Below are 52,777 nucleotides of genomic sequence, written 5' to 3'. Positions count from 1 at the left end.
CAAAGAGCTTATGCTGAGATATTGAGAGATGTATTGTCTTCTTTTATTTGCAGTTGATTTCAGGCTGTGTAGTTTTAAGTCAGTTGTAGTTATGTTTCATTTCTTGAGAGTGCAAGCATGATGCATGATAACTAGGTTATGTTGCATTTAATTAACATTGTTTATTTCAGTAAACGTCTCGGGTTATGACTATAACCCTTGTTCCCCGAGAAGGGGAACGAGACACTGCGTCATCGTGACGACACTCTGGGGAACGCCCCTTCGCGTAAAGCGTCTGAAGAAACTGTAGAATCAGCCCAATCCGATTGGTGTTGCGTGATGACGTCGTATGTGACGGCATACCCGGAAGATACAAAGAGACGTCTGAACGAAACAGAGATAGCGTTCTTTGCGATGAAGCGAGCGCTCTGATGATTGGGTGGACACGAGACGCAGTGTCTCGTTCCCCTTCTCGGGGAACAAGGGTTATAGTCATAACCCGAGACGTTCCCCTTCGAGGGAACTCGAACTGCGTCATCGTGACGACACTCTGGGGAACGAGTACCAACTATCCCGCACCAATCATACCCACCCCAGTGTGAAGCTGGAACCAGGCACAACTAGGGGACGAGCACTCTCGCGCCAGGCGTCTCAGGGAGATGCAGACTATAAAAACGAATGAAGGTGTGAGGAGTGGCCCACCCAGCTGCCTCGCAGATGTCTAGCATAGAGGCCCCAGAAAGGAGGGCTACCGAGGAGGCCATGCTCCTGGTAGAATGGGCCCTCACGGCTAAGGGTGAAGGCAGGTTGCGCACCCGATAAGCCATGGCTATAGCCTGGACAATCCAGTTACTAATCGTCTGCTTTGACGCAGGCAGCCCTTTCTTGGGTGAACCAAAACACACCAACAGCTGGTCTGACTTTCTCCACTGAGCAGACTTCTCCAGATAAATCCTCAATGCCCGCACGGGGCAGAGGAGGTGAAGTCTGCTCTCTTCCGCCGTCACGTGAGGTGGAGGATGGAATGCCTGGAGAACCACTGACCTTGCCCTGCTAGATGGCACCTTGGGCACGTAGCCCTGGCTGGGATGCAAGATGGCTTTAACCATGCCAGGGGCAAACTCCAGGCAAGTCGGCGTGACCGGCAAGGCCTGGAGGTCCCCCACTCTCCTCAGAGAAGTGATGGCAAGGAGAAAAGCCACCTTGAAGGTCAGTATTCTCGCCTCAGCCGACTCCAGCGGCTCAAAGGGGGCCTCAGCCAAACCCTCGAGCACCACTGCCAGGTCCCAGGTTGGGACCCTGGAATGAGCCGCAGGCCTCATCCTCCGAGCCCCACGGAGGAAACGTACAACCAGATGGTGCCTTCCCAACGTCGCATCACCTAAAGGTGCGTGGAAAGCCCCAATGGCAGCCACATACACCTTAAGTGTGGACGGGGAAAGACCGGCGGAGAAGCGGTCTTGAAGGAACTCCAGCACTGAAGCCACTGGGCAGTTAACTGGGTTCACCTCCCGCTCTCTACACCAAGTGGAAAATACATTCCACTTTAGGCTGTACAACCTCCTGGTGGATGGAGCTCTGGAACTGAGTAGGGTCTCCACAACACCTGCCGACAGGCCCTCTGCTAGGAACTGAGCCCCCTCAGGGGCCAGACCCAGAGATCCCATACCTCTGGCCGGGGGTAGAAAATCGTACCCCTGGCCTGAGACAGCAGGTCCCTCCTCAGAGGGACCTGCCATGGGGGACCGTCCAGCAGGTCGATGATGTCGGAGAACCATACTCGAGTGGGCCACCGGGGTGCTACTAAGAGAAGGCTGACGCCCTCCCGGCGGACACGTTCCAGAACTCCCGGGAGCAGAGCAATCGGGGGAAAAGCGTACAGACGCAGCCTCGGCCACGTCTGTGCCATGTCATCCAGCCCCAGAGGGGCCGGATGAGTGAGGGAGAACCACAGCGGGCAGTGGGACGTCTCTCGAGACGCAAATAGATCCACTTCCACCGGGCCCAGCCGCTCGCACATAGCCTCCACCACCTCGGGGTGGAGCCGCCATTCCCCGGGCCTCAGCCCCTGCCTCGACAGGATGTCTGCTCCCTGATTTTGGTCCCCGGGAATGTACATCGCCTTGAGGGATGACAACTTCCCCTGGGACCACAGAAGGACCTGATGCGCCAGTCTGCAAAGAGGGCGCGACCTCAGGCCCCCCTGGTGGTTCAGATACGATACCGCCGACATGTTGTCGGATCGTATCAGGACATGGTGGCCGCGGAGGTCCGGGAGAAAGCTCCTCAGAGCCTTGAAGACCGCCAGCATTTCCAGGCAATTGATATGCCAGGAAGAATGCCGGGTCCCCCACAGACCCCTGGAAAAGCGGCCTTCCATGACCGCGCCCCAACCAGTGAGGGAAGCGTCTGTTGAAACGGACTTCCGGCAACACGACGCTCCCAACACTGGCCCCTGGGACAGGAACCAAGGTTTCTTCCACATGACGAGGGAACGAAGGCATCTGCGCGTTACCCTGATCATGCGGAAAGGATTCCCCCTGGGGGAAAACCCCTTGGTTCTCAGCCACCACTGGAGGGGTCTCATGTAGAGCAGACCGAACGGAATCACGTTGGCTGCTGCTGCCATGAGACCCAGCAGTCTCTGAAACTGCTTCACAGTGAGGCTGCGGCCCAGTTTCACTCTCGAGACCATCGCCAGTATGGACTCCACGCGTGCGGGGGACAGTTGTGCCCGCATCAGCGTCGAATTCCATACAACCCCCAGGAACGTGGTCCTCTGGGAGGGCGTCAACACGCTCTTCTTCGTGTTGAGTCTGAGACCCAAGCACCTTATGTGGGCTAGAACGACATCTCGATGTCGAACCGCCATATCGTACGACTGAGCCAAAATCAGCCAGTCGTCGATATAATTGAGTATACGGATGCCCTGGAGTCTCAACGGAGCCAGTGCTGCATCCATACACTTCGTGAAGGTGCGAGGGGAGAGAGCTAGGCCGAACGGAAGAACCCGATACTGGTACGCTTTTCCCCCGAAAGCGAACCGCAGGAACTTCCTGTGAGCTGGAAGGATGGAGATATGGAAGTATGCGTCCTTCAGATCTATCGTGACGAACCAGTCCTCGAACTGGATCTGAGTCACGATGGCTGGAATTGTGAGCATCCTGAACCTGTATCTCCTCAGAGACCGGTTCAGGTGCCTGAGATCTAGAATTGGACGCAACCCCCCATCCTTCTTGGGAACTATGAAGTACCGGCTGTAGAACCCGGACTCCCTGTCTGGTGGAGGAATATACTCTATAGCCTCCTTGACCAGCAGAGAGCGTACTTCTTGCTCCATCACCCGCACCTGCTCGGGACCGACCACAGTTCGAACCACCCCGTTGAATTTCGGGGGAGGGAAACCGAACTGCAGTCTGTAACCCCGTTCCACAGTACGCAGGGCCCATGCAGATATACTCGGAAGGCATGACCATGCGCCGAGATAATCTACTAAGGGAACTAGCCTCTCGAGGCCAGCCTCGGGTGTTATTCGAGCCCCTACCCCAAAGCCCTGAAGCGGCTGACCGGCAGGGTGTCGTCGGGGAAGAGGTCCGTGAGGCGCACGCGGCTGCTGAACTGTCGCAAGTCCTAATGGAGGCGACTGGTTCAGTGCGCGCGCGCAGGGAACCGATGCGGCCCGAAACGTCTTGGACGGCGGGAGCGCAGCAACGATTCCCCGAGAGTCCCAGAGTGGAAACGACCTCGATCGCTCCACCCTGTGGGGGACGACTCTCAGCGGTCCTGCCGAAGCTAGGACCGCTTGGGAGCCTTCTTAGCCTGGATAACGTCCCTCAGGTCGCTCTTAGGCTGAGAAGGCTTCCTGCGAGAGCGCCGTCTCTTTTGCCAAGCTCCCTCGGGAGGGGCGCGGGAGGCGACACTCTGCCTCTGCGCATCGCGGTGCGATGCGCTGGATGAGGGTCCGGGCTGCCCACCCGGGCCTGCTGTAACTGCAGAGCCCGAGCGGCGAGGGAAGAACTTCTGGAAGGCGGCTGACTGCTTCCTCGCCTCCTGAAACCTCTCGACGACAGTATCCACTGCCCCGCCGAAGAGACCAGAAGGCGAGATCGGAGCATCAAGGAGAAAATGTTTCTCTCTCTCCTTGATTCCCGACAGCGTCAGCCAGAGATGCCTCTCAACGCATACCATTCCAGCCATAGAGCGGCCCACAGCGCGAGCCGTCTCTTTGGTAATGCGGAGAGACAAATCCGTTGCCTTCCTGAGCTCAGTGAAGTCATCCGGAGATGGTCCCTCGCCCTCATCCAGTTCTTTGAGGAGGTCGGCTTGGTATGCCTGCAGGACCGCCATGGTGTGCAGACAACCAGCAGCTCGACCTGCCGCACTAAAAGCCCTGCCGACTAACTTGGACGTGTCGCGGCAAGGTTTAGTGGGCAGCGACGGAGCCTTCAATGATGCAGCGGCCCCGGGTGAGAGGTGGCCCGCAAGCGCCTCTTCCACCTGTGGCAACGCTGCATACCCCAACTCAGCCGTCCCCAGCACATTAGCAAAATCAAGTACTGGGGGATTAGCTACACGGGCTGAGAAGGGTTTTTCCCACGATCTACACAACTCGTTATGCAGATCGGGGAAAAAAGGAAGACCCCGCCGTGGAGGTTGAACCCGACGCCTGAAAAAGCGTTCATCCAGCTTAGATGGTGGCTGGATGTCCACTATTTCTTGTGGCCAATCCAAACTCAGTTTGGCCACAGCGCGGACTAAAACCTCCACTAGCTCCTCAATAGCGGGTGTGTGGGGTGGCGAAAGCCCCACATCATCCACCTCGATCCTCAAATTGTCTGATTCCTCAGAATCAGACAGCCTGAGAATCGGATCCTCCGCCCCGCGGGAAGAAGCCGCATCGCGGGCTTCCACACGGGGCGGGAGGATATCAGAATCGTCAGAGGAGGATAGGGAGGATGCCTCAGCAGTCCCATATCCTCTTGACAGATCCCGCTGTGAGCCCCACGATCTACGGCGCCGCGCTGCCTCAACAGACGCAGGCCCAGAACCGCGGGGCTCACGAGGCTGACCGGTCTCCTCAAAGACGGCCAGCCGCGAGCTCAGCACCCTCAGCGGCAGCAGTTCACAATCACCGCAAGCCGCCCCCTCAAGAGCGGCTTGGGCGTGCTGCACGCCGAGACACTGCACACAAAGCTGATGTGTGTCCGTGCCCGTAATATAGCGCGGACACGGGTGCACACACAGCCTGAAACGCTCGCTCGCCATAGTAAATATATTTCACTTACTTTCACTGCAACAACACCTTCAGACTGAACAAACAGAGCGCTCACGCTGAAGAGCAAAAAAGCTATCTCTGTTTCGTTCAGACGTCTCTTTGTATCTTCCGGGTATGCCGTCACATACGACGTCATCACGCAACACCAATCGGATTGGGCTGATTCTACAGTTTCTTCAGACGCTTTACGCGAAGGGGCGTTCCCCAGAGTGTCGTCACGATGACGCAGTTCGAGTTCCCTCGAAGGGGAACTTAAGTTGTTGTTGTTGTTGTTGTTTTTTTACATGAGGTTAATTCAATGCCATTTAGTTGAATCAGATTAGCATTCTTAATTTTGTCTAAAATTATTAATTTTTCAAAACTATTAAAGTAATATCAAACAAAAACAAGTAATCCAGTTTAATTGATTATTTTATTTAGTGAAATACAATTTTTTTTACATTTACAAATATTGTCTAACAAGAGAATTACAAAATATTTACTCTGTAAAGACTCGTATAGGCGTTGGCCAGAAGATGGTTTTATTACATCCATGGCATGCCCAAAGTAGTTGTTTTTTATTATTAAAGAGCACCTATCATGGCATTTAAAATGTTCCAAATATTGTTTTAGAAGTCCCCAACAACAGTTTTGCATGCATGCAATGACAAAAAAGACTTTAGTATAAATGCAATAATAAAATAAATGCATAATATGCATTTATTTTTACCTGTTTTGACAGCGATTCTCAAATGATTCCTTTAGTGATTCACTTTTCAAAACCCCGCCTTTACGTGACGCTAATCTGCGGTGATTGGCCTGATGACCCAGTCAGTTGTGATTGGTATAGTCTGTGCAGATATTTTCGGAAACGGACCGCCCATCAAAGTCTTATAGTGACAGTAATTTGTTAATATGTGTCAGGAGTTATGAATATGAAAACCGCGTCGGTCCCGTTTGATTGTAATATGAGCCTCAGCTGATCTCATTCATAAAAAAACTCCTCTATTCTCCTCACGAAGACTCGCGACAAATCAACATCCCTCAGGGCTTTTAGTTCAAAAGTGTGCAGATGAGGAGACATATTGATAGATTCTCATATGTGTGTGTCAAATTTCTAAACAGAGGAGTATTTTTTATTCAATACTTCCTCAAAATGCGCAGATACAGCCTAATCATGAGCGATGACTCTAAAGCAAGAGTCTCTTATGTGTTGTTTTCAAGTCATACTGGCAGCCGGAGGGCGCTCTGTGCACATGTAGTCCATGTACAGACAGACGAAGAAGAACCATGTGCCATAATAGAAGTCCATAATAAAAGCTTCCTGAGATCGCGAAACATACATTTGACGACTAATAAACACTCAATCGCGACGATGTATGGTTTGTCTTCAAGCCACTTAGTCTTCAAATGCTCATCCTTGGGCAGATGAGAAGTTTGCTTTTGAGTGGCACTTCAGAACACAGCGTCTCGTCGCCATGATGTTTTCTAGTTTTCACTGGCGTCTTGGAGCGCAATAAGTGGGCGTATCGTATTCAAATAACTTGACAAGTTGACGTCATCTAGTCAGAGAAAAAGCTTCGGTCTTCTAACGATTCTTAAAAATGACTCAGAGTCGACTCTTACTTTTGAAAGAAAATAACTATATACACGGTGCACTGTCATATTTCAAACTATGCAGGATGTTTTTGTTCACTTAGATCTATGTTACACACTACATGAAAGGTAAATTTCAAAATTCCATGTGTGGCAGGATGAGTAAATTCCCTCCCACATATTTATTGAGAGCCTATCAGTAACTCGATTCCTTCCTATATAAGAACTAAGTTTAACCTACCGGGGGATGCGTCATTGTTAGCTCCGCCCCCGTGGCGCGGCCGCGCTGCCATTCAATGCTGAACTAGTGTTTTGTTTGCGACTCCGCGGTGGTGCGCAGGCTGTTATTACCCCCAGGTAGGTTGAGTTTCCATATTTGTTGTGGAACTCGTGGTGTTTGTGGTAACTCGCGTCTATTTTATTCCAGTTTGTTTCCTCTCAATGCATTCATATGCGCAAGCTGCTGTGAAAAACTCTACAGCAATAGTACGTTCTATGCAGTGTTGTGATCACCTGGTACGTATAGATATTCATTTAACTTCATGTTACTCATTTGAGCTAACCAACTGATGTTTTTAGCAGGATGCTCTATTCCTTTGAGGGTGCTCCGTCTTAGTGGGAGTGCTGGGGAGATCGTTCCTGCATAAAGGCGCCATCAAGACGGCGCCGCTGTTCTGCTGTTATGCGTATGCGTGTTTTTATTTTCACGCTAAAGCCGTTTGATCTCTTTATCAGTACCGCTGTATGTGCCTGAGCTGTGCACGCGGTCTTGCTCGTCAGCCATTGATACCGGCTGCAGGTGTGTCAACTAGTTTGTTTTCTTTATTTTTTGTTTGTTTGTGTATTGAGTTATTACGTTTTCAGTTTGTCTCTTGTCTTTGTTTTAGTTTGATTTTGTTTATTTTGTAACTTATTCAGTTGTAATATTTTGCTTGCTTTTTGTTGTCTACAAGTCAGTGCTCATTTGTGGTGAGTGTTTTACATCAACAATCATTTGAAAGTAATTGTATCATTTGTTTGGTGTCTTTTTATTATATTCAGTGCATTAGTATGTATGTATATTGGTTGTCTCTTTTCTTCTTTTTTGTGTTTATTTTAGGCTGATAGGCCCCGGATCGGGAGGCTAGCTTTTCCTGCCCTTCTGGTGGTGGTATTTCTCGCACAGAGTGGTTTGCTGTGTATAACTGCTTACACCTCACTTGGAGTGTGTGTGGTGTGTATAGTGTGTGTGTGTGTATAAGTCACCTTCCAGCTAGACCAACCCGTTACGGGTAAGCCTCAGCCGCTTTAATGTAATTTCTGTGTGTTGACAAACACTCTTATACCAACTTGAGTGAAGCTCTGCATTGCAGCAGTAACCGGAAAGTTATCTATTCATGTGACCTAATAAATTCATTTTTGTACCGATATCCACGTCTCTTTGCCTTCCATGGTAACGAACCTGTGCCCTATTTCCATTGGGTAGTTATTTCCCCTTTCTCTAAAAAGGGGTGGCGTAGTCAGCTTATTATTTAGCGTTACCACCAAGGAGTTGGTGTACGTGATCTCCTTGCTTCCCACCGCCCCGCCACACATGATAGGTGCTCTTTAAAGCAACTTTAATTGTTATTAGCAGGTCCTCACCCCAAGCACATGCTCTACACTGCACCACAATGATAACACTAACACATACCAAAACACTAACATATACCAGAAACTTATATATAGCAAGTAACTTATACTTTTAAATATAAACATAAAAGAACATTCAACATTAATAAGTGTACCATTTTTTTTCATCTTGACACATGAAATAACATTTTATTTCAACATTTACTCTCTGTATCCAGTCCTGTGCAAAGCATTATGGGAAGGGGAAATCTTGTTCCTGGTTTCTATTCGGTTGTTAAGACTGACGTCACGCGGCAACGCTTCCGGGCCCAAGCGCTCCATCTCATACCACAAGAAAAACAACAAACGGTGCTAATATACACCACAATGTGGTGTAATACTTCAAAAAATATATAATCATAACCTTTATCTCCATCCCAAAATTCCAGATGGCCAGACAGTGATTCATCTTTTATAAATTGTTAAAATATTAATGTCTGCAACGCTGTGAGCCTGTTGTGTAGACTGTAAGTATGTAAAATGTTTAAAATGTTTGATGTTTAATATGAATAAATAGTGCTCATAAACGGCCGTCAATGGCATTCTCAAGTGAAACGAGTTGAGGCTTGGACCCAGAAACGACGTTCCGTACGTCACGACTTAACAAGCGGATAATGCTGTTTTAAAACAACTAAAACCATGTATGTACTCTCAACTCAAATGGATTAAATAAAGTGGTTGAAAACAATTGTGTTGGATTAACTTAATTTAGTTGGAGCTAAACAGTTTGAGACCAGTGCCTTAAAGGGACAAAAATAATTAAATGGGGGAAAAAAAAAAATCATTGAACATTCAATGCGTTTGCATTCTCTCAGAAACGTTTCAAGTAGTTTTCAACCGAGAAACTTTTGACTGGTTCATCTCTCATGATTGTGCCAATTTAGTTTACAAACAGTGATAAAAACACTTTCAGTTAAATGTATTTTTGTTCCATATTTTTTTGTTTAGAGCCAACATCTCTATTTTACTTTACTGTAGACTACTGGAAGTCTTAATAGTTACCCCAATAATGTCTACTTCTAAATTATTATTTTAACAGTTAAAATATATATATATATGTGTGTGTGTGTGTATTGCATGATGCAAATGTTTTATTTTTTTGACCAGTTTTATAGTTTTGTAAGATTTTGGTTCCTGAAATCCACCATTTTGCTGGGATTCGTATAATCCTGATTTTTTTGTATCAAAGGTATCCCAATCTTTTTAAAATGTTTTGAACAACACAAACTGTTGATTTTATCCAGATCAAAACCAAGATTGGATTTTGTGATCTAATCTGATTTCAGAATCCTTTTTTTATTATTATTTTGAACAGGCCATTTCCAAGATTTGATCAGATTGATCAAATGGACCCAACAGATCTCTGAAGATCCCATCAGAGCAGAGTTAAACAACAAAAACAGCATTACCAGCTTCACACATTACTAACCAGATGTACTTTATTTATGTTATTCATCTGCAGAAGTTATTGAGAATTAAAAGGTTTAAATGTTGATAATTTATTGAAACTAATGTTTGCTGTAACTGTGTTTAAAGACACTGTTGTTATTGCTAAAAAGAGCCAAGAGAAGTACTGGGGATGATTTGGGTATTTATTGCTGATGGCATTATCATCATTAAACATCCAAAGCCGCAGATCTCATCCGAAGATTTATTACTGATCAAAAGTGTATTAGATCATTAAATACATTTAAATATTGCATTATCAGCAGTGTGAGACTATAACAAAAGGTTCAGCGCTGTTGTGGTAATCAGATATTCTTTTTTAAACACATTGTGCACGAAACATTTTGAACTACTATCATATTTAGACACACAGATATCAAGAATCATATGAGTCTCAACAACAGTGACATGCTTCATACTGCAATGCATGCTGGGAGCTACGGATGAGTTTTATACTATAGTAACTCCCAGAATGCATTGCAGCATGAAGCGAGATTTATCAGACAAAATCATCACAAAACAAGCATCTAATGTTGTGTTTATATTTGGCATTGTGTAACTGCAGTATTGGCTCCAATAGCATTACAATGATCACTTATCCTGAATGTGGATAAGAAGCATGTGCACACGATGTGTGTTGTAAATCACAGAAGGAAATAACAATACATTAATAGGATTCATTAAAGGGACCCACAGGCCAAACAAGATGAGATAACAATATAGGAGTATAATTCATCTAATGAAATTAAGCAACAACGTACATAACCGATCACAAAGAAAAGAGCAACAGCTTCTGATGAGCGGAAGCGTTTTAACAGGACCACCCGCTGAACACCCAATTACTGTTGGTAATAGCATACAAAAATATGATCAAAACACAATGAAAAGAAGAAAGAACAACACAAACATATCCTTCACTCATAATTTCTGCAGAGGAAGTTGAGTAGGTCAGTCTCAGGACGGCTGATCCAGAGCTGATCTCCTCCAGACTGAACTGCTCCAGATCTCACTGTATTCTCACAGTCCTCGTCTCCTGTGCCGTTCCCTGGAGCCCATTTCTGATAGCACACGGTGTCTCCACTCACCCAGTACCAGAGTCCCACAGTGCGGGAGTGACGTAAACCCAACCACACCGCCGCAGTAGACGCCCCTTTAACCACATTCATCATCTCATGCTGCATCTCGTCTGAATGAACCGAGACCAGATCCACATGATTCTGTCTGCAGTATCTCAGAGCTTCAGACCATGTCCGGTTCTCTTTGATCAGAATCAGTTTATCTGGACACAAAACAAACCACAAGCAAAAACTAGAGAGAGATTGATCAAAAACAACATGCAGAACAAACACTGTGGAGGAATCTGTCATGTCAGACATGTAGCGTGAACTTTAAGATATCTGGAGGTGATGGATGGATTGTGTGTGTTTTGTGAGGATCTGCTCACCTTCATGACACACAAAAGGAAATCGGTTGCTGCAAGAGATGTCATTCCATTGTCCCAGAGCCTTCGGTTTGATCTCTGTACAGTTTTCAACACCTCTATAATTATCAGGCTGTCCAGACTTCCAGTATCTGAATGAGGAGTTCCTCTGATCTGACCACTGCCATGAGTCTCTGAACAGGCCGATCCAGACATCATTAGATATGTGACTATCATTGATGAACTTCTGAATATGTTGACTCTCATTCTGGTTCCTCACACTGACCAGATCAATGTGATTCTGTCTGCAGTAACTCTGAGCTTCTCTCCAATTCTTCATCTGATTGACAAAGACGAGTCCTGTGTTCGATTTAAGAAAAACACTTGGGGTTACTTGACTGTAACCCTGTTCCCTGATAAAGCGGAATGAGATGCTGCATAAGCTTATGCAAATGGGGATGTCTTTGACATAACCAGCTGTGAAAATAGTGTGAAAACACATCAATGAAATTGACCCGGGAGGTATTTATAGCCTCGGCCGGTGACGTCATAGGTGCACCTGCTGCACGAGGCTATAAATAGATGAGCTTCAGCTGGAGCAAACCAGATCTTCTTTGTTTGAAGACTAGTCCTGAAGCATCATCAGCACGACCACAGCATCTCGTTCCGCTTTATCAGGGAACAGGGTTACAGTCAAGTTGCCCCAAGTGTTCCCTTTCAAAAGCTACACTCAATGCTGCATAAGCTTATGCAAAGGGAATGAGAATACCCACGCCGCCGTGCTTGATGGTGCCTGGACCCCTTACGGTTGTGTAGGTGTGCACAAGAACGCAAGAAGCCTCGGGCATTAGCCTGTGATATTGACTCAAGGACATGAGAGCCCGGAAGTGGCATGAGCATCCAAGCTATAAAGTCTTATGAATGTGTGCGGAGAGGACCAACCTGCCTCATCACAAACACTTTGTAAGGGAGCACCCCTTGATAACGCAGTAGAAGAGGCGACTCCCCTGGTGGAGTGAGCCCTTAATCCTATAGGCGAAGCTTGACCGTGCGCCTCATAGGCAAGAGCAGTAGCATCCCTGACCCAATGTGACTGTTTGGAGGAGGCAGAACCTCTGTTACGGCCCCCATGGCAAACAAACAGTTGCTCTGACTTACGCCACTGGCTAGTGCTGTGGACGTAGGCCTGAAGAGCATGGACTGGACAGTCGATAAAGTTTCTCCTGATCCGGCATTGTGAACGGCAGAGGGCAGAAGGTTTCAAGAGTGACAGGATGTACAGTCGGTAAAGGAACCTTAGCCAGGTAGTCAGGGTGGGGATGCAAAATCACTTTCACCAAACCTGGGGCAAAGTCTAAGCAGGATGGCGATATTGACAGAGCCTGCATGTCCCCAATTCTTTTCTGAGAAGTTATAGCCATAAGAAAAACCATCTTTAGAGTCAGAAGTTTGTCAGACGCTGAATGTAGAGGTTCAAAGGGGGTCTCAACCAGACCCTCGAGGGCTAAAACTGAGTCCCATGGAGGGATCTTGGTTCTTAATGAAGGCCACAACTGCCTGGCACAACAAAGTGAGCAGGCAGAGGATGCCTCCCAAGCAGCACCCCATCCACCAGGGCGTGGCAAGCCAAAAGAGCGGCCACATAAACCCTGAGAGTGGAGGGGCAAGTGCCTGTTGACAATTCCTTGCAGAGAGTTGTAGCCAAAAGAAAAACAATTCTAAGGGTCAGAAGTCTGTCAGATGCTGACTCTAATGGTTCAAAGGGGGTCTCAACCAGACCCTCGAGGACTAAAGCTACATCCCATGAAGGGATCTTGGTTCTAACAGGTGGCCTCAACCGCCTAACCCCACGAATGAAGCGAGCGAGTAGAGGATGTCTCCCAAGCGGCACCCCATCCACCAAGGTGTGGCAAGCCGAAAGAGCGGCCACATGAACCCTGAGAGTGGAGGGGCAGGTGCCTGATGACAACTTTTCTTGCAGAAAATCCAGAACTGAAGTAACCTGGCAGTTGACTGACTCTACATTGTGTCGTACACCACCTTTCAAAGACACCCCATTTATTAGCATAAACTTTCCGAGTGGAGGAAGCCCTAACACTTAGGATGGTCTCAATAACTGCAGGCGAAAGCCCCGTGTCCCTCAGTTGGTGCCCTTCAGGGGCCAAACATGAAGGTTCCACAGGTCGGGCCTGGAATGGAATATCGTGCCCTCTGCCTGAGACAGAAAGTCCCTCCTCGCCGGAATCGCCCAAGGCGAGCCGTTGAGGAGAGACACTATCTCCGAGAACCAAACCGTGTTCGACCAACGCAGCGCTATCGATAAGAAGCAAGACCCTTGTTGGCGAACCCAGGCTAGAACTCCCAGGAGCAGAGCGACTGGAAGGAGGGCATACAGACGCATTCTGGGCCATATATGGACCATCACATCCAGACCTAGCGGGGCTGGGTGACAGAGAGAAGCAGGGACATTGCGCTGTCTGAGAAGAGGCGAAGAGGTCCACTCCCACTCTGTAAAATCTGATCCAGATCTGCTTGACTACTTCTGGGTGGAGTTTCCACCCCCCCATCTGTAAGTCTGTCTGGACAGTAAATCTGCTCCCACATTCAACCGCCCTTGAATGTACACTGCTCGAGTGAAAGGAACTTGTTCTGAGCCCAGAGAAAAATCTGTATCGCTATTCTGATAGCGTGAGCACAGACCCCCCCCTGGTGATTATATATGAGACTGTACTGTACTGTCAGCTGTACTGTCCACCCTCACTAGGACATGACAGCCCCTCATTTGGGGGAGAAAGTATTTCAGGGCCAGAAATACAGCCATCAACTCGAGGCAGTTGATGTGCCAACTGAGTTGATGACCCTCCCATTCCCGTTGGGCTGGATGACCACTTAAGGCCGCACCCCAGCCCGTCAGGGAAGCGTCCGTCGTTAGCAACTTGCGACGACAAGGTACGCCTAGAGTGGGACCCAAGGCAAGAACCGGGGTCTGAACCACATAGTTAGTGTACAAAGCCACATGGTGCGCCACTTTATTTGCCTGAGGATTGGCCCTAAGTCCTCTGGCTTTGAGCAACATCTGAAACGGTCTTATGTGCAACAACCCCAAAGGGAAACCCATGGATGCTGATGCCATTAGACCTAACACTCTTAGGTGTTGATGATCAGTAAGATCTTGGTCTAGCCTGACTTTGCTCAGGGTATACTGAATGGTCTTGATTCGAGCGGGAAACCATTGTGCCCACCTCGTGACCAAAAACCGAACAAACCCTAGATAAGTCGTTCTCTGGGCAGGAGAAAGAACACTTTTCTTGGTGTTGAGTCTCAACCCTAGAGAAACTAGATGAGCTAACACACTGTCTCTGTGTTGAAGCACCATCTCATGTGATTGTGCTAATTTTAGCAATCGCCTATGTAATTCAAAATGTGAATGCCCCGGAATCCCAATGGAGCCAGTAATACATCCATGCATTCCGTATACGTGCGGTTACAAGGCTAGCCGAATGGAGGACCCGAAATTGGTAAGCTTTTGCCCCCAAGAGCGAAACTCAGGAACTTCCTGTGTTGTGGCAGTCTTTATATGCGAATACATGCGTCCTTCGGATCAATCCTGCCGTATCCAATCATAATGTTGAATATGCGTCACGACCGCCTTCACTGTAACATCTCAACCTTGAATACTTTAACTGCTTCACGGTTTAAGACTCGAAGATCTAAGATTGGACACCCCCCCCCCCACCCTACTGGGGACCAGGAAGTAACTGCTGTCAGTACGAACGCCAACTCCACCTTCACGGAAGTGGAGACCACGCCGTTCAAACACGGAGGACGACAAATAAATTAGTTTACTAATTTTTACCGTGCTTAACACCCATGAAGAAACGCCTGGCAGAAGTTCACATGCTGCCTGAGACTCTGAGAGTGACAATTTTAACACTTCCTGTTGAGGGGATGTTAGACGTTCTATGTCCTGGATGATAGCAGGATTTAAACACTGAACGTCTAACATTTCACTGGAAACCGCTGCCCCCCCGAATCACCAGAGGCGGCGGGGATGGAGTGGTTTTGAGGATAACGGGGTGGGGCGAGCAAATGTTTGACACGCCCTGTCCCGTGGGGGCAGACTGGGCACCAGACCACCGGACTTCTTATATTGATGACAGTCCCGAGGTCTGCCCTGGGTGGTTGTTGAGGATGACGAGCTGGTCCCCAGTCTTTACGAGGGAGAGCACGACTCGCCACACTCTGCTTATTACCCCCCTAAATCTTGAAGGACTGAAGAGAGGTTATGTGGCTGACAGCCCCTCCCCTTGAGTGCATTGAGGAAGAAACTGAGTGAACACTTCCTCATGTTTCTTCCACTCCTTTAAATCTGGCCACTATAGAGTTAACTGAGTCACCAAATGAACCACTCAAATCCTTCAGAAGGTCAGCCTGATATGCCTGCAAGACAGTCATAGTGTGCAGCGCAGCACCAGCCTGTCCCCTTATATTTATAATTCTTATATAAATCATATACAATATATATATTATATGTATATATATATTCTATATAAAATAATATACAATATATAATTCATACATATATAAGCTTTGCCCACGACAGCCAACGTTTATTTTCTACATGGCTTCGTGGGGAGGTATGTCTCTTTAATGAAAATGCTGACCCAGGCGAGAGATAGCTTGTGAGCGTCTCCCACCTGGGTTATTCTCACATATCCACGCGATTTCGCACCCATGATAGTCGAAAATGTCGACGTCAAGGGTACAAAAACACGTGAAGTAAATGTTTTTTCTAGACAGAAACCTCAAGCTCACTACATTCGGGGATCTCTCATTCACGGTACCAGACAAACTGCCCTGGCCACCGCGCGAACAACCACCTCGATAAATTCCTCGTATGGATTCACTATCATGTAAGGAACGATCGCAGGCGGCTGCTCGAGGTCCGCGGACCCAGAGATTCATCATCATTCCCCGCGCGAGCCGAAGAAACGCTGGAGCGCGCTTCGGGATCACGCGGGGAAACATGCATTTGTTGAGCGAGCAAGCGAAAGGGACGGACCCGTCTCTTGCTCGTCAACAAACCCATTCGAGAGCTCCGAACATGGGTGCGGACTGAAAGTAACCCAGACGAACATAAAGCATTCTAACTGTAAAGGCTTGCAATGCTCGCACTCGTCTGACTCAATGCAGCGACCGCATGCTCTTCCCCAAACACACACAGCAATAAACGTGTGCATCCAGTTCTTTTATTTGAAAGAGAACATGGATATACAGCGTTTTACTCTGCTGACTCGTTTCCAACTGATTAGATTTAACTAGAGCTCTTTCCACTAATGTTTCTTTGTAACAGAGATGAGAAAGAGAGAGAGAAATCTGCACACTGCCATGTTGAAAACTAACTCCTAACAAAGATCTCGAGTTGAGTCTTGAAAGAGAGAGAGATTTTATTTATTTTTTTCAGATACTTTGTAACACACCATAACACAGAGTTGGTCTGAAAACAAAAAGACCTGGTTTGCTCCAGCTGAAGCTCATCTAGCAGCAGGTGCGCCTATGACGTCACCGGCAGAGGCTATAAATACCTCCCGGGTCAATTTCATTGACGTGTTTTCACACTATTTTCACAGCTGGTTATGTCAAAGACATCCCCATTTGCATAAGCTTATGCAGCATTGAGTGTAGCTTTTGAAAGGGAACACATGGAGAGTCAGTCAGAGTCACTTTGTTCATTATTCTTACACTGATTTATGGTTTGGATGTGAATAAGAGCAGCGGTGGAGCATCAGAAACACGTGTCATTCAGAGACTGATTCTACAGCTGATGATATTATATTCAGAACATATTCAAATGATTTTGCAGATATAACATTGTTACATTTGTGAATTTTTGTGATAATTTTATTGCATCTTTATATTTCTCCATTATGTTTTATTCCGTGTTTCTCTGTAATACTGGATTCAGACACAAAGGTCTGAATGAGAGAAACATCAAACAGATGAAGATGTTTCACTGCAGGTTAATGTGTTCATTAACTAGTCCTGAGAAATATGCCAAATATTTTCTGTAGACTAATACTACATACAAATGAATATTGTTGCATTAACATTTATGTAGGGTGTCTTTTTTATAGTCTGATTATTGTTATTTTTGTTTAGTATTATTATCTTTTATCATTTTTCATAATTATTTGTATAATGTACAATGTAAAGTCAGGCTGTGTCTGTACATGTGTCCCAAGGAGAGACATGGATGAGCTATATTTGTTACAGGAATGTGCATACATATAGCACATGTTCTCACTGATGCATACAGTAGCATGCATCTGTTCCATGATGTATTGTCAACTGATTCTTTATAAGGAAATTGGATTGTGCAACATATGTAAGCATGAAGTATACACTCTATTTTAAACATAGGACGCAAGTTTCTCTTCCTTCTAAGGAAGTCCCCAGCAAACAGGGGACGTCCCCCGGACGTTGCGAACGTCCGTTTAGGTCCGCCGTAGGTCCGCTTTGTAACGTTCGCTGGCGGACGTTCGGAGGACGTCCCCATTTGATCCGCTTTATAACGTTCGCTGGCGGACGTTCAGAGGACTTCCCCATAATAACGTTCGCTGGCGGACGTTCGGAGGACGTCCCGATTTGGTCCGCTTTGTAACGTTCGCTGGTGGACTTTCGGATCTATATTTGATCCGCTTAACGTTCGCTGGCGGACGTTCCCAGGACATTTGTCCAGGCCAGTTTACGAACGTCTATTTCTCTCCTCACCTGCCATTTCCAAATGGGATAGCAACACTTGCAAAATCCAGTCGCCCATATGCATTGTCTTTTATCATCAGACATGACACAACTCAGACAAACGAAAAATGTAACTAAAATAAACCCGTATTAGATTTAAAAGGGGATTTGTTTATTTCTTAAAATCCATTAAATTAACTGTGATCATGGAACGTATGCAACAAATATATATATAGATATAGATTTGAATGAATTGTAGGTCTGTTACAAATAACTTTCCTGTTACACTTACCAGTATCACTATCATCAAATCGCGAGTTTGTTTTCAGCAGTAATTTAAACATCAAAACACAATACCCTGCAATAATATAATTAAACATAGGCTACAATTTATTATGTATTACACATGCATGAAGGAAATAAGGTTGAATCTCAGGAGCTCTAAAAGAATGAATCGACTTCAACTGAGGAATGCAGCTAAAGAAAACGTGAAGAATGAAAAACCACATTGCTGGAAAGAAAGTGGAAATAACAGGTAAGAAAAATATAATTTTCCTATTTTACCTGGTCAGGTGAAGCGATTTTTCAAGAAAAGCGATTATAGGACACATTTTTACTGTTTAATACTTAGAGCACAAGCTCAAATAACAAAAAAAAAAAATGTTTGTGTTGTTGCCGTTGAAACCGTCTATAGCCACACTGGGAGACACAAGCAAATATCGATCAAATGCACCTGACCGAGTGACGTCATTCTTTAAAGGCACGCGCAGCATGCATCCATGGCAACGCTTAGCTGCGTAGAGACAGTTAACGGTCCTGCCGGATTTCCTCAGAGGCGGCTTTGAGTGCTCTTTCGTCGGTAGAAAAGGTATTTATAATTTTTGATTAGTAGACATTAGCTACCATAACCATTGTTAATCTTGTAATGTTTAAAATATGAAAAATTTACCTTTTAAAACGTTTGCTGAAGTTTTCTATCGTGTAGTAGCCTACAGCTGCTAACCATTAGCACTTCGAAGCTATAACGGTATGTTAAGCTGAAATGAGACGACATTATCTGATATTGACAAATATAGGGATTAAATATCGAACTTTATACAGTAAATATACTGAGTAGAAAGACAAAGCCCAAATTGGGACAACCGTTATCTTCCAATATGCGCTGAATATAATATTAGGCTAATTTGGACCATGGTCTATCGAAATCAAAATAGTCAACAGTCTTTTTTTTCAATGGACAAACGATGATACTGGACATAAAATCATAACACTACTGAATGTGTTCATTTTGTTGTTTTAGTTTAAAAGCCAAGTGGAAGAATTGCCATCGGACCATCGGACTAACCCCACGGCTGACAACCAGAGACGCGCGCACACACACACACACACACACACACACACACACATACACACACGCGCGCGGGGAAAGAGCACATCACCTTTACAACTGTTCAATTAAAATAAATGTACTTTGTTCCTTACAATTCATATATGTCTGTTTTCTTTGGTTTGCCGAAATATAAAATAAAATGCTGCTAAAGTGAAAGTCCCCTAAACGTCCCAAATGACCGCTGGACGTCCTGTGAACGTCCTCATGAATGTCCGGAGGACGTCTTTGAGGACGTTCGCGGGACGTCAAGAGGCCCCTACACATTGACATCCGGGGGACGTTCGCTGAGGCCATTTAGGGGACGTCCTGGGGACCTTTTTTTGTTAGCTGGGTCTCTTCCTAGTCAGATCCTCTATTTCACGAGTTTGTGTGCCCATATATTCTTAGTGAAAGTGGTAAACAGATTTGGCTTGCTGTCTGCTATAGAGGGGCTCGGAGAGGATATTCTACCGGAGCTCCGATTGCCCCCCTATAACAGGCAAAATTGTACAAAAGGAGGAGCAGGGGAGGAGGAGGGATGCTGCAGGAACTAAAAATGGGAAGAGGTAAGCTGCTGGTTTCATATCTTGGAATTAATTGGAAGATTAGATGGGCGTACTCCTCCCGAAATTATGTTTAATAACTTCACTTCACGAGTTTTTGTGCCCATATAATCTTAGTGAAAGTGGTAAACAGATTTGGCTTGCTGTCTGCTATAGAGGGGCTCGGAGAGGAAATTCTACCCGAGCTCCGATTGCCCCAAAAAAACATAAATGCAGAATCAGACAGCAAGCAAGAATTCTGGGATTTAAACTGATTACTTAAGGAATTTGCATAATTATTTCAATAGTCTATAAGACCCCCCAAAATTGGAGAACAGAAGGAATGGGAGACTGCACTGCAGCAGCAGTATTGAGGTAGGCAGGTCACTGCTGTGGTGGTTTACAAACAGGTGAGGTGCTGCGGTGGCAGCATGGATTGAATGGGGCACTGCAGCGGCAGTATCAAATTGGTGGAGAACTGCAGCGGCAGTATCAGGCGGAGCACTGCAGTAGTAGTATCAAACTGGCGGAGCACTGCAGTGGCAGAATCAGATGGAGCAGTACGGCAGCAGCATCAAATTGGCGGAGCACTGCAGCGGCAGCATCAAATTGGTGGAGCACTGCAGCGGCAGAATCAGGCGTAGCAGTGCGGCAGCAGCATCAAATTGGTGGAGCACTGCAGCGGAGGCATCCAAATGGCAGAGCACAGCAGCGGCAGTATCAAATTGGCGGAGCACTGCAGCGGAGGCATCCAAATGGCAGAGCACTGCAGTGGCAGTATCAAATTGGTGGAGCACTGCAGCATCAAGCGAAATCCTGCAGCATCAAGCGAAGCACTGCAGCCGCAGTCTCAAATTGGCGGGGCACTGAAGCGGCAGTCTCAAATTGGCCAGCACTGCAGCGGCATTATCAACAGAAGCACTGCAGCAGCAGTCTCAAATTGGCGGGCACTGCAGTAGCAGTATCAAGTAAAGCCAAACACTGCAGCAGCAGTCTCAAATTGGCGGGCACTGCAGCAGCAGTGTCAAGTAAAGCCAAACACTGAAGCAGCAGTCTCAAATTGGCGGGGCACTGCAGCGGCAGTATCAAGTAAAGCCAAACACTGCAGCGGCAGTCTCAAATTGGCGGGCACTGCAGCAGCAGTATCAAGTAAAGCCAAACCCTGCAGCGGCAGTCTCAAATTGGCGGGGCACTGCAGCGGCAGTATCAATGAAGCAAAGCACTGCAGCAGCAGTATCAAATTGGCGGAGCACTGCAGCGGCAGCATCAAGCGAAGCATGGCAGCATCAGGCGAAGCACAGCAGCATCAAGCAAAGCATGGCAGCATCAAGCGAAGCACAGCAGCATCAGGAGAAACCCGAAAGCGGCGGTATCAAGTAAAGCGAAACCCTGAAGCGGCAGTATCAAATTTGCGGAGACCTGCAGCATCAAGCAAAGTACTGTAGCATCAAGCGAAGCACTGCAGTATCAAGCAAAGCACAACACTGCAGCAGCGGTATCAAATTGGCGGAGCACTGCAACAGCGGTATCAAATTGGTGGAGAACTGCAGCGGCAGTATCAAGTAAAGTCAAACACTGCAGCAGCGGCATCAAATTTGCGAGGCACTGCGGCAGCAGTATCGAATCAAGCGAGGTTTGCAGGCATCGGTTGGATTGAGTTTCGTGGGGCAACCATCTTAAAGAGAAGTGAGTTAGATGGCTTGTTTGATGAGGCTGAGGTCGAAACAAATTTAAGTTTGAAAAGCATCTGAGGACCACCAACCCAGAAGTTTAATTTGATGGTCTGGCAGTCCTTTTGGGCTGCGGTGGTGGCTGCTCCAATGCGGAAGGAGTGAGATGAATACAATTGAGCTTGGATACCAGAGTGGAGAAGGAAAGATATTGATATGGCTGGATGGGTCTCGGGAGATTGAAGATATGGATGAAATGGACGTTTTTAAAATGATCAGTTTGCTGCGTTTGATGAGGAAACGGAATATAAATTCTGAATAGGGAGGAACTGGGGTTGGAACTGGGACCGCCTCCAGGGCTAATGCCCTAAATTTCTTCTAAAATCTGGGAAATGTAGAAATCAAGCTAAAGCTCCACTCTCCTCCTGAAAAAGTCTGTTGGTGCCTCAGTGACAACTTTTTATAGTATCAAACAACTAACTAAAACTAAACTTTTTTAAAATGAACACTTGAAATAAAATCATAGTGATAAAAACTGCCTTAAAAAGACAGAAACCAACTTTGGAAAAATATATATGAAGTGTAATTTGATTGTTTAGTTTAACTCGTGTCCATTAGAATCCACGGAGGGGCGGGACTTATGAGCTATACTGGGACCAACCACCTGGGGGCGAATGAGGCGCGGAGGCTTCAATTATTTACAGGAGTGCTGCAGGCTTGGTGGAGACAGGTGATGGCAGTTGAGAGGGAGGTGAGGAACTATTGAGGAAGCAGAAGCTGGATGGAATAAGGTTGGAGAATAGAACGCTTGGATCGGCTCCAATGGTGGCGGAGAAAGGAAAGAGGGAGGGGCATGACCGTTTGCGGAGGCAGCCTCACGCTTGGGCCTGCGCTGTTAGCGGAAGAGAAATTAATGAGCGGGGGAAGGGAGGGGGGGCATGACCGTTTGCGGAGGCAGCCTCACGTTTGGGCCTGCTCCAATAGCGGAAGAGAAATGAATGAGCGGGAGAAGGGAGGGGGGCATGACCGTTTGCGGAGGCAGCCTCACGCTTGGGTCTGTGCCGATAGCAGAGGAGAAATTAATGGGAGGGGGGCAGGACCGTTTGCGGAGGCAGCCTCACGTTTGGGCCTGCGCTGTTAACGGAAGAGAAATGAATGAGCTGGGGAAGGGAGGGTGGGCATGACCTTTTGCGGAGGCAGCCTCACCCTTTGGGCCTGTGCCATTAGCGGAAGAGAAATGAATGAGCTGGGGAAGGGAGGGGGGACATGACTGTTTGCGGAGGCAGCCTCACGCTTTGGGCCTGCTCCAATAGCGGAGGAGAAATTTATTCCATGGCTAGACGGATTTAACTGAGAATAAAAGGAACAGAAATATTTGAAGCGTGGACAGAAGATGCTATACTCACCTGTGGGAGGAGGAAAGGTAACAGTCACTGTCGGAGAGGCTGTGGAACTATTGCGAGCAGACGCGGAACTGTCTGCGGCCGCGATAGACTGCCGGCCGGATTGAGCAGCGGACGAGAAAAGCTACGGCAGCGGCGGCTGCCAGCTGAAACTGAGGCGGACTGTATGGATCGTGCAGTTGCTTGCGTTGATGTTTGTGTGGTGCTGGGAGGACGCTGAAAGCGGCGTGAGAGTTTTGTTGAAAGCGCACGAGCAGATTGTGAAGCTGCGCTTTTGAATTCCTCTGGGAGAAATGGATACCCACGTTGGATAACGCTTGCCTGAGCGCGTTGACGGACCATTTCTCAACAGGAGGTACTATGGAAGGGCTTGCTGCTGAAGAGGATGACAATGTTATTGATGAATGAAGGCCTTGATGCATCACTACGAGGATCGACCAAGCCCCGTGATGATCTAGATTGAGGAGGAGAGAGGTCTTCTTGAGCAAGGTGTTTTGTGCTGGGCTGTGGTGGAGCTGGGCGATCAACAGGTGAAATGAGCAGCGAAGTCAGTCATGCAGATTTGGACGGGCCAAATGCTGCAGAAACTAAAAATGGGAAGAGGTAAGCTGCTGGTTTTATACCTTGGAATTAATTGGAAGATTAGATGGGCGTACTCCTCCCGAAATTACGTTTAATAACTTCACTAGTAGTATATAACATCCAAATCGAGTGTCCTGCCTCAGATGGGAGACGGGAGAGAGAGACAGGGAGAGGATGGAGAAGGGAGAGGGTAGAGAAACGGAGGAATGGAGAAACATACAGCTGGTATGAGACATTAACTTTTCAATGTCTCTACTATGTCTGACATATAAAAATAATAAATAAGAGATCTCTTGGGAAATGACTGGTATCCGGTCCTGTGATTCAATCATAACGGGGAAAAAGCTGAATTTTCAGATCAACAGTTGTAATGGACAATGTGTGTGTGTGAGCTCACTTAAGGGTTATATCACACAGATCAAGACATTGAGACTTTAAAAAAAAAAAAATACAATCTCCAAAACAAAATGACTATCATATTTTTGTAATATGGGTGAACAATAAAATCACACTGACAGGACGAGAACTGAACTTTGTTCTCAGTTTTGTTCATAAATATCAAGATGGGGAAAGTTGTGTATTATATGTTGAGTTTTTATGTATTCATTAATTTATTACAATTTATGCTAGTCAAAAAAATTGTTTGATATTTTTTAATTCATAATTTACAGTTTAGATTTTACTGAAAATATAATAATTATCTAGGCTTGCTAATGGCAGATTCCCACAATTACCAACAACACAAGATCAACATGCGTTCAATATCAGTTTATTTTCTACAGAAGTTGAAAGTGTGACAAATATCCACAGTCTCCTCTATATTTATGACCACATTAAAAAGTAGAAGTAGTATTGCATTAAAATGTATATTTTTATAAATGAATGTTTGTTGTCATTGTTGCTGCACTTACTGTTGTTAGATGAACTGCAGATGAAAGTCAGGATCTTACTGCATTCCTCATCATGCCATTGTCCATTTCTCATCATTCCACACTTGTCTCTGCCATCAGGTTGTCCAGTAGCCCAGTTCAGATCGAGCGCAGGATCACCTGAAGACCAGTGCCATTTATCAACACCCGTCTTCTGCAGCCCAATCCAGACATGCTGAACACTTCCATTATTCACACTCTTCTTCAGCTCGTTCATGTCGTTCATGTTGTCAACGGTGGCCAGATCTGTGTATTTCTCTCTGCAGTATCTCTGAGCTTCAGTCCAGGTCTTGTTCACGTTTATAAAGTGATACTGACGCTGAATACATTCAGATACGGAGCAGAGAGCTGTGAAAGAGAGGGTTTGATTTAATGCTTTTCATAACAGGGTCAAACCTGATGAAACTATAAACCATAAATAAAACAACAAACACACTCACCAATGAGAAGAAGAACAAAATATAGAGTTTGGTCCATTTCTGAGGAAGAAACACATTTAAAAACTCAGACATCAAACATTCACAGATTCATTTTGGAGTAAAATATGACAGTTCCAGTTTCTTAACAGCTGCATGAATCAAACACACAATCATTCAGACAATATTAACATCTCAAAGTCTAATTGTGTCTGAAGAATGAACATGTGAGTTGTTCTTACTTTAGAGGTCGTGTATTTCTGTCGTGAGTCTGATGTTTCTGTCTGCAGCTTTAAACTACGTGATTATTATATCTGCTCTCATCCCTCAGGGCATCACATCATTTGTTTATTTCTCTAAAACTAATTTTCATATTTTACTTCCTCCTTATTTGTATTTTCTTCTACCTCTCTTTTTTATATTTACATATTGACGTGTGTATCAGTATCAGTTAATCTACAGTTTGTGTAGAATAAAGGCTTAGCAACAATACAGACTAATCAGGAAAATATATACATGTAATCATAATTTATATTTTAATATTCACAGCTAAACAGCTGCTTTAATGTTACTTCTGGACTGTATAGCTCAAGTTACATCCGTATTCAGTTTAGGGTTGCCACCTTTGATTTGTGAAAAACCGGGACACTCAGATAAGAAGTGTTGACACTCAGATTTAAATGTGTTTCTTCCTATATTATTAAATATAGGACAATGCACCATTAAGTAAAATAACAAAAGAGACATTGCCAAAATTTCATGTATTTTCACGTACCTGACATCGGTAATGTGCATGCTTTAATTTTTATTGCAGTAGTAAATGTACCAGATTTATCAACATGGATCATCGTCAGTTAAGCTTGAAGTGTTTGAAATCCTTCCCTTTATTTCACTGAAAACTGGCATATTGTCACAGAATGCAAGTATATGCAACTTTTTGGTGCATTGTTGTACCAAATATAATATAACCAGATGAAAATTGTGTTTATGTTTCAAGTAAAATAATATTGTTAATTACTTAGATAACCTAAATCAACTCATAAAATGTGTATTTACTTTAAAAACACCATACACAATATTCACCATACTTTATCACTCAACTCTTTATTGGAGGATACAGTATACAGTTGATAAAGTAGCATAAAGAAAAATTAGATTCAAGATAAATAAAAATGGGTCTTCAAAAATACATTAAGATCATATTAATCCATTCACAGCTGCTGAAGCCACACAAATGAGTGCCACAGAATCCCATCCAGTCAACTATGATACAGAAAACAGATTTGATATTGTGTTGAAAAATAATGATTCATTATCACAGCTAGACTGGTTTCTTGTTCTTCCCTCTATCATGTTCATGTTCTATCCTGTTCTTCTTCTTCTAAACAGTTTGCCCACTTGTACCCTATAGTGTATAATTGATAAACAGATGATGTGGTCACTGATGTGGTGTAGCCTTTTCTCAACCAGAGGAAGAAGTTGTAACATCCCATTGTCAGGCATTCTCCAGTCCTGGTCTAAAAGTAAAAGAAAAAACAATTCAAATTAAGTTTAATGTAGTCAGGTTAGCATATGTTCTGCATGATTTAAGCAGTGGTTGGCTACTCTGGGCCTCAGTGTCCACTGTCCTGCAGATTTAGCTCCAACCCCACCTGCCTATAATTATCTATAAGTAAACCTGAAGACTTTAGTTACAAATTTCAGGCTTGCTCGATTGGGCTTGGAGGTAAACTCTCCATTTTAAAAACATATTTTAGAAAGGCATGGTCTCTTCTTACCCTTTGCCAGTGATGCTAGATTTCTTTTTAAGACAACATACTCTTCTGTCACTTGTTTCAAGAGCATCACTTGTGATAGCCTGCACAATGTAAAATCGTTCAAATACGGCAATACAATAGGTACAGAGGCACAGACTTACCATGCTTATGAAGCACCCATGGCCATGCATAGTTCTCAGAGACTGGAGTTTTTGCCTCTTGTATTCCTCCTTGGCTTCCTGTAGAATCTTCTGAAGTGTGTGCCTTCTCTTGCTATCCATCTTAAAACATAAATGCAATGTGTTTTAGTCTGTGGAGTATAAAGCCTTGTTTCAAGCCAAAAAAACTAACCAGATATTTCACATAATTCAAAGAACATTTACTATTTGATTCCTAATATATAACCCCGGCGCTACGTCATATTCTCGCGCATGCGTCGTGGAGGCACACACGGAAGACAAGGAGAGATTGAATAAAGTCGTTATTTAGATTTTTTTTTGCGCACAAAAACTATTGTTGTCGCATCGTAAAATTATTGTAGAGTCACTGTGGTGAGATGGACTTTGTAACGACGTTTTAAGTGCCTTTTATGGGTCTTGGGAGTGTAAATATACTGAATGCCAATGGAGGCCTATCTGAAGCCTTTCTCAGCCATCAGCTTTCAACAAAAATATCTTAATTTGTGTTCCGAATATGAACGGAGGTCTTACGGGTGTCGAACGACATGAGGGTGAGTAATTAATGACAGAATTCTCATTTTTGGGTGAACTAACCCTTTAAGCAACGTCTCAGACAGCGCGTGATCCTGAATTCAGTTCTTCAGCATCTTATATGGCCATATACATACAAAATTGTCAAAATGCCTGTCTTTGTGAGTATTCATGTGAACACAGTCTGTAATGTCATAAATGGACTAAACAGTTAAGAGAGAAAGTGTTAGTAACAGTATAATAGATTTGTGCAGCGCTTAAAGTGACAGCAGCTTAAGAAACCTGTTTCTGTAATTACATTGAAATATTATTTATTTATTTTGCGCACTTAAAGAATTATCGTACCGTATATCGAATATGGCATTACATAACAAGTAATCGCATATTGCATTTTTCTTTAATATCGTGCAGCCCTATCGCTGCGCCACTGAATGTGTATGTTGCTGTGTCTGTGAGTTGCTTGGCGACCATTCCACTATCGGCAGAAAAGTAATATTTTTATGAATATATTTAGTTTCTTGTTTATTTGCTTTGTTTTATTTTATGAAATATTGCTGCATATAATGAAATAACCGTTTTATAAAAGCAATACCCCCTGTGAAGCTGTGGTTTACAGTGATTTATATCTGCTAAGGGGTAATCTGCTCCGCATCATGCCTAACAACAGTTAGTGGTTGTAGATTCACTGTAAACCACGGCTTCAATGGGCTTATTGCTTTATTTTGTTGTTGCCATTCCAGGATGTCGATGCCCCCTTGCTACTAATGTTTCAATATAATACAAACTTTGTCTGAAGATCGCATCAATGAGTGATGCTGTAACATTACAGTAGTTATTTTGCCTGCATGCTGCTAGAGTACCATGTATGATTTACTGTCACCAAACTGCAAAATTAATAAAGGGAGACTTTATCATAATATCTTTCAGTCCTGAATCCTTGCGAACCAGCTGAGGAGGTACCCATGGTGACGGAACAAAACTTGTCTCAACACTTACTTGGTAGAATGACTCCTTATTTCAATCAAATTAACAGTGTGAAAGGATTGTTTGTTACTCCACTATATTGTAGCCCAGTTGTTTAGTCTTTCCAGAACCACAATGGAGTCTTTGTAGAACCAGTAAATAGCTTTTTTCATGTCCCTCTTTCAGACAGTGAGATTTAGAAACTGCAGGAGATTCTGGCAACAACTGTTGAAGCTTCAGATGGTCCATCAACATCAACATCATGGAGCTTGCGCCAGTCTGCAGCCCAAGATGAGTGGCAGAACGCAAGGCCTTACCACCTGGACTGGTTGTTGTTGTCCAGAGTGGTCAAGGAAAAGAAATGCAGTCAGTGCTCATCTCCTGCCATCATTCGCTGCAGACACTTCATGCCTGAAGAGTGGCTGTGTATGGAGTGTGATTTTAATTTGCCACCAAAAACAAGTACTCCCGAACAGGGAATCCTGCATTGATGCATTTTACAGGCCCATTCCGCCAACGGTGTGCTGTGTGAAAGAAAATGGCAGATATACACTGAAAAATAAGGTACTGCTCTGCACTAAACCTATTTTGGTCAAATTGTTTGTGTGTGAACTTAGTATAAGTGTTAGAATTTACTTAATCAGACAGTCCCTCTTTAAACGCTTTTCAAAATAGTGTAATTTTCTTTTTTTTTCTTTTTTTTCGGCTGTTGCCTACAGTGAGACCTGACCGACTGTGCACCTGTGACCCTACAGACATAACAGAATCTGCTGGCAGAGCAACTATTTTAATTTGCATAAATGGTAGGTGGGTTGTAGCCTTTATTGTTTGGTTTTTTCAGTTATGTGTCACAAGATAGTCTTTCGTTTGATGAGTTACATTCTTTTTTTTAGGTCGTTATGACTTGTACTTGCCCCATTTGACATGCAGAATGTGTCTATCACAATGGACACCTGACAGAAGCGACCTCATAAGAAGTGGGTATTGGCCAGCATCTGTGAATGCTGACACATTGTTTTCAGTGGATGTATTCAGCACATTTGAGGAGATGAAAACCATTGCTCCGGGTTTGTCAAGACAAGGCTTTTTGCGGCTGTTAGAGCAGAGGACTCAGCAGTTTGGAAGGGTAAGATAAGTGTGGATAAAGACTGCCTTAATTGGAGACATTGGCTGTTTCATTGAACTTTTCTCTTACCTATTTGCACATTTACAGAGGGGTAAAATACATGGAGATGTATTTCAGAGGAGATTTTTGGAGTACACTTTCTGCTAGTTTCTGTGAGAAAATGGCAAATGTGGAGCACTTCACCTGCCCAGCATGTACACCCAACATGCTTGCGGTTTCTGCAGACGGTAACAGAAAACTGTACAGATTTCGACACTCTAAAGGGTAATGCAAGTTGCACACTACACAGCTTTGCTGTATGACTTACACTCCACAACATCACTCTGTGACATCACTACATCATAGTAGCTCATGTTATCACAACACAGAAGCTTATATTTCTCATGACAATTATTCAAGAGACCATGATAGTTTGTGCTTGTCATACATCCAGCGCACTACAACATCATGACATATTTTATACTGGTAATTTCAAACCTGCTTGGATGCACAAATACTGGTATGCGATATCATGATGATACCAGGTATCGGAGTGTCAATATCAGTTTGCGGCATTTTTAAATCCAGTACAAAGAACCATGTGATAAAAATGTTGTATTGTGAAGCTGTGTGCCTGGCTTAAGTTGTTTCGCACCTTCTAAAACCTACTAATCAAATTGTGTCTGAATATGATTGATTTTTTTTTCTGCTTGCATTAAGGTCAGAGGAACCATACTTTGAGGGCATCTTCATTGCCAAAGATGTGGATGCATCCTCTTTCGTGAAGGGATCAGGAGTAAAGTGAAAAGTGTAAGTAATGTTTCAGAGTTTGTAGTCCTGCTGTGTAAATGCAGTATTTTTGCTGTCTAATATAAATTATTTTTATTTCATGCAGACTCCAGGAAGAGGCACCTGTGGAGCTAGTCAGTGGTCTGCTGCCAGGGAGACGGCCAGAAGAGCAAACAAACTTGACGAAGAGGGTCTTGAGGTAGCTGTTTGCAGGCATGGGGTGATACTAAAGGGTCTTTTGGGGACTTAGAGAAATGTACCTCTCTGATATACTTTTCTTTCTTTATAGAATAGAATAAAGTCACTTCTGTGCTAACTGTAGTATCAGCATGTTTTGGAGAAGTGTTTTGTTGATAGTTAGTTAAGATGTTCCAACCTTGATGGAAACTGTTATTCTGTGGAGCTTTGTGTGTGCGTCTCATGATTCTGTGCAGATCCAGTATTGGAGATGGTCCTTTCGGCAGACGATTCTAGACTTGGAGGCGTCTTTTCTATGACCTCCGAGGTCACTGGGGACTAATCTGGGCCTGGGCGACATCAAGTCTACGCATTTTTAGAGATATATGCTCCTATCTGTCTACGTGTGGAAAGTTGCTTACATTGCATGTTGTTAGAACCAATCAGAATCATTCCACATGGCAGTAATGATGTGTCTAGACCTTGAAAACCGTATAACTGTTCAGAAAATTGTATGTACGTTAGACGGAGGCGGGGAGACTGTTGGAGGGAGTGCGGCCTACGAACTCCTCTTGAGCTGGCTTCTGCTGATGAAACTGCAAACTATTCTTCAGTAAATTTTTCTTTAATTAATCTGACTCCTGGTCTTCATTTTTCACTACTGGTCCTGGGTCCTAAGCTGTTACCCCAACAGTTTATGGTGGAGAATTGGCGAGCAATCATTCCTTGGTACACCTCTGGCAAACAAGTAGATAAGGTAGTATATTTTATTATTAGACTTGTCTGACTGGAAGAGACTGGGTTAGGGGAACGGGAGAGCTTTATTTCAATGGGAAATAGGGAATAATTATACTAAGGATTGTGTTTCGGCTATCTCTGAGTAAGTCGAGAGCTTTTTGAGAAACAGAAAGAGGTATAGGAAGTCGCTCCAGTAGGCCAATAAGTTTGGGGAACGGGGTGCAAGTAAGGCATGCTTAAAGGGGAGAGAGCTGATTAAGGGCTAAGGTGAAGACACCACTCCTAAAGGGGCATGCGGCACTGGACAAAGGGGACCAGTGCACCACCGCAAACCTTCTCCGTCTCTTCCAACTCAGATAGGGGATCCCCGAATTTAGGACAATAGACAGTTAGGGATTAAGTTATTAGTTAAACAAAATAAAAATAGATTCAGGGTTGTTTGCCAGGGATGCATCAGGAACGATCCCGAGTAAAATGTAAGGTATGACCCAAATTGGAATGGACCAGTAAGTGACTTTTTCGTATAAGTGTACTTTGCAGTTTCATCACGCAGAAGCCACAGCTGTGTTGGTTAAAGATCGCCGCCTCCATCTCTGCTGGTATAATTTCAGGTGAGTATGAACTTTGACTAAAAGGATGGCTAAAAATTTGAGTGATATGATCAGTCCAGAGGTTAAAAATGAATGGCAGTAGCTATATAATTAGAGACATAGAGGGTTTAAATGATAAAAATGTTAAAATGACTCGTGAAAAATTTCTAATAAAGTTTATTTGACTGGATGTTGGTAAAAACACTGTAGGAGAATTGGTGTTAAAAGCTAAAAACCCTAGAAGCTGATGTTTTGGTTTCAAAAGATAAGCTCATGCTGAACTGTAATAAAACAATTTGCTTATCTGAATCTGGCCCACCATGTCATTTCTGGTGCTGGGGCTAAAATTGGAAGTAACTCAGACTCAATTTGGATGTTTGAAGTTTAAATGTATTGTATGGGCAAAAGACAAATATAAAATTATGATCATTTAAAAACGTAATTTCTGGCAAAGGATAGAGTTAAAAGGAAAATGTCTGTTGCTTATTTGAAAACAATTTTAATTTCTAGCCAGGCCTTACGCTGAGCTAGTGTGAATGTCTGATGTTATTGGAAGATAAATGTGATCTCTAGCCAAGCTGTGCTAGAGTGACAAGATAAAAGTTTATGAAAATGCAGTACCAGTCCTGAATGCATAGAAGTCTCTCTCTTTCGAAACCAGCTCAAGGCTGATATCTGAGCCTGTGCCACAGATGAAGATATTGATGAGTAAAAGCACATGGCATCACTTGAAAATAATAAGACATGTTTTAGGGAAAACAGTGTTTAAAAAAGTATGAGATGAATTTAACATTGAAGCTAAAGTCTTAGAAGACTGTTAAAAAGGTTAGAGAGAGAGAGAGAGAGAGAGAGAGAGAGAGAGAGAGAGAGAGAGACTGCTTGTGGAAGCAGGGATGGTGCAATTTGTTATCGCCCTGCTAAAGCTGAAACAAAACAAAGAAAGGATATCAGAACCAAAACAACCCAGCTGACTTTTGTAGAGACAAATTAATAATGAGCAGACGTAAAAGCTGAGTTTAAATAATAATTTGAGTAAACACTAAAAGTAAAATTTGAGAATGAACAATTCATGTTTAATGTGTGTGTGGGTGTGACTGCACTTTATGTTTTGTATGTTTTCCTAGAACTGTTCTGTCCTGATGGGGTGTCATTAACCTCTGGAATGAGTGTTTGACCATTACAGATGGGTTAAGGTAAACGACAACCTTTAGAGAAACTGAATCTGTTGAAAAGATGATCCAGAACACGGGACGAAATGGATTGTTATCCAGCTCTGTCTGTTATGACGACTTTTGTCATTTATGATGTTGATTTGAATTACTCTCTGGATTAGTTAAAGTGGAATTGTAAAGTTAAAGATTTAAAGATTGCCGTCCATCATGGGTTAAAACCCTTGTCTAAATTAAACTGAGGGCTTAAATTTAAATAATGTCAATTGATTAAAAATGGTAGGCGTAAATGTTATAGACTTGATGGCAGAGACAAAGTGACAAATTGGCTGAAGTCACTATCTAAATTATCCAGAGAATCCCTCAAAGTTCTGAAAGGCCGGAGGGCGACCAAAGAGATAACTTCTAAAAATGAAAAGTTTTATTTTTACTTTATTTAAATTTTTTATGATATTTTGATTTATATAGAGAACCACAATTAATGTTAAAGAAGAAGTGACTTTAAGTCTTTCTGTGTGACTGATTGAGATAAGAGGAATATAATATTTTGGTTTCTGCAGAGCAGTAGAGATAAGAAACAATAATGACGACATTGTGTGGCATCTTCAGATTGATAGAGGAATAATGAGAAATAGCCCAAAGATTAATGTTATGAAATAGAATTTAGGAACACCCGTGAAGAGTTAATATAGATATAAATGAGTGATATGGATGAACAAAACATTCTAAAACAGCTTTAAAGAAATTGATGACTTATAGTCCAAATTTAAAGTAATATGGGAAATTATGAAATCTGTAAGTTCTTTGTAAAGTTATGACACGTTTGGGTGTAAGTGGCAAGATAAGGCTAGTGAGGATTTGATGAAGTATCACTACCAAGTGACATGAATTAAGAGGTTTAAGATTTTGGTCATTTGGAGCTTACACCTGAAGAGTTTTAATAGACAAGACATTGAGAATAAAAGAAAATTAAAAAAGGGTACTTTAAAGAAAACCCTGATGAATGATTTTGTATGTTTTACTAATAACATGGTGATTAATAATTTGGTATTTAGTATGATTAAGCATAATGTCAACAAGATAAAGATGAGTGAACAAGCTTATTGAATGGAATACGAATTGATAATTAAGTCATTTTGATGAAAAGGTTTTAACATTAACTATTTTCTTTTAATGGATAAGTTCATCAAAAGTTATGTGGGCTATGAGGGGAGAAAATGAGTCTGTTGGAAAAAGTAAATTTAACAAAAGGGTTCTTGAGTAAAAATTAGGAGCAAGTTTATGTTTTAAGTGGAAATAATGAGATGGATGATATGAATGTTTTATTTTATTTTCTATTCTTTTGAGGTGGTGCATGCTATATGAGACTGAATGCAATTGGATGGACTATTCTGTTGTTTATTTTCATTTATTTATGTTTTATTTTTATTTCAGGCCACTATTGAGTTTTATACCTGAAAAGGTCTGTTTTGAGAAAAAAAAAAAAAAACAAGTAATTACAATCCTATTTTTGCATTGGAAATTAGGAAGCAGCCTAAATTGGTAGACCATTAATACCCCAACATTGGCCTCAGGAGAAACTTAAAGGGTGGGTTCTAGAATCCACTGCTTCTCCAATATAATTGTATATATATCTTAATTAAATTTATAATCAAAGACTTAGTCAATATTTATCTTTCTATCATGAATTGAATGATCCTCCCTAGGTATGAGTTTGTTTCTTCCTTTATTTTCTAAAGTTTGTATTTGCTCTCTGAGAGGTGACTGAGGGTCCGTCCTAGGCGTGTGTGATGTCTCACGAGAACACTCGTATCAGGAAAACTGTGTGATCAGGAACTATTATTAACCTGTCTCCATGTTTTTACTCATTTGAAAGCAGACCCGGGGCTCTGCTGACTCTTGAATGCACTTTCCAAAAGGCTCCAGAGAATATCGGATCCTGTTGAGGGTCAAAGATCTTAAGTGATGACCAATGAGCATGAGGTGATTCCACAATGACGGGTAAGCTCTTCTTTTGGCCAGCGGAGGACATCCTAAGCCAATGGGGGTCACCGCCATTGGGGCACCTCCAAGAAGGGGGGTGTTTTTATGTGAGGTGTGTATGAGAGGTGAGGCAGATGTCTGTGAGGCCAGCAGCATCACTGTGGGGAGGGGAAGCTGTGTTTCGTAGGGGCCAAGGTCAAGACTGGACACAGCAGCCCCTGCCCTAATATTGGCCCCTCTATACCGCTCACCAAATACCGCATAAATTTAGAGCCAGGAAACATTGGCATTCAAGAGCCAGTTGAGACTGATCATTCTGGTCACTTTAACCAAATGCAAATTTCAGTCATGTGTTCAGATTTTAGAGGCATCACACACCTCTAAGTCGATGGGAATGCAGCACCAGAGAGTGCTCGTTTAGCCCGGCTTCCAGAGATTAAATATGGACTTGTCTTTCATTTTATTTTATTTTATTTTATTTTATATTTCCTTTTACTGAAACCCTAAAGAATTGTATGAATACTGTTGTACTATATTGTCTGTTCCCCTCTCAATGAGAGAAAGCACGTTATCAGTATGCTGATCAGGAGTTTTGAGAAAAGAAGAACATTGGGGCCCTGTTTGTGAGTGGAAGGGGTAAAAGAGCCTCAACACGGGGACTGGTCTTTTTAGTGGCCAGCATGTCCGTGATGAGGTGAAGAGACAATTGTAACCCGGAAGGGAAACATGCGTCACCACTTGACCTTCCGTAGTGACCTCACTTGTAGACCAGACGTGGCGGTATGGGACCCCCACATATGGTCTAAAAGGGGGGAATGAAGGGTCAAGGGTCAAGCCAAACATCACTTGTCTCTTCATCAGACACATATCCTTCAAGAATGATTTTATGTTCAATATTAAAATAAGAATTAATGATAATCAAGTTATAACCATTTCCTACATTTGATAAATAAGCTCTCTATATTCTAGGAGGGATTTTGGATATTGTAGTGATTTGGTTGCTGTGTGCTTTTGAATCCACATTCTTTAGGTGCTGCTCTGAGTCTGTGTCAAGACGTGCTGACAGGCAAATGTCCTTGGTGTTGTAATAACACTCCAGGGAGTGAAGAGTGCTCAGCATGTGTTAACTGTATGTCTTACTAAAGTGACACCTGGGGTCATCTATGTCACAGCTATGGGACTCTTTTGGGGACTTAGAGAAATGTACCTCTCTGATATACTTTTCTTTCTTTATAGAATAGAATAAAGTCACTTCTGTGCTAACTGTAGTATCAGCATGTTTTGGAGAAGTGCTTTGTTGATAGTTAGTTAAGATGTTCCGACCTTGATGGAAACTGTTATTCTGTGGAGCTTTGTGTGTGCGTCTCATGATTCTGTGCAGATCCAGTATTGGAGATGACCTTTCGGCAGACGATTCTAGACTTGGAGGCGTCTTTTCTATGACCTCCGAGGTCACTAGGGACTAATCTGGGCCTGGGCGACATCAAGTCTACGCATTTTTAGAGATATATGCTCCTATCTGTCTACGTGTGGAAAGTTGCTTACATTGCATGTTGTTAGAACCAATCAGAATCATTCCACATGACAGTAATGACGTGTCTAGACCTTGAAAACAGTATAACTGTTCAGAAAATTGTATGTACGTTAGAGGGAGGCGGGGAGACTGTTGGAGGGAGTGCGGCCTACGAACTCCTCTTGAGCTGGCTTTTGCTGATGAAACTGCAAACTATTCTTCAGTAAATTTTTCTTTAATTAATCTGACTCCTGGTCTTCATTTTTCACTACTGGTCCTGGGTCCTAAGCTGTTACCCCAACACTATGCCTGAACTGAACCCTCTTCTTCAAATGAGGCCGTTTGTAGAAGAGGACTGGCTTCTTTGATTCAGAGAGTGTGAGGATCGTTAAGTAGAGCTCACAGCGGGTGATCGGTCAGAATCACGCAAGATTTCTTCATTGGAAGTATTTATTGAATTGACAACTGCATGGCTGAATATGTACAGTGAGGAGTGGTTTTGTAAAGACGCACACAGAATAAAGCAGTTGTATCAAGGCGGGTTGCAAGTCTGTGCGGTTAGTGTAAACTACTGGCAAAGTCTCGGACAGAATGCTACCAGCGTGCAGCGATCCTGAGTCACTTGTGATTGGCTAATAGTCCAGGTGAAGCGAGGCGTCTTCTAGTAGGAGGGAGAGAGAGAGTCACAGTAAAGTGTCTGATGCTTAGCGGCCACAAGGGGGCCTTTTTTACAGCCGCCCCCAGATTACTGAAGGGAATCTGCAGAAGAAGAAAAGGCGCCCACTCGTCCGGTAGTGGTCAGTCTGACAACTCTGGAAGCTGGATGAGTCGAGCCACAGGGCGGGTGTACGCCCGGTCTCCCACCTTCACTTCAGCAGATCGTACTTTACCGTCGAGGCCGGGGGAGACGCTGGTAACTGTACCCACTGGCCACAGTGAGCGAGGGAGCTGAGGGTCAATGATGAGGACCGTCTTGCCGATGTGCAGGTCTGGGTTTTCAGCATTCCACTTCTGTCGGGCCTGGAGGCTGGGCAGATAGAAACGGATAAAATGTTTCCAGAAGTGGTCAGCCAACAGCTGGCTATGGCGCCAACGCCTACTGCTCAGGAGCTCGGAGTCAGGATATACCACCTGCGGGAGAGAGGCATCTGGCCGCCCAATGAGCAGTGAGTTGGGAGTTATTGGATCAGGGTTGGCAATGTCCGCAGATGTGTAACCTAATGGTTTGGAGTTGAGAATCCCTTCAATCTCAACTAGTAGTGTTCTCAACACTTCATCTGTAACAAGCTGGGCTCCAAGGGTTACTTGCAGGGCTTGTTTTACTGAGCGTATCTCGCGCTCCCAGCAGCCGCCAAAGTGGGGGGCGTTAGGTGGATTAAACTTCCAGTCGATTTGCTGAGAGGCGAGTTGAGCTTTGATGTCTGGAGCAAGGTCGGCGAATGCTTCCCGGAGTTCTCGATCACCACCTCTGAAGTTAGTCCCCTGGTCTGAAATCAGCTCGAACGGCTTTCCTCTGCGGGCGATGAACCGTCTCAGGGCCATGAGGAATGAGTCGGTATTCAAACTGGAGAGCAGGTCAATATGCACGGCTCGGGTGGTCATGCATTAATGGATTATTCCCCAGCGCTTTTCACTCCTCCTTCCAATCGCCACCGAATATGGCCCGAAGCAGTCTACTCCTGCTGAGTAAAATGCTGGCTTGAAAAGTCGGACTCTGGATGGAGGCAGGTCTGCCATTTTAGGGATTTGTGGCTTTCCACGCCATTTCTGACACTCTTGGCAATTGCGCTGAAAGCGGCGGATAGCCTCTCGCCCTCCTGGTAGCCAATACTTGCGGCGCATCTCTGCGAAGACCCTCTCTGGGCCTGGATGGTGCAGCTGATAATCATACTCTTGGATGAGCAGCTGCGTGACTGGGTGTTTAGCATCCAGCACTACCGGGTGAACAGTTTCCGGTTCCAGCTGATTATTATGGCGCAGACGTCCACCAACATGGATGAGCTAGTCACTGTGGTCGAACTCTGGTGCAAGCTTGAGAAGTCTGCTGCTTTTGGCGACTGGTTTCCCTGACTGCAGCTGGGCATAGTCAATAGGAAAACTGTCTTGTTGGACCTGTTGTAGCAGAGCCAGCTGGGCTTGGATGTAGGCTGTGACGTTGCCTGAGGCCGCCCCATGTAGAGTCTTCGTTGTGGCGGTCAGGAGGTCTCTGAAGGACGAGAACTGCTTAGCGTCCGGGAGATGACTTGGCGCTGTAGTGGTGAGGCCGCAGAAATGAGGTTTCTTGAGCTCTTCTCCCTGATCTGCCTCTTTCTGGATCTGAGGACTTTGTGGCCATTTGTCGGGGGCACACCACAAGAAGGTGTCGAGAGGTTTGCCGCGTGTTATGTCGTCGGCAGGGTTCTGCGCAGAGTCCATATACCGCCATGTGTCGCCCTCAGTGAGATCCTGGATCTCTGCCACGCGTGTACCAACAAACACTTTGAATCGGCATGACTCCGACTGCAGCCACTGGAGCACGGTAGTAGAGTCCGACCAGAGCACCACCCGCTTGATGTGCAGTGTGAGTTCAGATTTGAGGATCTGAGCCATTTGTGCTCCGGTCAGAGCAGCGCATAACTCCAGGCGTGGGATTGACTGCTGCCTTTTTGGAGCGACTCTGGATCTTGCAGTGACGAAAGCTACTTGGACGACTCCATGAGGATTCTCGGTTCTGAGGTATGCCACAGAGCCATAGGCTCACTCTGAGGCATCACAGAACACGTGGATCTCACGTTCACAGGTGGGAGAGTCTAACTCATGGCCAGTGTAACACCTCGGAAGTGCTATGCTCTGTAGATGAGGTAACTCGTCCTCCCACTCTCTCCATGCAGCTAGCAGGTGATCTGGCAGAGCAGGGTCGTCCCAGTCACGCTTTTTGTCCCACAGGTGTTGGATGACAACTTTGGCTCTGGTGGTGTAAGGTACTAGAAAGCCAAGGGGGTCATATTGGCTTGCCACCACTTTATAGATGGAGCGCATAGTGATGACTTCTTCAGTGGCTAAAGCCTCTCGACACTTGAAGGACAGAGTGTCCTCTCGACAGTCCCACTGCAGGCCCAGGGCTGATTCTTCTTGGCCTGGGTGACCTTGGGCGATCCACTTTTCAGCACTAGCTGATCTTGCCTCAGCAGGGAGGTGACGGATGGTGTCTGGATGTGTACTGGCCCAATGGCGTAGCTCAAAGCCTCCCTCGGCAAGGAGAGTCTGCAGCTTGTCAATGATGGGCTTGGCATCTTCAACTGTAGGCACGCTTTGTAGACAGTTATCCACGTAGAAATGTCTTAACACAGAGTCTCTCACTGCATCAGCTGGCTGAGTATGGTCGGTGACGTGTTTCTGTAGGGCATATGTAGCACAGCAGGGGCTACAGGTAGTGCCGAAGGGAAGCACCTTCCACTGGTAGACTGTAGGTTGTTCATCACGCTTGAGCTCCCTCCAGAGGAAGCGGAGGAGAGGCTCATCCTCTGGAAGGAGCCTGACCTGGTGAAACATCCCCCGTATGTCACTGCTGAAGGCCACACAATGTTCTCTGAATCGCAGGAGAACTGAAAGGAGTGGTGGACCTAGGGTTGGACCAGGGAGCAGGAGTTTGTTCAAGTCAGCGGCGCTGTACTGGAAAGAGCAATTAAAAACCACTCTGTGCTTGCCATTGTGCTCGACAATGTGGTGAGGGATGTACCAGCTGCTTGAGGTGTTCTCTGTGCCAGGGGGTAGTTTTGCCACATAACCAGCCTGTTCAAGTCTCCGGATCTCTGCGTCATAAACTTGGGCCATCTCAGGGTTCTTCGCCAGCCGCCTTTCCGTGTTCCGAAGCTGAGGAAGTACTGCCTCCTTTGGTGCGCAGAGCTGGGGAAAGTTCTTCACTCGAAGGAGAGGAGTAGCATAGCGGTGGACACCATTAACCTGTACTCGCACCGTCTGTTTATCCAAGCATTCAAGGGCCTCCTTTTCCTGCCGTGACCTCGTACTGGCCTTTTCGCTGTGCCATGGAAGGACGTCCAGCTGCCACAGCCTCTCAACATGCTGGTAGATGTCAGCCGGAGGTGCCCCAAAGGTGGTGAAAAGACAGCATTGTTCGATTAGGTACTGCTTTAGATTGTTGGTTGGACCTTGCAGCGTCCATCCGAGACGGGTGCGGACAGCAACCGGTGCACCAGGGGGACCAAAGATGACTGGCTCAACTGGAGTCACCAAGTGAGGGTGGTCTGAGCCAATGAGCTGTAGCGGGACAATGTCCTTGAATGAAGGGATAGAAAGTTTCTTCAAATGTCTGTATTTACTCTGCAGTGCTTTGAAGGGATACGTGTGCTGGCCTAGCCCGAGCTTGGGTGCGGTAAAGGCTCCTTGGATGTTGTATACCATGGCTGGAGAACAGGCTGGAGAGATGCTAAATGAAGCAGCCGCCCCATGAAGCGTCTGCAGCTCCTGTCTAACTGTACGCAGGGGCAAGTCCTCGGGCTGGCCTTCAAGTCCCAGTTGTTGGACAGCCGGTTGGACGAGCAGGGTGCGCTCGGAGCCGTCGTCTAGCACAGCGTATGTCTCTAGAGTTTGGTCACCATGGCGGAGGATAACTTTACTGACCTTGAGAAGCACACGCTGGCCCTGCGGTGGCTTGCCAATGTATAACACTTGGTCTGCACTTGGTATGGACAAAGGTTTGCATTCACTGGACTTCACCTGGTCAGGCCTTCTCTCGCTGACATCGTGCAGAGCAAGCAGGTGTCTGCTGTTGCATGTTTTACAACACATCTTCAGATCACATTCAGCTGATCTGTGTTCTCGGCCGCATCGCCAACATCGGTTGTTGTCCTGAATCCAGTTACGTTTCTGGGTGGCGCTGAGCAGTTTGAAATTTGCGCAATTATTCAGAGTGTGCTTGTAGTTCTCACAGAATGGGCAGAACTTCTTTGCATCTAGACTGGTTGGAGGGGTGAATTTGGCCGACTCCCTAATCGATTTGGGTTCAGCCCCCAGCATGAGGACTGAGGCCTTAGGTGACGACTTGACAGTACTCCTGAGATCTTTGGGCTTAGATCCAGTGTCCTTTCTCAAGCGATACTGTGCTATATCCTCCTGGATCTGGAGCTCGTATTCCAACCAATCTGCCAGGTCCAGAAGAGTGGGGATATGAATACGGAGCGGGTGGATGTAGCGCCTGAAACTGGACCTCAGGTCGTGCGGTAGCTTGCCCAGTAGACGGGTGACATGAGAACCACAGTCCAGCTCAACTTGCCCCTTTAAACCGAGCTGCTCCAACATGCTCACCAGTGATCTGACGTTCAGGGCGAACAACCTGAATGACTTGATGTCTCCACTCTGAATGTTGGGGCCGTCCATCAATTCAGCAATACGCTGAAGGGCGAGTTGGTTTGGTTGCACGTCCTGCTGCACGTAAAGCTGCCATAGTGTCAGTGAAGGGGTAGTCTGAATTGCTATGGGAATCTGCCACCAACAATGCTTCCTCCAGCTTCAGATGATCCACTAATATCTGGAACTTGAAACGTTCAGTGGCATCCCTTGGAAGGAGATTGTCTAGGGCAATACGGAGTCTTGCAAAGTCTCTTGGGTTAGGACGGTTGAAGTTTGGGATTGTAGGAGTGGGCCCTCTGTATGTTCTTTCCTGTCCACCAGGGGGAGTCACTGAGCGTCGGCGTCTGGGCTCGTGCCGAGGTGAAGGGGGTCTACGTCTCTCACGCTGGACTGGAGAGTAGCTGTAGCGGCGTGCAGGAGAGTAGTCACCTCGGCTTGATGGTTCTCTGTATTCTCTGGAGGAATAACAAGAGTCTCTGTAGCTGACGTAGCGCTCAGGTGAGCGGCGGTGGCTGCACTGCTCATAATTATAATGAGAACTGTAGCGCCCTTCTCTGGACTCATCGCTTCGTCGCGAGGCCTGGTGCTTGGTGCGTATTGGATCGGGATAGCACTTAGGTGAGGGAGAGTCATACCTGGTTGATTCCCTGTTGTCCTTTGTCTCTCTACTGTGGCCATGACGCCTGTCAGAGGACCGTTGTGGTGGTGTCTCCCTGTCCCGGAAGTAGACTGATTAATACTGGGTTGAAGCACCTCCATAATCCAGCCCTTTTCGGCAAAGTCTATCTCTGGCAGCTACAGTATGTGGCTCTGAACGGGACTTGCTGGGCTCCGCTCTGGCTCTGAGCTGTTCGTTCTGTAATTTTAATTCCTTCATTGATGCCAGAAGATCTTCCCTTTCTCGCTCTAGTAGGCGGCACTCCCTTCTCCACTCATCTGCAGAAGATTCCCCTTTATCAGTGACTGACCATCGCACTGGGCTGTGGTGCAGCTGACCTTCTGGGGTTGCAGAGCGTGAATCAGATCTACTGTGGTCCTCTTCGTCTAGCCGCTCTCTGGACGGTGACTCAGAAGGGGTTCTTGGTTTGAGATCTGGTCGGGAGATCAGATAAGTCATAATCTTGCAAGTAGTTAGGGAGGGACCGCTGCCTCCTGCATCGAGCACTAGACTCTTTATCCGAGGTGGTAGACATCTTGCTCCGCTGCAGGCTCTGGATCCGGCTCGAAGGACCACTTTTGTAGAAGAGGACTGGCTTCTTTGATTCAGAGAGTGTGAGGATCGTTAAGTAGAGCTCACAGCGGGTGATCGGTCAGAATCACGCAAGATTTCTTCATTGGAAGTATTTATTGAATTGACAACTGCATGGCTGAATATGTACAGTGAGGAGTGGTTTTGTAAAGACGCACACAGAATAAAGCAGTTGTATCAAGGCGGGTTGCAAGTCTGTGCGGTTAGTGTAAACTACTGGCAAAGTCTCGGACAGAATGCTACCAGCGTGCAGCGATCCTGAGTCACTTGTGATTGGCTAATAGTCCAGGTGAAGAGAGGCGTCTTCTAGTAGGAGGGAGAGAGAGAGTCACAGTAAAGTGTCTGATGCATAGCGGCCACAAGGGGGCCTTTTTTACACCGTTCCTGTCAGTTATGCACGCCAAGGCCCATTCAACTAAGTGTGAGGTATGTCTTTATTTTGCTATTGTTATTTAATTTAATTATTGATAATGGGAATGCACAATTTATATTATAAAACTGAGATTGGTGCATCGCTAACCGATTAACTTTTTCACAAATTTGTTAGGTTGTCTGGAGTGGTAAGAATCAGGAGGGCACTGGCGCAACTGCAGGGTAAGAGGTGGAAATGGTGAACAGTTTCCTCTCTCGTTGTGCCCTCACAACTAAGTACATGACCAAATCTGGTATGTGATCTTGCTTTATTACATTCATAAACGTGTCTTGTTCTTTCAGTAGTCTTTCATTCCGTTGGTCGTTCTTTAAATAAAAATACAGAAGAGAAAGCTTTCTTTTTATTTGAATGAAATTTAAATTTGCATAGCCCTCCCAGTAACATTTGAATATGTTTTCAAAAAGCTCGCAATGGCATGCTGACTGTACATGCAAACAGTGAACATGCAAACAGTGAACACATACTAATGTCTCCTTATCTGTAAGCACTAAGGTGCTTCACTGGCACTGAAGTTGTTTCCCATAGTTGCCAAGCAACAGGACTAGGTTGAGTAATTAAAAGGTTATGGTTTAACTTTGATTATTGTTTTAGCGTACCTTATTCGCCTAGACGAGGTGTCAAGCAGCTGGGAAAGCAAGAAAATAAACTAAATCAAGGCTCTGAGTGCATGTTTTAATATTACGTAATAATTATTTAATAATTTTCGTCTTAAACATAATAAAGGCCATAGTGTCCCGTTTGACTCGTTTTTTAACGTGGACTTGTATTTGTCACGGGGTGACAAAATTCGAACTTTTAAGGCGGAACTAAAGTTCGCCGCGATTGCCTCCCGCCGGACCCATAACAACGGGACACCGGGCTAGTTCCGGGTTAGCGGAAAATCCCCGCGAATGGGGCAATCAGCGGAAATTGCCGGCAGCTGTGCACGATGAGAGACGTTGCCCTTGGGGTAGGATAAAAGGAGAGAGGTTGCACAGAAGAGGAGGTTGAATGTGAGTGTGTGTGTGCAGATACTGCTCTCGGCGGGTGGACCGAAGGATTGGGTGGATTTGGTGACAGCTGATCTGTGACTGGAGTGTGCATGGTGGGAAGTGGCGTTGATTCCGGAAGCGATCCGGAAATGGAGGATGAAAATATTGGCGCGGAGAGTGGAGGGAATGGAAATAATGAATGGAGTATTGTAGAAAATCGGAAAAGGAAGAAAAATAGGAGTAGTGAATCTGAAACTGAAAGTGAAAATGGATTACACATGACAAGGAGAAGGAAGGAAGAGTTTAAGGTAATGATGAAGTTTTCTACTGGGTGTTCCAGTATAATTAATCCGCTGAAATTGTCTAAAGCAATTAAGGAAAATATAGGGCTGGTTGAAAGTGTGAAGAAGTTGAGGGATGGTAGATTGATTATATATTGTAAGGACAGTAGGCAACAGAAAAAGGCGTTGGAAATAAAATCGATCATGGGACAAGGTGTGGTGTGTACAGTACAAGAAGAAAAGAAATGGGTTAAAGGAGTAATAACAGGAATCCCCACTGACGTAGTAGTGGAAAAGATTAAGAAAGGTCTAACAGGAGGCACAGTAATCGATGTGAAAAGACTAAAATGCAATCGAAACAATGAAAGGGGAGATAGCCTTTCGGTGATGATTCATTTTGATGAGGATAAGCTGCCAAGTAAAGTCTTCTTAGGATTCATGAGCTTCTCGGTTAGGCCTTATGTACCCCCTCCTCTAAGGTGTTACAAATGCCAAAAGTTTGGGCATGTAGCGGCTGTATGCCGAGGTAAACAAAGGTGTGCGAGATGCGGTGGAGAGCATGAATATGGCAAATGTGGGCAAGGAGTTGAGCCTAAATGTTGTAATTGTGGTGGGGAACATAGTGCGGGATACGGAGGATGTGAGGTGAGGAAAAATGCAGCACAAGTTCAAAATGTAAAAATAAAGGAAGGATTGTCATACTCAGAGGCTGTTAAGAAAGTAGGAAAGATTGTGGAATCAGGGGATAGTGGAATCCATCAACAAAAGAAAGAAGTGGTACAGGACAAAAAGATAAAAGAGAACTTTGGGATTAAAAATAATGTGGCATTTGTAACATTCATGGCTGAAGTGGTGAATTGTTCAGCACAAACTGAAAGCCGGACTGAGAGAATTAGAATAATAATCAAGGCAGCTGAAAAATATCTAGAGATTGAGGGTATTTCAGTAGAAATGATTAATGAGAATTTAAAGATGCAGTTATCAAATACACAAGCAGGATGTGGTGGTTCATAATGGTGTTTTTAATATTCCAGTGGAATGCGAGAAGCTTAATAGCTAATGGCCAAGAGTTTAAGAAATGTATCTCTGATTTGGATAAAAGACCTGATATAATATGTTTACAAGAAACATGGCTCAAACCTCAGTTAAATTTTGTTTTACAAGGATATCAAGCAATTAGGAAAGATAGGAAAAAAGGTAATGGAGGTGGGGTAGCAACTTTTATAAAACAAGGGGTGGGATACAGGAATGTAGAAATGGGTGTGGATCAAGAGGTGTTGGTGATGGAAGTCTGGGAAGGGAATCAAAGTATTAAAGTAATAAATTTTTATAATCCATGTGAAAAGTTAAATAAGCAAGTAATGGAAAAAATAAGAGGTAATACAAATCAGAAAGTAGTATGGTGTGGTGATTTCAATGCACATAATACATTGTGGGGGAGTGTTAAAACAGATTATAATGGATTGATAGTGGAAGAAATGTTAGATTGGGGGCGGTTAGTATGTATTAATAATGGAAGTGTAACAAGAATAGATGTGAATAATGGGCGGAATTCAGCTTTAGATATCACTCTAGTATCTGAAAATTTAGCTAGGAAATGTGAATGGAATGTAAGTAAGCAAAGTACATTGGGAAGTGATCATTATCCCATATGGTGTCAAATTGGTGTGGATATTGTACAAGCATTGGTGGAGAGAAGGCCAAGATGGAAATTTAAAGCAGCTAATTGGGAGCTTTTTAAAAACCTGTGTACTAATAATATGAGTGATATGGAAGATATAGAAGAAATAGAAGAATTAAGTATGAAAATAAGTGAAGTGTTAAGGAATACGGCAGAGGAAGTAATAGGAAAAAAGAAAACTACAAGTAGTAGAAAAGCAGTCCCGTGGTGGAATGAAAAATGTAGTAAAGCAGTGAGGGAAAGAAATAAAGCGATGAGGAAAGCAAGTAAATCTGTATTGTTTAGTGATTACATTATTTATAAGAGAGCTCAGGCTATAGTAAGGAGAGAAGTAAGAATAGCAAAAAGAATGTTCTGGAGAGAATACTGTAATAGAATTGGGGAAGACATTGAAATAAATGAGGTTTGGAATATGATAAGGAAGATGGGAGGGATCCAGAGAAATAACAATATTCCAGTATTAGTAGGAAATGGAAAAATAGCGATTAAAGACAGTGATAAAGCAGAGATGTTAGTGGAAGCATTTGTAAAAGTGCATAGTAATGACAATATTACGGATAGTATGAGGAAATATAGGGAAAAGAAAGTGAAAGAGAATGAGCATATATATGAAAAGAAGAATCCATCAGGAAGCAGGTTAGACTCAAAATTTACTTTATATGAGTTAAAAAGAGCACTTGTAGGGGTTAAACATACTTCCCCAGGAAAAGATGAAATATGTTATGAGATGATTAAGGAATTGTCAGATGTTTCATTGTATATGATTTTAAAACTTTTTAACAAAATCTGGGAGTCAGGGAATATACCCGTGGATTGGAAACATGGAGTAGTAGTTCCGATTGCCAAACCTGGAAAAGACCATTCCCAGCCAATTAATTATAGACCTATTGCTTTGACATCAAATTTATGCAAACTAATGGAACGGATGGTTATGAATAGGTTGAATTATGAAATTGAGAGTAAAAGTATTATGTCAGCATGTCAAAGTGGATTCAGAAAAGGGCGAAATACGATGGACTCAATTCTGAGTTTGGAGGCTGAAATTCGAAAAGCTCAAATTAACAAAGAAGTGTTGGTGGGAGTCTTTTTCGATGTTGAAAAGGCTTATGATATGTTGTGGAAAGAAGGGCTGTTAATGAAACTGGAAAGTTTGGGAATTGATGGAAAAATGTATAACTGGGTTTCAAGCTTCTTATTTGGAAGAACGATTCAAGTAAGAGTGGGGGCTGCATATTCTTGGATTCTCCCAATTGAGAATGGAACTCCCCAGGGAAGTGTGAGCAGCCCAATTCTTTTTAACCTAATGATTAATGACATTTTTAATAACATTGAGAATGGAATAGGAAGATCATTGTATGCAGACGATGGAGCATTGTGGAAAAGGGGGCGTAATATGATATTTGTAGAAAATAAAATGCAAAATGCAGTGAAGGAGGTTGAAAAATGGGCGAACAATTGGGGATTTCGGTTTTCTGTGGCAAAAACACAAGTTATATGCTTTTCAAATAAAAAAAATAATCCTATGGTAAATGTTAAAATATATGGAAACCAGCTGGAACAAGTAAAAGTAGTGAGATTTCTAGGTATGTGGATGGACTCTAAATTAAATTTTGGAGTACATATTCAGAGACTGATAGAAAAGTGTAAAAAAGGAATAAATGTTTTAAGATGCTTGTCAGGTGCTGATTGGGGTGCAAGTTGTCAGTCACTGAAAAGAATTTACTATGCAGTGATCAGGTCAAATATAGACTATGGTAGTATGGTTTACAGCTCTGCGAATACAACTTTACTTAAAAAAATACAAGTAATACAAAATCAGGCCTTGCGGATTTGTTGTGGAGCATTTAGATCTTCTCCGGTAGTATCATTACAGGTGGAATTGGGAGAATTGCCGCTAGAACAACGTAGGATTCAATTGAGGATGAGGTACTGGTCTGGTGTGAGTGGACATCTGGAAGGCCATCCAGTAAAACTACTCCTGAAAGACTGTTGGGAATATGAATATAAAGAAATAGCCAGTTTTGGTTGGGTAGTAAGGAAGGAGGCAAACAGCTTGGGATTGAAAGATCATTTAATAGCCCCTTCTGTTCCAATACCAGCAGTTCCCCCTTGGATGTTTCCTATGCCATTAATTGATTTACAAATACAAAAAGAAATAAGTAAACCAGGATTAAGCATACAAACTGAGTTAAAAGTTCAACAATATGTAAGTCGAGAGTATTATTCAGAACTACAGGTATTTACTGATGGGTCAAAGGAGCCAGAGTCTGGTAGAACTGCAGCAGCAGTATTCATTCCTACATTTAACATAAAAATTGCAAAAAGATTATCGGATCATGTATCAGTATTTACTACTGAATTATTAGCTATAATACTAGCACTACAGTGGATTGAAGAAGTTAAACCAGAAAGAACTGTGATATGTACCGATTCAATGGCTGCGCTTAATAGCCTTTTAAGTGGAAAATCTGAGTCACGGCAGGATTTAATATTTGAAATTTTGCAATGTTTATTTAGAACAAGGCAGTTAGGGGTATTGGTATTCTTCCTTTGGGTACCAGCGCATGTGGGTGTGGACGGTAATGAGGAGGTAGACCAGCTGGCAAAAAAGGCATTAAATCATCCACAAATAGAAATTAATGTATCTCTAAGTAAATCAGAAATCAAAGGGTTGATATCAATCGAGATTAGTAAGAAATGGCAAATGATATGGAATTGTGGTTCTAAAGGAAGACATCTTTATCAGATTCAGGAACGGGTTGGAAGTGAGAGGAAAAGATATGGAAATAGGAAAAAAGATATCATTATTACAAGGTTAAGAATTGGTCACACTGCACTTAATTATAGTCTTTATAGAATAGGGAAGCATGAAACAGGAAAATGTGATAAATGTGGGGATCCTGAAACGGTGCAGCATATTCTTTTAGAGTGTGCTGCATATGAAAGGGAGAGACAACAGTTAATTCAAGAGTTACGATGGATGGGAGTTGATACAATATCAATAAAAGTATTGTTAGGAGAAGGATCAAGACAATCAAGAATTCATGAATTATTATTTAAATATCTAAATAAAATAGGAATAATTAAAAGAATTTAGTTATTGAATACTGGTTATTTTTTTATTTTTTTATTTATTTTTTATTTTATTTATTTATTATTATTATTATTATTATTATTATTATTTTTTGTTTGTTTTTTTTTTGTTTGTTTTTTTGAGTGATCGATTCTTTCATCTCTTCCAAAGCCATGTATACTCCACACTCCAGATCAGTAGGTGGCGGAAATGCACCATTCATGTTGGTTTGCCAAATCCGCCATTAAATACCAGAAGAAGAAGAAGAAGAAGAAGAGGAGGTTGTCTTTGGGGGCTGTGAATCTCGAAGGAAATGTGAGCTTTGAAGAAGAGGAAGTGAGGGTGGGTTGGGGCTGTGAATCGCGGAGGAGGTGTGAGCTTGGAGAAGAGGAAGTGAGGCTGGCAAAACGGGCATGGCATTGGGAGTTTGGGAGAGGAGCACGCCGACTCGACCGGAAGGAGGAAATCGTTGGACAAATAAGATCGTTTGTGAGAGACTGTGAGTAGGGCAATCGGTCACCATCCCCTCTCTTTTGTCTATGGGACTCCCTGACGTGAATGCCAGGTCAGAAAATGGGCAACGGCCATTGATATATGTATTTCCCACTGAGTGTTGAATTACAGTGATGAAGTGAAGTGATGCACTGTGTTGTTGTGTGAAGTGTGAACTTAAACCCGCCGGATGTCTACTACTTACCTGAGTTTTCTGTCAGTTCTGAGGAAGAGGATTACGTACCTGTGTACTCACCTGTCTGCGTTGCAGTGAACTTCTCCGTTACAAGCTCTGTCTGCCCGCCCTTCAAGAGGAGGTCGTACCTGAACGCTCACCTGACTGCTTTGCAGTGAAACCCTCCAGCCGTAAGTCCCCTGTCTGTCACTTCTGAGGAAGAGGATTACGAACCTGTGTACTCACCTGTCTGCGTTGCAGTGAACTTCTCCGTTACAAGCTCTGTCTGCCCGCCCTTCAAGAGGAGGTCGTACCTGAACGCTCACCTGACTGCTTTGCAGTGCAACCCTCCAGCCGTAAGTCCCCTGTCTGTCAGTTCTGAGGAAGAGGATTACGTACCTGTGTACTCACCTGTCTGCGTTGCAGTGAACTTCTCCGTTACAAGCTCTGTGTCTGCCAGCCCTTCAAGAGGAGGTCGTACCTGAACGCTCACCTGACTGCTTTGCAGTGAAACCCTCCAGCCGTAAGTCCCCTGTCTGTCATTTCTGAGGAAGAGGATTACGTACCTGTGTATTCACCTGACTGCTTTGCAGTGAATGTCTCCGTTACAAGCTCTGTGTCTGCCAGTCCTTCAAGAGAAACTCCTACCCGAATACTCACCTGATTGCTAGGCAGCGAAGCGGGTCCGCAGGACGGAACGACCCTGCCTAGAAGACTCACCATTTTAGATCCCCCTTTCCACTTTTATATTCAATAAAAAGATTGTTACTTGAAGCCTTGTCTGTCGTCCTTGCTGGGCCTCTGTCCGACTCCCCAAGGGTGGTACGGGTTTTGGGGGTGGGTGCGGCCAGGTTGGCCTACCCCCGTGACATATTGACTGATCGGGGGTGGAGAGAGCATTTTCTTGTGGTGCCCCCCTGAGCACTTGGTGCCCTACGCGCGTGATGCGCATAATGGGAGCTGTTGTTTGGTGAAGGGTTTGTATTTAGAACAATGGCAACAGGCAAAAAAAAGAAAGACTTCCCCTATTTTGAGGTTATAGCTTCCATGTATGTATGTATGATTTTCTAACAAAAAATGGGGAAGTACTATCTAATAGGAGAAATAGACTCAGCCCCAACATTGTGAAACAATTAATAAATAATTCAACTTTATCAGCTTTCTGTCATTCCTACAGTTACACAAGCACTATCACTGCAAAGTGTCATGAGCACATTTAATGATCCTATCACACAATGTCCCTTATTCGTGTGTGTGTGTGTGTGTGTGTGTGTGTGTGTGTGTGTGTGTGTGCACTTACTTATATCACTTTTGGGGACATTCACCAGAATACACACCAGTAAACTGAGGACCACCCAAAAAATTGGGGACATTTTGTATGTCCTCATTTGTTTGACTATACAGTGGCATTCAGCATGCTCTAAAATGGTGTCCAGGCTTAAAATCTCACTTGTCCCAAAAAATCACTTTTACATGATTTGTGTACCTGAAGTGTGTGTGCCCCCCCACTAAAGTGTGTATAACACAGCGCCCTCTAGGAGTACTGCACTTCCGGAAAAGATACACACTTTTGTGATTCTGACCAATCAGAGCGCAGGAAGCCACCATGGGAGCGGGACTTGGTGATCTGACCAATCAGAGGCCAACACGTCATCAAAAAATATGGCGGAGGCAAAAACATGTAATGAATTGACAGATAATCCACATTAAATTACAGATAAATTCCCAATAATTAGTATTAAATAAGATTAGACCAATTTGCATTGAGCAGCAGGAGCTCTCGCGATTCATATTGGCATGTTTTAAAACTTTTAATCCTCGCGTTTTCTCTCGCATCAGAGCATCAGTCTGCTCTGTGTGTGTGTATGTGTGTGTGTAAAGATCGCGCTGCCCCGCGTCACCATGACTACAGCCTAGAGTACAGTAAAACTTGCATCGGATTTTATTAATGCTGTAGGAACGAGCTTGACGCGGGGAGGGACAGACACATTACATCATGTGCATTTGAAAAGTAACATATTTCCTTCCAAAAGCGGAGGAGCAACTGTTTAAATCTGTTATTGTGGGTGTGGTGATATTACATCTGAGTTTATTCAATAAAAATATACAAGCAATTAAAATATGTGAAAACAGGCAAATTCGCGTGCTTTTATAAGTGATGTTAATTGTTTTTAAGTGTTTTCTTCTACTTTGCGTCCAGCCGTTTCCCTGACAGCCGCAGCCACGCCCCTCCCCCACCCAGAGCACGTGCGTCTGTAACCAGAGCAACGCATTCACTTACAGCAAACATTCTCTTTATATTATATTACATTATATATTATATTAATTATATTACATTGCATTACATTACATTCATTAATTTATTATATAATTATATTATATGACATTGCATTGCATTATATTACATTATATTATACTATATTACATTACATTATATTATATCATTCATATAATATCACATTATATTATATCATTCATATAACAATGTAATTATGTAATTAATTATATGGAGGAAAGAAGTTACAACAAACATCTTTTTATTTCATATTAATTATATTTGAAGTTTTTCTCAGTCGCTTTGG

General features: G+C 44.0%; 1 protein-coding gene across 1 annotated transcript; it reads right to left on the bottom strand.

Moving 5' to 3' along the window:
* Positions 1-10,054: 10,054 nt before the first annotated feature.
* Positions 10,055-25,058, bottom strand: LOC307120250 (C-type mannose receptor 2-like; the record flags this gene model as incomplete). Its single annotated transcript, XM_079807173.1, has 4 exons — positions 10,055-11,204; positions 11,370-11,705; positions 24,564-24,929; positions 25,022-25,058. The coding sequence occupies 4 exons, from the start codon at positions 25,056-25,058 to the stop codon at positions 10,840-10,842; spliced, it is 1,104 nt and encodes a 367-aa protein (XP_079663299.1). The 3' UTR covers positions 10,055-10,839.
* Between the last annotated feature and the right edge of the window lie 27,719 nt (positions 25,059-52,777).

The sequence above is a fragment of the Gobio gobio genome (genome assembly GCF_949357685.1).
Source record: "Gobio gobio genome assembly, chromosome: 2".
Lineage (NCBI taxonomy): Eukaryota > Metazoa > Chordata > Actinopteri > Cypriniformes > Gobionidae > Gobio > Gobio gobio.
The sequence above is the reverse complement of the archived record's forward strand: the minus strand, read 5'-3'. Positions and strand labels throughout refer to the sequence as shown.